General features: G+C 48.8%; 2 protein-coding genes and 1 long non-coding RNA gene across 3 annotated transcripts in view; all 3 read left to right on the top strand.

The window, feature by feature from the left end:
- Window positions 1–29,491: 29,491 nt before the first annotated feature.
- On the top strand, window positions 29,492–51,980 carry LOC143936212 (uncharacterized). Its single transcript, XR_013263632.1, has 3 exons — window positions 29,492–29,613; window positions 32,190–32,217; window positions 51,815–51,980. It is a non-coding gene; the product is annotated as an uncharacterized LOC143936212 (long non-coding RNA).
- Window positions 51,981–52,136: 156 nt separating this feature from the next.
- On the top strand, window positions 52,137–57,797 carry LOC143934819 (uncharacterized). Its single transcript, XM_077458439.1, has 6 exons — window positions 52,137–52,421; window positions 53,862–53,914; window positions 54,350–54,385; window positions 54,430–54,457; window positions 54,622–55,392; window positions 55,428–57,797. Exons 1-6 carry the CDS (start codon window positions 52,137–52,139, stop codon window positions 56,640–56,642), a joined length of 2,388 nt encoding a protein of 795 aa, XP_077314565.1. The 3' UTR covers window positions 56,643–57,797.
- Window positions 57,798–68,549: 10,752 nt separating this feature from the next.
- LOC143936213 (uncharacterized) overlaps window positions 68,550–71,796 on the top strand; it is a 9,635-nt gene continuing 6,388 nt past the window's right edge. The window contains exons 1-2 of the mRNA XM_077460626.1: window positions 68,550–68,569; window positions 71,152–71,264. The gene's annotated coding sequence lies outside the window, so the exon portion shown is untranslated. The remainder of the gene's footprint in view (window positions 68,570–71,151; window positions 71,265–71,796) is intronic.

Here is a 71,796-nt window from a genome sequence, read left to right on the forward strand (position 1 = left end):
CATGATCCCTTTCTAAAGATAGGGATCTCTCCTCATTTTCAGAGCAACTGTCTGAGAGAGGGATTTCAGCAGAGGGAGGGGATCTACCCCTTTTTCTGCTATCTTTTAGGGAAGCAGAAATAAAATTCATTATCCTCCCTTCAAAACTCTCCAATGAAGCCCTAAGGGAGTCCTCAGTGACGTAGACCGGGGCTGCGACATTAGGAGAGGCTGCAAAGCCTGAAAGGGGCACTGACTCGTCTTGAGATGCAGGCTCCACTCTTGCAGAGGGGGATGGTAACCTGCATGCACCCTTGGAACCCCTGGACCTAGGCGGTGATTTGCCAGTGCTTTTGTTACCTGCCCCTGAAACCCTCTTACGAGGAGACATAGTACTGAGCTACAAAGCAGAGTTACTAATGTAAAATGCAATCACTTATTTGTGCTTAAAGTCTCACAATAAATCAATATTAGCTTAACTGCACAATATGATGCCGAGTAGGTGTCTTAGGGTTTGCCTGGATCCAATCCCACGGATGCTTACAGCCCACAGCTCCTGTGCCTCACCTTACAGTCCCCTGACGCTCTGGGCTTTTAAATCGGCCGTTTTGGCGCCTGCATTACAGCATAGAGCACCTGATTGTGCACAGCTGGCAACCACACCCCCCCCCCCCCTTTCCCCATTAGGCCGGGAGCGCGCCTGGCGCGCGTGCACGCGCCCGCGCGCATGCACGAGGACCGCGGGATCCGGGGGGGAGGAGAACCCAAAAGGAGTGACCTGGGACCCCCTGATCTGCGTGGGACCCCTTTTTTACCTTTATTGTGGCAGGGACTGCAAGGAGACGTGAGAGCTGGAGAACCAGGCACTTCACTGAGCGTGTTAGTATTGAAAGGCATGTAAGTATGCATCAGGCTGCTCTTACTCCATCTAGTGGTGGAAACCAGGTAAGACATACAACTACTCACAGTGAAGAAATCCATTCATATATTAAATATATAGGATGACTTCCCATACCTGTTCCCCGCCGCAGGAATTGCTGTGTTCAGACCAATTCCAGCCTTCACCCATCACGGCGGGTATTGTTAGCCAACCTTCAGGCGTATCTGGGAATCTTACGAAAAGATCCTCCTACCTGGGCCTTGTAAAAAACTCTGCCAGAAACTTACGGGCGCCCTGAGTCAACAGTACCCCAAGTCTGGTTGTCCCAGAGTCCAGTCTTCCAATGGAGAGGACTTACAGGCAAAACCTCGTGTCTTCGGCAAACGAGGCCCGGGTACCATACCATCTTGGGAGTCAAATATCGGCCCGAGGTATGGATCCGGTTTGTTGTAGCCCTTCGGCCCTCGCCGGGACCCGCATAGAGCTAAGTTTTACGTGACCATCGACCAGACACTGGCGAAAAAACTGAGGTGCCTCCCGGATGGGAGGGGTTATATAGGGGAGGAATTCTCCTTAATTAGGGTCAACCAGTGTCCAATCACCAGAGGTGCCTATATAACCCACTATGTAATGAAGCTCCTGTGTCCCGTGATGTATGATCAAGAAAGAGAATATATGTTCAGAATGGATGTTATGAAGAAATATGCAAATGTTAATGAAAGAAAACGGCTGAGAATGTTTTTATTACTTTAAATGTAGCAAAGGCCACTCACAGAGAACAATGGATAGCAGAATGTACAAAACTGACTGATATATATGTATCATCAATGCAGGGGCGGACTGACCATTCGGCCACTCGGGCACTGCCCAGGGGGCCCCAGCAGGGTTGCCAGCCTCAGTAAAACCAGGGACAGTATGTAAAAATCTGTGTTTTTTTTTTTTGTTTTTTTATATCTGTCTCTGAAATGTCCCTTACCGACATCCTTTTAGTCTAAAAATCAGAGATTATAGCTGCCCCGCCTCTCCAGTACCTTCTCAGCCAATAGAAACATGTCTGTGTATACATGTATGTGTATACTGTGTGGCCGAATAATCTCCAATTGCCTGGGGGACCCATAATCTCCTATTGCCCGGGGGCCCCATGAGTTGCCAGCCCCCCCCCCCCCCCCCCTGCATCAATTATGCATTGATAAGAGTGAACCGCTCTATGATGACTGTAATACCTGTTACTCTACTGAGCCCTGCCTGCCATTATACGCCTTGTTGCTGCCCACAGTCCAACACACCTCTTCCGGCGGCCATCTTAGTACACCCAGTTAAGATGCCGGAAGACTCCCTATGACCTCTTCCGGCGGTCATCTTGGTACACCTGGTCAGAGCACCGGAAGGCTTACAGGCCCTGTAACCCCTATCTACCTAGTCATATGAGCGGATGGTACCTTCTACATGCCTCCCCTACCAACCCTAACTCCTGACATGCCCAACCTAGTAGGACCATATGCCACCGCTCCCACAGGCGGAGTCCCGCCCCCCCAAAGTAATGACAAGGCCAGATGTGAGTTTACAACCTATGCCCTTGTACCATAGGTTGGCCCAGATCCAAGCAGCATGGAGAGATTTACCGTATATACTCGAGTATAGGCCGACCCGAGTATAAGCCGAGGCCCCCAATTTACCCCCAAAAAACTGGGAAACCTATTGACTCGTGTATAAGCCGAGGGTGAGATATGCCTGTCCATCCCTGTGTGTGTCCGTCCATCCCTCTGTGTCCGTCCATCCCTGTGTGTCCGTCCATCCCTGTGTGTGTGTCCATCCATCCATCCCTGTGTGTGTGTCCATCCATCCATCCCTGTGTGTGTGTGCGTCCATCCATCCATCCATCCCTGTGTGTGTGTGTGTGTGTGTGTGTGTGTGTCCGTGCAGCCTTGTGTGTCCAGCCTACCTGTGCCCCGAGCCTCCGTCCGGTCCCGTCCCGAGCCTCCGTGTCGTCCCGTCCCGAGCCTCCGTGTCGTCCCGTCCCGAGCCTCCGTGTCGTCCCGAGCCTCCGTGTCGTCCCATGCCAGGATCGCCGCTCTTCGTCGGCGCCCTGGCGGCCATTCCCCTGTTCAAAAGCCGCGCCTCCGGCTCCGCCTCCGCCTGTGATAGGCGGAACACTCAATTTCCCAGCAGTCAGTGTTCCGCCTATCACGGACATCGGCTCATCCGAGGATGAGCCGATGTCCGTGATAGGCGGAACACTGACTGCTGGGAAATTGAGTGTTCCGCCTATCACAGGCGGAGGCGGAGCCGGAGGCGCGGCTTTTGAAAGGTAGAATGGCCGCTGTCTGTCTGCTCGACACGCTGTTCGGGCAGTCAGACAGCGGTGACTCGAGTATAAGCCGAGGGGGGCACTTTCAGCCTCAAAAAAGAGGCTGAAAATCTCGGCTTATACTCGAGTATATACGGTAGTCAGTTTATGTGAAATAAAAGGAAAAACAGAGAGAACCGCGCAATCCCTAAAAATTAATATAGGGTATCTGGTCCCTCCAACCGAGAGACTAAAATCCAAAAGCACACTAATGAACAAATGCAATGCCCCTTGATATAGGGACCATTATGTGATTAAAGGGTTACTGTGTATAAAATGTGAACTTAATAAACAACAAAACAATATGTTACATATACAGAACATGCATTTACATACAAAGGCAACAATGCCAAAATTATATGTACAAACAGATGACCTGAGTGGAAATACCACTCTATAGTGAAATACAAAACATAGTGCAAAATTAATTGTATCAGAAAACAATCAATTAATTATAGTCCTTAAGTGAGACCATGAAGAAAACACCACGTGTAGCAAATAGCCTCAGTTTTCTGGTTGCCGATCCAACTTATGGAAAATACTATAGTGCACCACCACCAAAGGGATAAGATGGCTTCTTACCAGACGTCCTGGTAGGTCACGCTTTAAAAAGTCAAACCGAACCGCATGGGTGTCTGATTCCCCAGCTTTGTTACCGCTCTTGGATCAGGTCACAGTTCAAAGGTATTCCAATGAGTTGAAAAAGGTTGACCATAAAACGGAAAGATACTCCAAAGAGTGAAATACCGTTTATTAAAAATGTAAAAAAGGAAGAAATACACTTACAGTGTTGATGTAAAAGAAGGCATAACAAAAGGGATGCGTCGGCCGAACACAATATTCCACAGTTGTATCCTTGTATTGATCGAGAGGCAAATTGTAGCGTGTCACACCGCCCTACGCGATTCGTGATATATCACGTCGTCTTGGGGTACGGGTGACACGCCACTTTGCCTCATATTTATATGCCAAACAATGGCCTAAGCCCCCTCCTCCATGGGAAGCCCAGGCCTTCTATACCGGAAGTGACACAAACACATCCGGAACGGCTGCCCAATGGCCGCACCCGGCTAGCGCCGAGCTGCCAATCTAAAGTGTTTTACACGTCAAATGTAAGAGGCTAAATCCCGCCCCATGCGTTTTACCCAATCAGGAGAAATAAAAGCTGGAAACATTTACTGGCCCATCATGCAGAAAAGTCTCAGTGATTTAAGGATGGGGGAATACAGAGAGAGGAGGGGTGGTATTGGGAATGGAGAGAGAAGAGCAGTGGTATTGGGAATGGGGGAATACAGAGAGAGGAACGGTGGTATTGGGAATGGGGGAATGTAGTGGGAGGAGCGGTGGTATTGGGAATGGGGGAATGGAGAGAGGAGCGGTGGTATTGGGAATGGGGGAATGGAGAGAGAGGAGAGGTGGTATTGGGAATGGGGGAATACAGAGAGAGGAGCGGTGGTATTGGGAATGGGAGAATGCAGAGAGAGGAACGGTGGTATTGGGAATGCAGAGAGAGAGGCTGAGGTATTGGGAATGGGGGAATGGAGAGAGAGGAGCGGTGGTATTGGGAATGGGAAATGCAGAGAGAGAAGGGGTGGTATTGGGAATGGGGGAATATCACCCCTCCTCCCTCTGCATTTCCCCATTCCCAATACCACCGTTCCTCTCTCTGCACTCCCCCATTCCCAATACCACCCCTCCTCTCTCTGTATTCCCCCATTCCCAATACCACCGCTCCTCTCTCTGCATTCCCCCATTCCCAATACCACCGCTCCTCTCTCTCTCTGCATTCCCCCATTCCCAATACCACCGCTCCTCTCTCTGCATTCCCCCATTCCCAATACCACCTCTCTTCTCTCTGTATTCCCCCATTCCCAATACCACCGCTCCTCTCTCTGTATTGGGAATGGGGGAATGCAGAGAGAGGAGCGGTGGTATTGGGAATGGGGAATGCAGAGAGAGGAGAGGTGGTATTGGGAATGGGGGAATACAGAGAGAGGAGCGGTGGTATTGGGAATGGGGGAGTGCAGAGAGAAGAGTGGTGGTATAGGGAATGGGGAACACAGAGAGAGGAGCGGGGGAATGGGAATGGGGGAATACAGAGAGAGGAGCGGTAGTATTGGGAATGGGGAATGCAGAGAGAGGAGCGGTGGTATTGGGAATGGGGAATGCAGAGAGAGGAGCGATGGTATTGGGAATGGGGAATGCAGAGAGAGGAGCGGTGGTATTGGGAATGGGGGAGTTCAGAGAGAGGAGCGGTGGTATTGGGAATGGGGGAATACAGAGAGCGGAGCGGTGGTATTGGGAATGGGGAATGCAGAGAGAGGAGCGGTGGTATTGGGAATGGGGGAATACAGAGAGAGGAGCGGTGGAATGGGGGAGTGCAGAGAGAAGAGTGGTGGTATAGGGAATGGGGGAATACAGAGAGAGGAGCGGGGGAATGGGAATGGGGGAATAAAGAGAGAGGAGCGGTGGTATTGGGAATGCAGAGAGAGGGGCAGAGGTATTGGGAATGGGGGAATGGAGAGAGGAGCGGTCGGAATGGGGGAATGGAGAGAGAGGAGAGGTGGTATTGGGAATGTGGGAATGCAGAGAGAGGAGCGGTGGTATTGGGAATGGGGGAATACAGAGAGAGGAGCGGTGGTTTTGGGAATGCAGAGAGAGAGGAGGGGTGGTATTGGGAATGGGAGAATGCAGAGAGAGGAGAGGTGTTATTGGGAATGGGGGAATGCAGAGAGAGGAGAGGTGTTATTGGGAATGGGGGAATACAGAGAGAGGAGAGGTGGTATTGGGAATGGGGGAATGCAGAGAGAGGACAGGTGTTATTGGGAATGGGGGAATACAGAGAGAGGAGAGGTGGTATTGGGAATGGGGGAATGCAGAGAGGGTAGCGGTGGTATTGGGAATGGGGGAATGCAGAGAGAGAGAGGAGGGGTGGTATTGGGAATGGGAGAATGCAGAGAGAGAGAGGAGGGGTGGTATTGGGAATGGGAGAATGCAGAGAGAGGAGCGGTGGTATTGGGAATGCAGAGAGAGAGGCTGAGGTATTGGGAATGGGGGAATGGAGAGAGAGGAGCGGTGGTATTGGGAATGGGGGAATACAGAGAGAGGAGAGGTGGTATTGGGAATGGGGGAATGCAGAGAGAGGAGAGGTGTTATTGGGAATGGGGGAATGCAGAGAGAGGAGCGGTGGTATTGGGAATGGGGGAATGCAGAGAGAGAGAGGAGGGGTGGTATTGGGAATGGGAGAATGCAGAGAGAGGAGCGGTGGTATTGGGAATGCAGAGAGAGAGGCTGAGGTATTGGGAATGGGGGAATGGAGAGAGAGGAGCGGTGGTATTGGGAATGGGGGAATGGAGAGAGAAGAGCGGTGGTATTGGGAATGGGGGGAATACAGAGAGAGGAGCGGTGGTATTGGGAATGGGGGAATAGAGAGAGAGGAGCGGTGGTATTGGGAATGGGGGAATGCAGAGAGAGGAACGGTGGTATTGGGAATGGGGGAATACAGAGAGAGGAGCGGTGGTATTGGGAATGGGGGAGTGCAGAGAAAGGAGCGGTGGTATTGGGAATGGGGGAATACAGAGAGAGGAGCGGTGGTATTGGGAATGGGGGAATAGAGAGAGAGGAGCGGTGGTATTGGGAATGGGGGGAATACAGAGAGAGGAGCGGTGGTATTGGGAATGGGGGAATAGAGAGAGAGGAGCGGTGGTATTGGGAATGGGGGAGTGCAGAGAGAGGAACGGTGGTATTGGGAATGGGGGAATACAGAGAGAGGAGCGGTGGTATTGGGAATGGGGGAGTGCAGAGAAAGGAGCGGTGGTATTGGGAATGGGGGAATACAGAGAGAGGAGCGGTGGTATTGGGAATGGGGGAATGCAGGGAGAGGAGTGGTGGTATTGGGAATGGGGGAATACAGAGAGAGGAGCGGTGGTATTGGGAATGGGGGAATACAGAGAAAGGAGCGGTGGTATTGGGAATGGGGGAATACAGAGAGAGGAGCGGTGGTATTGGGAATGGGGGAATGCAGGGAGAGGAGTGGTGGTATTGGGAATGGGGGAATACAGAGAGAGGAGCGGGGGAATGGGAATGGGGGAATACAGAGAGAGGAGCGGTAGTATTGGGAATGGGGAATGCAGAGAGAGGAGCGGTGGTATTGGGAATGGGGAATGCAGAGAGAGGAGCGATGGTATTGGGAATGGGGAATGCAGAGAGAGGAGCGGTGGTATTGGGAATGGGGGAGTTCAGAGAGAGGAGCGGTGGTATTGGGAATGGGGGAATACAGAGAGCGGAGCGGTGGTATTGGGAATGGGGAATGCAGAGAGAGGAGCGGTGGTATTGGGAATGGGGGAATACAGAGAGAGGAGCGGTGGAATGGGGGAGTGCAGAGAGAAGAGTGGTGGTATAGGGAATGGGGGAATACAGAGAGAGGAGCGGGGGAATGGGAATGGGGGAATAAAGAGAGAGGAGCGGTGGTATTGGGAATGCAGAGAGAGGGGCAGAGGTATTGGGAATGGGGGAATGGAGAGAGGAGCGGTCGGAATGGGGGAATGGAGAGAGAGGAGAGGTGGTATTGGGAATGTGGGAATGCAGAGAGAGGAGCGGTGGTATTGGGAATGGGGGAATACAGAGAGAGGAGCGGTGGTTTTGGGAATGCAGAGAGAGAGGAGGGGTGGTATTGGGAATGGGAGAATGCAGAGAGAGGAGAGGTGTTATTGGGAATGGGGGAATGCAGAGAGAGGAGAGGTGTTATTGGGAATGGGGGAATACAGAGAGAGGAGAGGTGGTATTGGGAATGGGGGAATGCAGAGAGAGGAGAGGTGTTATTGGGAATGGGGGAATACAGAGAGAGGAGAGGTGGTATTGGGAATGGGGGAATACAGAGAGAGGAGCGGTGGTATTGGGAATGGGAGAATGCAGAGAGAGGAACGGTGGTATTGGGAATGCAGAGAGAGAGGCTGAGGTATTGGGAATGGGGGAATGGAGAGAGAGGAGCGGTGGTATTGGGAATGGGAAATGCAGAGAGAGAAGGGGTGGTATTGGGAATGGGGGAATATCACCCCTCCTCCCTCTGCATTTCCCCATTCCCAATACCACCGTTCCTCTCTCTGCACTCCCCCATTCCCAATACCACCCCTCCTCTCTCTGTATTCCCCCATTCCCAATACCACCGCTCCTCTCTCTGCATTCCCCCATTCCCAATACCACCGCTCCTCTCTCTCTTTGCATTCCCCCATTCCCAATACCACCGCTCCTCTCTCTGCATTCCCCCATTCCCAATACCACCTCTCTTCTCTCTGTATTCCCCCATTCCCAATACCACCGCTCCTCTCTCTGTATTGGGAATGGGGGAATGCAGAGAGAGGAGCGGTGGTATTGGGAATGGGGAATGCAGAGAGAGGAGAGGTGGTATAGGGAATGGGGGAATACAGAGAGAGGAGCGGTGGTATTGGGAATGGGGGAGTGCAGAGAGAAGAGTGGTGGTATAGGGAATGGGGAACACAGAGAGAGGAGCGGGGGAATGGGAATGGGGGAATACAGAGAGAGGAGCGGTAGTATTGGGAATGGGGAATGCAGAGAGAGGAGCGGTGGTATTGGGAATGGGGAATGCAGAGAGAGGAGCGATGGTATTGGGAATGGGGAATGCAGAGAGAGGAGCGGTGGTATTGGGAATGGGGGAGTTCAGAGAGAGGAGCGGTGGTATTGGGAATGGGGGAATACAGAGAGCGGAGCGGTGGTATTGGGAATGGGGAATGCAGAGAGAGGAGCGGTGGTATTGGGAATGGGGGAATACAGAGAGAGGAGCGGTGGAATGGGGGAGTGCAGAGAGAAGAGTGGTGGTATAGGGAATGGGGGAATACAGAGAGAGGAGCGGGGGAATGGGAATGGGGGAATAAAGAGAGAGGAGCGGTGGTATTGGGAATGCAGAGAGAGGGGCAGAGGTATTGGGAATGGGGGAATGGAGAGAGGAGCGGTCGGAATGGGGGAATGGAGAGAGAGGAGAGGTGGTATTGGGAATGTGGGAATGCAGAGAGAGGAGCGGTGGTATTGGGAATGGGGGAATACAGAGAGAGGAGCGGTGGTTTTGGGAATGCAGAGAGAGAGGAGGGGTGGTATTGGGAATAGGAGAATGCAGAGAGAGGAGAGGTGTTATTGGGAATGGGGGAATGCAGAGAGAGGAGAGGTGTTATTGGGAATGGGGGAATACAGAGAGAGGAGAGGTGGTATTGGGAATGGGGGAATGCAGAGAGAGGAGAGGTGTTATTGGGAATGGGGGAATACAGAGAGAGGAGAGGTGGTATTGGGAATGGGGGAATGCAGAGAGGGTAGCGGTGGTATTGGGAATGGGGGAATGCAGAGAGAGAGAGGAGGGGTGGTATTGGGAATGGGAGAATGCAGAGAGAGAGAGGAGGGGTGGTATTGGGAATGGGAGAATGCAGAGAGAGGAGCGGTGGTATTGGGAATGCAGAGAGAGAGGCTGAGGTATTGGGAATGGGGGAATGGAGAGAGAGGAGCGGTGGTATTGGGAATGGGGGAATACAGAGAGAGGAGAGGTGGTATTGGGAATGGGGGAATGCAGAGAGAGGAGAGGTGTTATTGGGAATGGGGGAATGCAGAGAGAGGAGCGGTGGTATTGGGAATGGGGGAATGCAGAGAGAGAGAGGAGGGGTGGTATTGGGAATGGGAGAATGCAGAGAGAGGAGCGGTGGTATTGGGAATGCAGAGAGAGAGGCTGAGGTATTGGGAATGGGGGAATGGAGAGAGAGGAGCGGTGGTATTGGGAATGGGGGAATGGAGAGAGAAGAGCGGTGGTATTGGGAATGGGGGGAATACAGAGAGAGGAGCGGTGGTATTGGGAATGGGGGAATAGAGAGAGAGGAGCGGTGGTATTGGGAATGGGGGAATGCAGAGAGAGGAACGGTGGTATTGGGAATGGGGGAATACAGAGAGAGGAGCGGTGGTATTGGGAATGGGGGAGTGCAGAGAAAGGAGCGGTGGTATTGGGAATGGGGGAATACAGAGAGAGGAGCGGTGGTATTGGGAATGGGGGAATAGAGAGAGAGGAGCGGTGGTATTGGGAATGGGGGGAATACAGAGAGAGGAGCGGTGGTATTGGGAATGGGGGAATAGAGAGAGAGGAGCGGTGGTATTGGGAATGGGGGAGTGCAGAGAGAGGAACGGTGGTATTGGGAATGGGGGAATACAGAGAGAGGAGCGGTGGTATTGGGAATGGGGGAGTGCAGAGAAAGGAGCGGTGGTATTGGGAATGGGGGAATACAGAGAGAGGAGCGGTGGTATTGGGAATGGGGGAATGCAGGGAGAGGAGTGGTGGTATTGGGAATGGGGGAATACAGAGAGAGGAGCGGTGGTATTGGGAATGGGGGAATACAGAGAAAGGAGCGGTGGTATTGGGAATGGGGGAATACAGAGAGAGGAGCGGTGGTATTGGGAATGGGGGAATGCAGGGAGAGGAGTGGTGGTATTGGGAATGGGGGAATACAGAGAGAGGAGCGGGGGAATGGGAATGGGGGAATACAGAGAGAGGAGCGGTAGTATTGGGAATGGGGAATGCAGAGAGAGGAGCGGTGGTATTGGGAATGGGGAATGCAGAGAGAGGAGCGATGGTATTGGGAATGGGGAATGCAGAGAGAGGAGCGGTGGTATTGGGAATGGGGGAGTTCAGAGAGAGGAGCGGTGGTATTGGGAATGGGGGAATACAGAGAGCGGAGCGGTGGTATTGGGAATGGGGAATGCAGAGAGAGGAGCGGTGGTATTGGGAATGGGGGAATACAGAGAGAGGAGCGGTGGAATGGGGGAGTGCAGAGAGAAGAGTGGTGGTATAGGGAATGGGGGAATACAGAGAGAGGAGCGGGGGAATGGGAATGGGGGAATAAAGAGAGAGGAGCGGTGGTATTGGGAATGCAGAGAGAGGGGCAGAGGTATTGGGAATGGGGGAATGGAGAGAGGAGCGGTCGGAATGGGGGAATGGAGAGAGAGGAGAGGTGGTATTGGGAATGTGGGAATGCAGAGAGAGGAGCGGTGGTATTGGGAATGGGGGAATACAGAGAGAGGAGCGGTGGTTTTGGGAATGCAGAGAGAGAGGAGGGGTGGTATTGGGAATGGGAGAATGCAGAGAGAGGAGAGGTGTTATTGGGAATGGGGGAATGCAGAGAGAGGAGAGGTGTTATTGGGAATGGGGGAATACAGAGAGAGGAGAGGTGGTATTGGGAATGGGGGAATGCAGAGAGAGGAGAGGTGTTATTGGGAATGGGGGAATACAGAGAGAGGAGAGGTGGTATTGGGAATGGGGGAATGCAGAGAGAGTAGCGGTGGTATTGGGAATGGGGGAATGCAGAGAGAGAGAGGAGGGGTGGTATTGGGAATGGGAGAATGCAGAGAGAGAGAGGAGGGGTGGTATTGGGAATGGGAGAATGCAGAGAGAGGAGCGGTGGTATTGGGAATGCAGAGAGAGAGGCTGAGGTATTGGGAATGGGGGAATGGAGAGAGAGGAGCGGTGGTATTGGGAATGGGGGAATACAGAGAGAGGAGAGGTGGTATTGGGAATGGGGGAATGCAGAGAGAGGAGAGGTGTTATTGGGAATGGGGGAATGCAGAGAGAGGAGCGGTGGTATTGGGAATGGGGGAATGCAGAGAGAGAGAGGAGGGGTGGTATTGGGAATGGGAGAATGCAGAGAGAGGAGCGGTGGTATTGGGAATGCAGAGAGAGAGGCTGAGGTATTGGGAATGGGGGAATGGAGAGAGAGGAGCGGTGGTATTGGGAATGGGGGAATGGAGAGAGAAGAGCGGTGGTATTGGGAATGGGGGGAATACAGAGAGAGGAGCGGTGGTATTGGGAATGGGGGAATAGAGAGAGAGGAGCGGTGGTATTGGGAATGGGGGAATGCAGAGAGAGGAACGGTGGTATTGGGAATGGGGGAATACAGAGAGAGGAGCGGTGGTATTGGGAATGGGGGAGTGCAGAGAAAGGAGCGGTGGTATTGGGAATGGGGGAATACAGAGAGAGGAGCGGTGGTATTGGGAATGGGGGAATAGAGAGAGAGGAGCGGTGGTATTGGGAATGGGGGGAATACAGAGAGAGGAGCGGTGGTATTGGGAATGGGGGAATAGAGAGAGAGGAGCGGTGGTATTGGGAATGGGGGAGTGCAGAGAGAGGAACGGTGGTATTGGGAATGGGGGAATACAGAGAGAGGAGCGGTGGTATTGGGAATGGGGGAGTGCAGAGAAAGGAGCGGTGGTATTGGGAATGGGGGAATACAGAGAGAGGAGCGGTGGTATTGGGAATGGGGGAATGCAGGGAGAGGAGTGGTGGTATTGGGAATGGGGGAATACAGAGAGAGGAGCGGTGGTATTGGGAATGGGGGAATACAGAGAAAGGAGCGGTGGTATTGGGAATGGGGGAATACAGAGAGAGGAGCGGTGGTATTGGGAATGGGGGAATGCAGGGAGAGGAGTGGTGGTATTGGGAATGGGGGAATACAGAGAGAGGAGCGGGGGAATGGGAATGGGGGAATACAGAGAGAGGAGCGGTAGTATTGGGAATGGGGAATGCAGAGAGAGGAGCGGTGGTATTGGGAATGGGGAATGCAGAGAGAGGAGCGATGGTATTGGGAATGGGGAATGCAGAGAGAGGAGCGGTGGTATTGGGAATGGGGGAGTTCAGAGAGAGGAGCGGTGGTATTGGGAATGGGGGAATACAGAGAGCGGAGCGGTGGTATTGGGAATGGGGAATGCAGAGAGAGGAGCGGTGGTATTGGGAATGGGGGAATACAGAGAGAGGAGCGGTGGAATGGGGGAGTGCAGAGAGAAGAGTGGTGGTATAGGGAATGGGGGAATACAGAGAGAGGAGCGGGGGAATGGGAATGGGGGAATAAAGAGAGAGGAGCGGTGGTATTGGGAATGCAGAGAGAGGGGCAGAGGTATTGGGAATGGGGGAATGGAGAGAGGAGCGGTCGGAATGGGGGAATGGAGAGAGAGGAGAGGTGGTATTGGGAATGTGGGAATGCAGAGAGAGGAGCGGTGGTATTGGGAATGGGGGAATACAGAGAGAGGAGCGGTGGTTTTGGGAATGCAGAGAGAGAGGAGGGGTGGTATTGGGAATGGGAGAATGCAGAGAGAGGAGAGGTGTTATTGGGAATGGGGGAATGCAGAGAGAGGAGAGGTGTTATTGGGAATGGGGGAATACAGAGAGAGGAGAGGTGGTATTGGGAATGGGGGAATGCAGAGAGAGGAGAGGTGTTATTGGGAATGGGGGAATACAGAGAGAGGAGAGGTGGTATTGGGAATGGGGGAATACAGAGAGAGGAGCGGTGGTATTGGGAATGGGAGAATGCAGAGAGAGGAACGGTGGTATTGGGAATGCAGAGAGAGAGGCTGAGGTATTGGGAATGGGGGAATGGAGAGAGAGGAGCGGTGGTATTGGGAATGGGAAATGCAGAGAGAGAAGGGGTGGTATTGGGAATGGGGGAATATCACCCCTCCTCCCTCTGCATTTCCCCATTCCCAATACCACCGTTCCTCTCTCTGCACTCCCCCATTCCCAATACCACCCCTCCTCTCTCTGTATTCCCCCATTCCCAATACCACCGCTCCTCTCTCTGCATTCCCCCATTCCCAATACCACCGCTCCTCTCTCTCTCTGCATTCCCCCATTCCCAATACCACCGCTCCTCTCTCTGCATTCCCCCATTCCCAATACCACCTCTCTTCTCTCTGTATTCCCCCATTCCCAATACCACCGCTCCTCTCTCTGTATTGGGAATGGGGGAATGCAGAGAGAGGAGCGGTGGTATTGGGAATGGGGAATGCAGAGAGAGGAGAGGTGGTATTGGGAATGGGGGAATACAGAGAGAGGAGCGGTGGTATTGGGAATGGGGGAGTGCAGAGAGAAGAGTGGTGGTATAGGGAATGGGGAACACAGAGAGAGGAGCGGGGGAATGGGAATGGGGGAATACAGAGAGAGGAGCGGTAGTATTGGGAATGGGGAATGCAGAGAGAGGAGCGGTGGTATTGGGAATGGGGAATGCAGAGAGAGGAGCGATGGTATTGGGAATGGGGAATGCAGAGAGAGGAGCGGTGGTATTGGGAATGGGGGAGTTCAGAGAGAGGAGCGGTGGTATTGGGAATGGGGGAATACAGAGAGCGGAGCGGTGGTATTGGGAATGGGGAATGCAGAGAGAGGAGCGGTGGTATTGGGAATGGGGGAATACAGAGAGAGGAGCGGTGGAATGGGGGAGTGCAGAGAGAAGAGTGGTGGTATAGGGAATGGGGGAATACAGAGAGAGGAGCGGGGGAATGGGAATGGGGGAATAAAGAGAGAGGAGCGGTGGTATTGGGAATGCAGAGAGAGGGGCAGAGGTATTGGGAATGGGGGAATGGAGAGAGGAGCGGTCGGAATGGGGGAATGGAGAGAGAGGAGAGGTGGTATTGGGAATGTGGGAATGCAGAGAGAGGAGCGGTGGTATTGGGAATGGGGGAATACAGAGAGAGGAGCGGTGGTTTTGGGAATGCAGAGAGAGAGGAGGGGTGGTATTGGGAATGGGAGAATGCAGAGAGAGGAGAGGTGTTATTGGGAATGGGGGAATGCAGAGAGAGGAGAGGTGTTATTGGGAATGGGGGAATGCAGAGAGAGGAGAGGTGTTATTGGGAATGGGGGAATACAGAGAGAGGAGAGGTGGTATTGGGAATGGGGGAATGCAGAGAGGGTAGCGGTGGTATTGGGAATGGGGGAATGCAGAGAGAGAGAGGAGGGGTGGTATTGGGAATGGGAGAATGCAGAGAGAGGAGAGGTGTTATTGGGAATGGGGGAATACAGAGAGAGGAGAGGTGGTATTGGGAATGGGGGAATGCAGAGAGAGGAGAGGTGTTATTGGGAATGGGGGAATACAGAGAGAGGAGAGGTGGTATTGGGAATGGGGGAATGCAGAGAGGGTAGCGGTGGTATTGGGAATGGGGGAATGCAGAGAGAGAGAGGAGGGGTGGTATTGGGAATGGGAGAATGCAGAGAGAGAGAGGAGGGGTGGTATTGGGAATGGGAGAATGCAGAGAGAGGAGCGGTGGTATTGGGAATGCAGAGAGAGAGGCTGAGGTATTGGGAATGGGGGAATGGAGAGAGAGGAGCGGTGGTATTGGGAATGGGGGAATACAGAGAGAGGAGAGGTGGTATTGGGAATGGGGGAATGCAGAGAGAGGAGAGGTGTTATTGGGAATGGGGGAATGCAGAGAGAGGAGCGGTGGTATTGGGAATGGGGGAATGCAGAGAGAGAGAGGAGGGGTGGTATTGGGAATGGGAGAATGCAGAGAGAGGAGCGGTGGTATTGGGAATGCAGAGAGAGAGGCTGAGGTATTGGGAATGGGGGAATGGAGAGAGAGGAGCGGTGGTATTGGGAATGGGGGAATGGAGAGAGAAGAGCGGTGGTATTGGGAATGGGGGGAATACAGAGAGAGGAGCGGTGGTATTGGGAATGGGGGAATAGAGAGAGAGGAGCGGTGGTATTGGGAATGGGGGAATGCAGAGAGAGGAACGGTGGTATTGGGAATGGGGGAATACAGAGAGAGGAGCGGTGGTATTGGGAATGGGGGAGTGCAGAGAAAGGAGCGGTGGTATTGGGAATGGGGGAATACAGAGAGAGGAGCGGTGGTATTGGGAATGGGGGAATAGAGAGAGAGGAGCGGTGGTATTGGGAATGGGGGGAATACAGAGAGAGGAGCGGTGGTATTGGGAATGGGGGAATAGAGAGAGAGGAGCGGTGGTATTGGGAATGGGGGAGTGCAGAGAGAGGAACGGTGGTATTGGGAATGGGGGAATACAGAGAGAGGAGCGGTGGTATTGGGAATGGGGGAGTGCAGAGAAAGGAGCGGTGGTATTGGGAATGGGGGAATACAGAGAGAGGAGCGGTGGTATTGGGAATGGGGGAATGCAGGGAGAGGAGTGGTGGTATTGGGAATGGGGGAATACAGAGAGAGGAGCGGTGGTATTGGGAATGGGGGAATACAGAGAAAGGAGCGGTGGTATTGGGAATGGGGGAATACAGAGAGAGGAGCGGTGGTATTGGGAATGGGGGAATGCAGGGAGAGGAGTGGTGGTATTGGGAATGGGGGAATACAGAGAGAGGAGCGGGGGAATGGGAATGGGGGAATACAGAGAGAGGAGCGGTAGTATTGGGAATGGGGAATGCAGAGAGAGGAGCGGTGGTATTGGGAATGGGGAATGCAGAGAGAGGAGCGATGGTATTGGGAATGGGGAATGCAGAGAGAGGAGCGGTGGTATTGGGAATGGGGGAGTTCAGAGAGAGGAGCGGTGGTATTGGGAATGGGGGAATACAGAGAGCGGAGCGGTGGTATTGGGAATGGGGAATGCAGAGAGAGGAGCGGTGGTATTGGGAATGGGGGAATACAGAGAGAGGAGCGGTGGAATGGGGGAGTGCAGAGAGAAGAGTGGTGGTATAGGGAATGGGGGAATACAGAGAGAGGAGCGGGGGAATGGGAATGGGGGAATAAAGAGAGAGGAGCGGTGGTATTGGGAATGCAGAGAGAGGGGCAGAGGTATTGGGAATGGGGGAATGGAGAGAGGAGCGGTCGGAATGGGGGAATGGAGAGAGAGGAGAGGTGGTATTGGGAATGTGGGAATGCAGAGAGAGGAGCGGTGGTATTGGGAATGGGGGAATACAGAGAGAGGAGCGGTGGTTTTGGGAATGCAGAGAGAGAGGAGGGGTGGTATTGGGAATGGGAGAATGCAGAGAGAGGAGAGGTGTTATTGGGAATGGGGGAATGCAGAGAGAGGAGAGGTGTTATTGGGAATGGGGGAATACAGAGAGAGGAGAGGTGGTATTGGGAATGGGGGAATGCAGAGAGAGGAGAGGTGTTATTGGGAATGGGGGAATACAGAGAGAGGAGAGGTGGTATTGGGAATGGGGGAATGCAGAGAGGGTAGCGGTGGTATTGGGAATGGGGGAATGCAGAGAGAGAGAGGAGGGGTGGTATTGGGAATGGGAGAATGCAGAGAGAGAGAGGAGGGGTGGTATTGGGAATGGGAGAATGCAGAGAGAGGAGCGGTGGTATTGGGAATGCAGAGAGAGAGGCTGAGGTATTGGGAATGGGGGAATGGAGAGAGAGGAGCGATGGTATTGGGAATGCAGAGAGAGGAGCGGTGGTATTGGGAATGGGGGAATACAGAGAGAGGAGAGGTGGTATTGGGAATGGGGGAATGCAGAGAGAGGAGAGGTGTTATTGGGAATGGGGGAATGCAGAGAGAGGAGCGGTGGTATTGGGAATGGGGGAATGCAGAGAGAGAGAGGAGGGGTGGTATTGGGAATGGGAGAATGCAGAGAGAGGAGCGGTGGTATTGGGAATGCAGAGAGAGAGGCTGAGGTATTGGGAATGGGGGAATGGAGAGAGAGGAGCGGTGGTATTGGGAATGGGGGAATGGAGAGAGAAGAGCGGTGGTATTGGGAATGGGGGGAATACAGAGAGAGGAGCGGTGGTATTGGGAATGGGGGAATAGAGAGAGAGGAGCGGTGGTATTGGGAATGGGGGAATGCAGAGAGAGGAACGGTGGTATTGGGAATGGGGGAATACAGAGAGAGGAGCGGTGGTATTGGGAATGGGGGAGTGCAGAGAAAGGAGCGGTGGTATTGGGAATGGGGGAATACAGAGAGAGGAGCGGTGGTATTGGGAATGGGGGAATAGAGAGAGAGGAGCGGTGGTATTGGGAATGGGGGGAATACAGAGAGAGGAGCGGTGGTATTGGGAATGGGGGAATAGAGAGAGAGGAACGGTGGTATTGGGAATGGGGGAATACAGAGAGAGGAGCGGTGGTATTGGGAATGGGGGAATACAGAGAGAGGAGCGGTGGTATTGGGAATGGGGGAGTGCAGAGAAAGGAGCGGTGGTATTGGGAATGGGGGAATACAGAGAGAGGAGCGGTGGTATTGGGAATGGGGGAGTGCAGAGAAAGGAGCGGTGGTATTGGGAATGGGGGAATACAGAGAGAGGAGCGGTGGTATTGGGAATGGGGGAATGCAGGGAGAGGAGTGGTGGTATTGGGAATGGGGGAATACAGAGAGAGGAGCGGTGGTATTGGGAATGGGGGAATGCAGGGAGAGGAGTGGTGGTATTGGGAATGGGGGAATGCAGAGAGAGGAGTGGTGGTATTGGGAATGGGGGAATACAGAGAGAGGAGTGGTGGTATTGGGAATGGGGGAATACAGAGAGTGGAGCGGTGGTATTGGGAATGGGGAATGGAGAGAGAGGAGAGGTGGTATTGGGAATGGGGGAATGCAGAGAAAGGAGAGAGGCTGCACAAGTTGGGACACAGTGGCTGCCTTTGATGGGCACAGTGGCTGCGTTTGATGGGCACAGTGAGGCTGCAGTTTTTTTTTTTCAGAATTTTTTCAGTTTGTTCACACCCCCCAAAAAATATTTGAGCACCAGCCACCACTGCACTGGATCACTGCACAGATCTGGAAGAAATACACAACTTACACTGATAAAGAAAAATTATTATTGTATGTTTTACCAATGGTTTGAAGACAATGTTAAGTGCTTATATGCTAATATTGGGGCACACCAAGATTCCGTGATCAATACACATGACTGCTGTATGTAGACAATATTTGCTGATCCCGCAGTTCAGCTTTAAGGAAACATGGCCGGGAAGCACCGACAGGAGCCGAGTTAATGAGTTAAAGGAAATCATGCTTGTACAGAGCAATGCAATGAGATCATATGGATCGGCGGGACTTTCACTTTCATGGTGAACACCCACTTCCTCTGACTATAAATATATACAGTAATTTCCCATTCACAGACCTCCGCTCACAACAGAGAGATTGGATCCTGGATGGTAATTCTGTAACTTCCCATACAGAGTCCATCGTGGTGAAGAGTGTGAGCTGACCCGGGCCCCATTGTGTCCTCATCTCTACACCTACTGGTAAGAACTCTAGAAATGTACGGGGGTCCTATAAACACTCATTACTGATAGAGGAGACCAAAAGAACCCCTTTCTAAGATCTGGGCATACAGGAGCCCCTTACATCTCCTACATATTTCTGAATCAAGAACTGTCGGGGCCGGGCTGGAGATGGCCAATCAGAGCTTCATGTGCAATTATTACTCTCTGTTAGTACTGCAGACAGAATATTTATCACAGCAAAACAGTTTTAATTACTTCACTAATTATGATTTGTGTGTGAAATAGCTTTTTGTAAATATGTGTCTCTGGTACACTGCTCATAATAAAATATAATATCATTTAGTATCATATAATCTAGAATATTCTCATATAGTATAATATATTTTAATAAAAATATAGTATGTTATATAATATAATACAATCTGGTATAATATAATAAATGATAATAAAATATATTATAGCCTAATACAATAAAATATAATATAGTATCATATAATATCATTTAGTATAATATGATATAATATAATATAGAATATTATAAAATAGTAGAATTTTTTTAATAAAATATAATAGCGTATGTTATAGTTTTTTTTTTTTTTTATTCTTTATTTAATATTTTTTACACAAAATATAAAATTCACATATTAAACATGGTATACAGGGTGAAACATCATAAAACTTAACCACTTTCAGACCGGACCAATTTGCTGGTCAAAGACCAGACCACTTTTTGCGATTCGGCACTGCGTCGCTTTAACTGACAATTGCGCGGTCGTGCGACGTGGCTCCCAAACAAAATTGACGTCCTTTTTTTCCCACAAATAGAGCTTTCTTTTGGTGGTATTTGATCACCCCTGCGGTTTTTATTTTTTTTACAAAAATAGAGCGACAATTTTGAAAAAAACGCATTATTTTTTACTTTTTGTTATAATAAATATCCCCCAAAAATATATAAAAAAACATTTTTTTCCCTCAGTTTAGGCCGATACGTATTCTTCTACATATTTTTGGTAAAAAAAATCGCAATAAGCGATTATTGATTGGTTTGCGCAAAAGTTATAGCGTTTACAAAATAGGGATAGTTTTATAGCATTTTTATTAATAATTTTTTATTATTATTTTTTTACTAGTAATGGCGGCGATCAGCGATTTTTATTGTGACTGCGACATTATGGCGGACACATCGGACATTTTTGACACATTTTTGGGACCATTGTCATTTATACAGTAATCACTGCTATATAAATGCAGTGATTCCTGTGTAAATGACACTGGCAGTGAAGGGGTTAACCAGTGGGTGGCAGTGTAGGGGGTTAAGTGTTCCTAGGGGAGTGTTACTAACTGTGGGGGGGTTGGGCTTTCATTTTACACTGAGATCAGCATCACTAGTTGCTAGGCAGAATGGAAAAATGTTGTTTACACAGCATTTCCTCCATTCGGCCGCTCCGTGAGACGATCGCGGGGATGCCCGCGGCGATCGAGTCCGTGGATCCCGCGACCGGACTCACGGGGGTCCCGACCAGCGCGGGAGCGCGCCGGCGGCGCGCTCCCGACGGCAGGGCGGCATCGAATATTGGACGTACCTGTACGCCAATATGCCTGCCCGTGCCATTCTGTCGACGTAAATCGGCATGCGCTGGTCGGGAAGTGGTTAAGGAACTCCATTTTAGGTACTCGTTCCTGGGCAGGGCAGTGAGGGGTCTTCTATTGCCTTACCCTGCCCTCCCCTATCCCGTCCAGGCAAATATAAATATGATACATCCTTCTCCCTTTCCACCACACCATCATAATTCCTTTATTCCCCCACCCATCCCTCTCTCCCCCCCTCGTATAATAGATTTTAATAAAATATAGTATGTTATATAATATAATACAATCTGTTATAATATAATAAAAGATAATAAAATATATTATAGCCTAATACAATAAAATATAATATAGTATCGTATAATATGATAATATAATATAGAATATTATAAAATAGTAGAACATTTTTTAATAAAATATAATAGCGTATGTTATAATAATATAATACACTCTGGTATAATATAATAAAGTATAATATAATATACTTTAATGTAATATATTACAATTTAGTATAATATAGAATATTACAATACACTATAATTGATATTAATAAAATATAATATACTGTAGTATATTTCAATATAATACAATATAATATAATATAGTATCATAAAATATAGTATAATAAAATATAATATATGACATAGTATAGCTATAACACTATAGTATAATAAAATATACTGTATACTGTATACATACACACAGTGGGGGGAATTATTATTTGATCCCCTGCAGATTCTGTAATTTTGCCCACTTACAAAGAAAAGAAGGGTCTATAATTTTTATCATAGAATAACCGCTTCAGCCCCAGAAGAATTTATCCCCTTCCTGACCAGAGCACTTTTTACAATTTGGCACTGCGTCGCTTTAACTGGTAATTTCGCGCTCACACAATGCTGTACCCAAACCAAATTTGCGTCCTTTTTTCCCCCAAAAAATAGAGCTCTCTTTTGATGGTATTTAAAAAAAAAAAAAACACGACAAAATACCAGCGCTAAATCGTGGACGATCAAAAGTAAGGGAATAAAAATAAAAAAAATAAAAATCAATGGATGAGGGTCGGCAGCCCGTGCAGCTGGAAAAAAAAAACATTGCTGATAGAAATGGATCAAACCGTAAAAACAACTGTTTAAAAAAAAAAAAACATAAAAACAAAAGACACCAGCCAGGGTCGGGACAAGGGGTGGGGGGGGCGAGAGGGATGCCTGCCCTGATAGAGATGGGGCACCTTCCTTCTGTTACAAGGCTGGCAGGTGTAGTGACAGTGGCAGTGATTTTGACAAGCGAGTGACTGCTGGGCGTAGGATCCCCTAAACTTACACATCATGAATGGGGGGGGGGGGGCGCGGTTTGGCATTTTTGCCCAGGGCTCTGGCATTTTTGCCCAGGGCACTGGATGATCTTGTCCCGGCGCTGACACCAGCGCTCAAAGGGTTAAGAAAGCAGTCCTGCAATGAATAAAAAAATGATATAAACAATGAAAATGTTTATTCAAAAAAGAAGCCAGGGACTAAAAGAATGTCAGGGACCTACCGGCAGGAGAACTGGCATCAATGGCCAGCAGAATCGCAGACCTGCAAATGCTAATTCCCCAATGCGAATGCGCACGGGCAAGGACGGCCACGCCAACATAAGCGCCCATCCTCGCCAGTGTGCACACGTGTTCGCCAATGCGCACGCAATACGTGAGAGATGCCAGTGTTCTATTTAAAGCCTGCTGAAGCAGTGACCAACTGCTGCATGATCTTCAGCTTCTGCGTGTTCCTGAGTTCCTGTTCCTGTTGACCCGGCTTGCCCTGACCCGTCTGATCTGTGTTGACCCCGGCTTGACCCCTGGCTTGTTCCTGTTTACCCGCTTGACCTGCTGCTCTGTGTATGACCCCGGCTTGTTCCATTGACTTTGTTGCTGCTCGCTGTCCTGTGCACGAACTGCGGCTTGGCTCCTGACACGGCTTCTGGTTCCTCCTGCTGCACAATCTCATCTGGTACTTCCAAGGTACCCCTGCCCAGCGGTCTACCCTGCTCATCAGCTGCCTACCAGTGGTCTTCTCTTCTCCACCTCAGCTTGCCGCAGCCAGCGACCCCTGCTGCTTTTAGTATAGCTCTCCCTGTGTCACCTTCAGGGGGCGCCCTGCACTTAGTCGCAAGGGAAGCCCCCCCAGCATTTCAGCCTCCGAGCAGGTACGTGATAAGCTGATAATAAAAAAAACACAGTCCTGTTCACTTGTATAAAACAGAGGAAGGAGCTGCTTACATCTCCGGCAGTCCACTGAGCAGCGAGGAGCTGTACTGAATCCTCTCAAGAGCTCTTCACCCACAACGGAGGAAGGGAGAGATCAGTAGATGGAAGATAAAACGGCCATCTATGGGTTCAGATATAATCTCAGGGGAGTCTGCTCTCCAGCATACAGACAATGCAAGAAATTTGCAACAATGTCAAAAATGTTGGGACTTTATTTTTTTTGTTCTTAGCTGTGCTTCACATAAAGTCCCAGTATTCTTTTTGCCATTGTTACAAATGTATTGCATATAACAGGGATGGAGGCAGATGAATTTACCTATTTATTGCCTCATCTAAAGTCCCAATAACCCCGTCCTCTCTTTTTTCAGCATACAGACAATGATCCAGCATGCAGAGGGATGGATTGTCAGGGCTGGCTTAGCCCTTGATCCTCTGGGTTGGCCTTTCAGCTGTCGGCTAATTGCCAGCTCTCTTCTCTTTCCATAGTTACCAGCTGTTCCCGGTGATACTTGTCTGACCTGCCTATTTAAAGCCTCCCTGCTCACTTTTTCCTTTGCCTTCACGTTGGTCACATCACTAGGAACCATCTTCTGCTGTTTGTTTCAAGAGTGGCTTGCTGACATCCCACCTGGCTTCTTATCCTGCTTTCAGTTGCTCTCCTTGGATCCCTGACTTCCGGCCTGGCTGATTATCCGATCTGGTTAATGAACTTTGGAATGGCTGACTACCCAATCTGGCTACTGGACTACACTTTTTTCCATTTACCTTTTTATTTTTATTAATAAACAAGTGTGATTTGATTGTACTTCTGTCTCAGTCTGTTTCATGGTTTCTGACAATTAATGTGCTATTGTCACACGACTGGGTGGGCTCAATGCGCAGTGCTCTGCACCCCGAGGCCACCCTTTTTGAAGCCAATTAGAGCCACAGGCTCCAAAGAAATGAATGCGTCCAGAGACCTGCATGGAGATTAGCCGCCACTGCAGTACATGCATCAATACACTTCAAAACTCTATGTGGTCACATGATCACAATGTGTTTCCTCTGCTGTGATTGGCCAATAGATATCACATGATACCACAGTGCCCAGGGCTGTTGCCCCTCTTGCCCACCTGTTTCCCTGGCCCTGGATCTATGGTATAATAAGCGGACTGTGATCGTCAATAAGAGTTCCAATGTAATGTTTTTACAGTTTGATGATTTTGCATGGACCGGCGGGGTGCTGGGGGAAGTTTGTATTGTTGCTGCCCGGCAATATTTTTAACTAATAAAATGTTTGGAGGACTCGTAGCACCCGGCACAGGAATGAGCCAGCCAACTCCCAGGAGGGTGATTGCAGAGATGCCGATCGCTATGGAGGAGAGAAATAATATGACCGAATCACCGACCACCAAACACATTCACCTTCCTCTTCCTCAGGGCTCGGGTTTTATCATAGCAACTGGTGGGGACTCTGATGTGAAGGGGGCTGCAATAAGTGTATATTGATTGGTTTGCGCAAAAGTTATAGAGGCCTACAAAATAGGTTATTGATTTATGGCATTTTTTTTACTAGTAATGGTGGTGATCTGCGATTTTTATCAGGACTGCGACATTGTGGCGGACAGATTGGACACTTCTGACATTATTTTGGGACCATTGACAATTATATGATGGGGACTGGTGTGAAGGGGGATTCTGTAGGGGACTCTGATGTGAAGGGGACTTCTGGTGGGGACTCTAATGTGAAGGGGACTTCTGGTGGGGACTGGTGTGAAGGGGGCTTCTGTAGGGGAGTCTGATGTGAAAGGGGCTGCTGGTGGGGACTCTGATGTGAAGGGTGCTTCTGGAGGGGACTCTGATGTGAAGGGGGCTTCTGTAGGGGAGTCTGATGTGAAGGGGGCTTCTAATGGGGACTCTGATGTGAAGAGGGCTGCTAGTGGGGACTCTGATGTGAAGAGGGCTGCTAGTGGGGACTGATGTGAAGGGGGCTTCTGATGGGGACTTTGATGTGAAGGGGGCTTCTGATGGGGACTTTGATGTGAAGGGGGCTGGTGGTGGGGACTCTGATGTGAAGGGGGCTGCAGGTGGGCACTCTGATGTGAAAGGGGCTGCTGGTGGGGACTCTGATGTGAAGGGGCTGCTGGTGGGGACTCTGATGTGAAGGGGGCTGCAGGTGGGGACTCTGATGTGAAGGGGGCTGCTGGTGGGGACTCTGATGTGAAGGGGGCTGCTGGTCGGGACTCTGATGTGAAGGGGGCTGCTGGTGGGGACTCTGATGTGAAGGGGCTACTGGTGGGGACTCTGATGTGAAAGGGGCTGCTGGTGGGGACTCTGATGTGAAGGGGGCTTCTGTAGGGGACTCTGATGTGAAGGGGGCTTCTGATGGGGACACTCAAAATTAAAGTGGGCCAGTCATGATGAAGTCCAGGGCCAAATTTTTGTCCCAGTCCAGCCCCGCCTCTCCCTGATTTACAGCAGCAATTTGGTTCTGTCCCAATGGACTTTTAAAGACATCATCAGTTTTTACATTTTCTTAATACTTTTGTACCCCTGGTTCAGTCACCAGACTCTGTTTGGGAAAAAGTGTGCATGGAGAAATCAGGCAATGCTCATTCTTTGTCAAAGATATAGCAACTTCTAATATCGACTTATTCCTCTGAAGAATTGCTCTTTTGGAGAGAATGGGAGAAAGAACTGAACCAGGAGATACCACTCTCACCCACGTGGCTTCCATAAGTACAAAAATGCAAGAAGCATGCTATACATATACATTATTTTGCCAAAAGTATTGTGACACCGGCCTTTACATACACAAACTTAATTGGCACCCCAGTCTTAGTCCGGAGGGTTCAATATTCAGTTGGCCCAACCTTTGCAGCTATAACAGCTTCAACTCTTCTGGGAAGGCCGTCCACAAGGTTTAGGAGGGTGTCTATGGGGATGTTTGACCATTCTTCCAGAAGCGCATTTGTGAGGTCAGGCACTGACGAGAAGGCCTGGCTTGCAGTCTCCGCTTAAATTCATCCCAAAGGTGTTCTATCAGGGTTGAGGTCAGGATTCTGTGCAGGCCAGCCAAGTTCCTCCACCCCAAAATCGCTCATCGATGTCTTTATGGACCTTGCTTTGTGCACTGGTTTATGGAACTTGCTTGAGCTTCAGGCGACTTGGAGTGGAGATGTGAACCATCTCCATTGAGAATAATGGATTTTTTCCTCTCCAGCGTTTTGTAGCTTCAGGCGTTAAGCTACAAAACGCTCAAGTGTGAATGGGGTCTAAGATCTAGTGAAGGGAAATCTTAGGGCGTCAGCATACCAAGACATTTTAGACAATTTCATGCTCCCAACTTTGTGCAGGCCAGTCAAGTTCCTCCACCCCAAACTCGCTCCTCCAGGTCTTTATGGACCTTGCTTTGTGCACTGGTGTGCAATCATGTAGGAACAGGAAGGGGCCATCCCCAAACTGTCCCCACAAAGTTGGGAACATGAAATTGTCCAAAATGTTTTGGTATACTCAGGGCCGGTGCCAGACTATTTTGCGCCCTAGGCGAGACCAGCTACTCGCGCCCCCCCAAAAAAAAAATTCTAAATTAATTAATTTTAGCACCAGAACTCCTGGTGGGGGGGGGGGGGTGGAGCCAGGTGGCGATATGAAGCCAGGTAGAGGGATGGAGCCGGATGGAGGGATGGAGCCAGGTAGAGGGATTGAGCCATGTGGAGGGTGGATGGATGGAGCCAGGTGGAGGGTGGATGGATGGAGCCAGGTCGAGGGGTGGAGGGACGGAGCCAGGTTGAGGGGTGGAGGGATGGAGCCAGGTCGAGGGGTGAAGGGACGGAGCCAGGTGGAGGGGTTGATGGATGGTGCCAGGTGGAGGGATGGAGCCAGGTGGAGCGTGGAGGGATGGAGCCAGGTGGAGCGTGGAGGGATGGAGCCAGGTGGAGGGGCGGAGCCAGGTGGAGGGTGGATGGATGGAGCCAGGTGGAGGGGTGGATGGATGGAGCCAGGTGGAGGGATGGAGCCAGGTGGTCAGGAGGGGCTTCAGCCAGAAGGGGGGTGGAGCCAGGTGGAAAGGAAGGGGGGTGCAGCCAAGTGGAGGGGGTCAAACAGGAGTGATAAGGTCTGGAAGTCTATATCCCCAGCGTCCCACCCCCCACCTGACAAGTTCTCACCTTGGGTAACTGGTGGGGGGGGGTGGATCTAGGTGGCAATATAAAGCCAGGTGGAGGGATGGAGGTGGGTGGAGCCAGGTAGAGGGATTGAGCCATGTGGAGGGTGGATGGATGGAGCCAGGTGGAGGGATGAAGCCAGGTGGTCAGGAGGGGGTTCAGCCAGAAGGGGGTGCAGCCAAGTGGAGGGGGTCAAACACCAGTGATAAGGTCTGGAAGTCTATATCCCCAGCGTCCCACCCCCCACCTGACAAGTTCTCACCTTGGGTAACTGGCACGTCAGGCAGCGGGCAGCAGTCCCAGGCTCAGGAGATGGGTTCTCCTACTGCACAGCAAACATCCTCCAGCTACTTCCCGATCAGATCAGCTGATCATTTGCTTCCACCCCCAGGCTCTGGCTGCCGGCCGCGCAGAGAATGGGGAAGCAGGACGGGCTGCTGTAGCAGCTTTGGCGCTCCTCGCTCCTCCAGGAAAAGTGACCCGGCGGGGCGGCCTCAGCCCACTGAGTGTCCTATGGCCAGTCCGACCTGGGTGGATGGATCCATACATCCCGGCTGCCTGTGCACAATGCTGCCCGCCCTGCTCCTCCCAATGGCTGCACATCACTCAAGGTGGGAGGCGGGGCGGGCTGAGCGCTGACACCCACGACTACTGTATACCGGCTTGGCCGCTCCGGGGGAGGGGGTGGGGAGAATCTGCCTGCACCTTCTCCGCCCCCAGAGACTATGCAGCCAGCCAGATGGAGCCACCTCCCACACCGCACCAGCCACTATCTGCCAGGGGGGATTTCCGATCCTCTGGAGGGGACCCAGCGGCTGTGGTTGCGCCCCTAGGTGGCAGTGCGCCCTAGGCGGCTGCCTAGTACGCCTAGTGGGAGCGCCGGCCCTGGGTATACTGATGCCTTAAAAGTTCTCTTCACTGGAATTAAGGGGGCCAAGCCCAACCCCTGAAAAACAACCCCCCACCATAATCCCCCCTCCACCCCCTGACACCATAATCCCCCCTCCACCAAATGATTTGGACCAGTGCCCAAAGCAATGTCCATAAAGACATGGATGAGCGAGTTTGGAGTGGAGGAATGTGGCTGGCCTGCACAGAGTCCTGACCTTAACCCGATAGAACACTGTGACAGACCTAGCTGGGACCGAGGCTCATGGATGGGGCTGAATGCGATCCTCTTGCCTTGTGATTACGGGACCTCGCATTTGGGGGAACGGTGCTCTTTGTGAGCTGTATGCCTGGGGATCTCTGAGGTGGTGTTACTTGGATTTAGGTCCTTGCCCCCCCCCCCCCCAAGACACACAGACTCTGGATATTTAAATGCCATGTTAGCAATAGACTGAATCACACTATTGGGACACAAACTCTTAGATGCTAATATCATCACCTCCAGCTACCTGTCTGTGTCTTGCATAATGTAAATGAGTCTAGTCTGGCTTGACACAGATTCTAAGGAGTATTTCACCTATTGTTGTTTTGTTGTTTTTGCTAATTAACCTGCAATTGAATTGTTAGTGAGCTAGGAGCCGAAAAGTCTTATCCCTCAGTCAACTAGTCTGAGTGTTGATTTAGATAATTATCTCATGCTAATTAGGTTAGGTTTTAGTCTTCTACTGTACTATAAATACTTGTCATTTTGGTTCTAATAAATCAGTCCATGTTAGCACTAAGCAAGTCTCGTCTTGTTTTGTGCTTGTGAGCGGTTGGAATATCTGATATCTATATTCAGGCTGGGAGGAAGTGGTATATGACGGAAGCACTCAATCGGAGTGTGGGATCGGTTCCGTCACAAACGCCTTTGGGATGAATTAGAGCGCAGAATGCGAGCCCAAATTCCCCTTTTATTTAAACACTCCCCTCTTTAATTGGAGCATTTATGAAAAGATGGAGCCCCATAATATGTATAATATTGAATGTTCGCTCACAATTGTCATGACATAAAAGTAGTGGCAATTACCTCTCTGGTTATTTATTTTTTTTGGTGCCCTCCCTCCGCTCTTTTTTTTTTTTTCAATATTATATTTTGGAAGGATAAAACAATATCATAGTTGTTATAAATAAAATTGTGTACATTATATGGCGTGATCCTTAGGATTTGCCACTTAAAAGTGGCTGTACTATGGCTGTGTCATTTTCTTTTTGTATATAAAATATAAAAATAAAATAAAAAGAAGTATTAAAAAAGAAGTAAAGGCAGAAAGCTTTGGTTAAACATATATCAAGATAAACAGACAATGCAAACAATCTGAAAATGTCTACATGTTTTGGCACGCATCACCTGATGGGGGCACTCTATACCTGCCCTGACCTCACCATTCTTGCCTAGATGTGCTTCTCTGCTTTTCCTTTCTGCTAACTGAAATTTTTATTTTTTGAAAGCCAACAGCTGATCCCGGAGATTGCAGCACCCTTACAAGGTCATCCACCTGGGAAGGCAAGCATCCTACCTCTACTGCAGGCTGGACATTCCAACTGAATTCTGAAAACCAAGGGCAGACTAGAGGGGTAGGTATTTATCAGGATAGCAAATGTTGGAATCAAGCTGTCAGATAGGATAGTACAATGCGTTCCAACACGAACAGTCTCCAACAAAAGTTGGAAAACGTCCTGCATATCGATGGACGAACTTCCGACGGAACGTTTCGCGAACGCGGCCAAAAGTTTGCGAACCGCAAAGTTTGCGGCGGGCCCCATTCACTTCAATGGCAGGTGAACCTTAAAAACCTCCAGGTCATATTTGCAGCCACAAAATACTTACTAGTTGTGCACACATAGTCCCACCGCATGGCCCCTGGCATAACACATGCACTGACACCAGCACCGTGATATAGAGCACTGACACCAGCACCGTGATATAGAGTACTGACACCAGCACCAAGATAGAGTGCACTGACACCAGCACCGTGATATAGAGCACTGACACCAGCACTGTGATATAGAGCACTGACACCAGCACCGAGATATAGAGCACTGACACCAGAACCGTGATATAGAGCACTGACACCAGAACCGTGATATAGAGCACTGACAAAAGCACCGAGATAGAGAGCACTGACACCAGCACCGAGATAGAGAGCACTGACACCAGCACCGAGATATAGAGCACTGACACCAGAACCGTGATATAGAGCACTGACACCAGCACCGAGATAGAGAGCACTGACACCAGCACCGAGATAGAGAGCACTGACACCAGCCCCGAGATAGAGAGCACTGACACCAGCACCGTGATATAGAGCACTGACACCAGCACCGTGATATAGAGCACTGACACCAACACCATGATAGAGAGCACTGACACCAGCACCGTGATAGAGTGGAAGGGCAGCAGTCAGCAGCAGTGCACCACAACCCCATATATTGTACACCTATACCAGTCCTTACAAGGACCTTTGTGGACCTAGTAGCTAGTGATTTGCAGACTGTCCCTCAGTCCCTACACTGATAAAAGACTGCTGCAGAAACCAGCAGTAATCTGAAGCACAGCCCTGCACCAGCACCCTATATATTGTACACCTATACCAGTCCTTAAAAGGACCTTTGTGGACCTAGATAGTAATAGCTAGTGATTAAACTGACTGTCCCTGCTGCACACAGCGTCCTGTCCCTACACTGACAAAAGACAGCTGCAATCACCAGCACAGCAGTGCACTGAACCCTATATACTGTACTACACCTATACCATACCAGCCCTTAAAAGGACTTTTGTGAACCTAATAGCTAGCGATTTGTGTCATTACAGTCTCTCCCTGCTCCACACAGCAACCTCTCCCTACACTGACATAAGACAGAATGTAAAATGGCCGCCAGATCAGGTCTATTTATAAGGTAGGGGGAATGTCCAATTGTCCATGTGCTGAAATGTCTCAATTGGCTGTCCTGTACCCAGGCATGTACTGGCCATAGGGACTATAGGGAGTATCCCGGTGGGCCGATGGCTCAGTGGGCCAGTTTCAGTGACAGCCAGTGGCATCGCTGGGGGGGGGACTTTTGGGGGTATCGCCCCGAATCTAGGGCCCATAGCCCCGAGTCAGTCCGGGAGTCCCCAACCACAGGGTCCCAGCCCACTACCTACCCTCTTTCTGGTGACCCTGGTGTAAGGAGGGGCTCCCTGGGGAACCTGATTTAAGAGAGAGGCTCTCTGTGGACCCGGATGTAAGGGGTTGGCTCTCTAGGGACCCTGATGTAAGGCGGATGATCTCTGGGGACTCTGATGTAAGAGGGGCTCTCTGGGGACCCTGATGTAAGGGGAAGGCTATATGGGGACCCTGATGTAAGGGGAGGCTCTCTGGGGACCCTGATGTAAGTGGGGGGGCTCTCTGGGGACCCTGATGTAAGGGGAGGCTCTCTTGGGGCTTTTTTGCTTAATTGCGTACAGTTTATATACTGTTTTTTGCGTGTTTGCAAAATTAAAGTGGGCCAGTCTGGATGAAGTCCAGGGCCAAATTTTTGTCCCAGTCCAACCTTGCCTGTACCCCATGATGGATGTGTCATGGGTCAAAGTTCTTTCACACTGTAAACACATATGTCCGCCGGGCGAACAGCAGCAATAGTCCACCAGTTTGTCAAATCGCGAACACGCAAAATTTGCCACGAACCGCCCGCCGGGCGATCAGTTCGGCCATCCCTAGTCCTGCGTGTCTCACCAACGAAGACCCTTGTGGCAATAAACGGCATCAGTTGAGACGCCCTTGTTGCACATCTGGGTACCGAAATAGTCCTCCTAGCCTTCATTGATGTTCGAGGGCATTGCATAAAGGTCCTAAAAATGTTTTTGGTCTTATTTTTCATTATTAGCATTTTATCTTAAGTATTTTTTATTTTTTATTTTTTTTCATAAACACAGAACTTTATCTACATTTATATTGTATTGGTTGCTGACAAATTCAATGCTGGAACACCTTCCTCTTTTTCTATCCTGGCTCCAGAGGATAGAATACAATTTGTCTATTGCCAGGAAACAATAAGATCGAAGTCCCCTTCACCAACACTGTTCGCTTTTCTTTATATTTCTGATATAATCTTCAGTAATAGGAGTAGATTTTCTAAGACTCTTTTCTTATTTATCATATTTTGTACAGGACGCACAGAAAGGTTCCTGGACAGCAGGTATGTTTTCCTTTATTTGAGTTGTGGTCTCTTTTAAGGGGGGGGGCAGCTTGTATGTAGTTATTAAGAGGTTCTCACCCATGCAGGGTGAGGGGTTCCAGTTTAGTGTGGTCAGAGAGGAGAAGACTGATTTACAGTTCTCTCAGGATTGATAAGTCCTATGAGACCCGGAATTCGGAGGTTCATAGAAACTTTGGATAGGTAAGAACCTCCAAATCCTTGATGAACTTAGTCCCGAAGGGGTTAAGACTGAGACCATGTACCTGAGATCCTGTGGCTTGTCATTTCCCGCAAAATAGGTGGGAACCCTAAACCCCAGCGTGGGACTGAGATACTGGCGGTGAGCCGAGCAACTGATTTTGTTATACCAGAAGCTATGGAGTGTTTATGCTACTTATGCTGACAAGAAGCTATTTTGTTTCTCTTGTTTTTACAAAGGCAGCTGGCTTTCAATGTTCTACTTTTATCTTCTCACAGAGCTCTGCTTACATATTTTGTCTGTATTACTGTATTCCAGCCATTCTAAACCAGGGTTCCGTGGAACTCTAAGGTTTCTCCAGAGGTTGTAGGGGTTGCTTCAGCATTGGGCAATTTCTGCCTCTCAGATAAGTTCCCACTCACACCATTGATCTTTTTAGCTATCTGTAAGGGGGGTAATTCTTCCCAATGACCACAAGTGTAAGGACCATTCTTCCCAATGACCACAAGTATAAGGACCATTCTTCTCAATGACCACAAGTGTGAGGACCATTCTTCCCAATGACCACAAGTGTGAGGACCATTCTTCCCAATGACCACAAGTGTAAGGACCATTCTTCCCAATGACCACAAGTGTAAGGACCATTCTTCCCAATGACCACAAGTGTAAGGACCATTCTTCCCACTGACCACAAGTGTGAGGACCATTCTTCCCAATGACCACAAGTGTGAGGACCATTCTTCCCAATGACCACAAGTGTGAGGACCATTCTTCCCAATGACCACCAGTGTAAGGACCATTCTTCCCAATGACCACAAGTGTGAGGACCATTCTTCCCAATGACCACAAGTGTAAGGACCATTCTTCCCAATGACCACAAGTGTAAGGACCATTCTTCCCAATGACCACAAGTGTGAGGACCATTCTTCCCAATGACCACAAGTATAAGGACCATTCTTCCCAATGACCACAAGTGTAAGGACCATTCTTCCCACTGACCACAAGTGTGAGGACCATTCTTCCCAATGACCACAAGTGTAAGGACCATTCTTCCCAATGACCACAAGTGTAAGGACCATTCTTCCCACTGACCACAAGTGTAAGAACCATTCTTCCCAATGACCACAAGTGTAAGGACCATTCTTCCCAATGACCACAAGTGTAAGGACCATTCTTCCCACTGACCACAAGTGTGAGGACCATTCTTCCCAATGACCACAAGTGTAAGGACCATTCTTCCCACTGACCACAAGTGTGAGGACCATTCTTCCCAATGACCACAAGTGTGAGGACCATTCTTCCCAATGACCACAAGTGTGAGGACCATTCTTCCCAATGACCACAAGTGTAAGGACCATTCTTCCCAATGACCACAAGTGTAAGGACCATTCTTCCCACTGACCACAAGTGTGAGGACCATTCTTCCCACTGACCACAAGTGTGAGGACCATTCTTCCCACTGACCACAAGTGTAAGAACCATTCTTCCCAATGACCACAAGTGTGAGGACCATTCTTCCCAATGACCACCAGTGTAAGGACCATTCTTCCCAATGACCACAAGTGTGAGGACCATTCTTCCCAATGACCACAAGTGTAAGGACCATTCTTCCCAATGACCACCAGTGTAAGGACCATTCTTCCCAATGACCACAAGTGTGAGGACCATTCTTCCCAATGACCACAAGTGTAAGGACCATTCTTCCCAATGACCACAAGTGTGAGGACCATTCTTCCCAATGACCACAAGTATAAGGACCATTCTTCCCACTGACCACAAGTGTAAGGACCATTCTTCCCACTGACCACAAGTGTAAGAACCATTCTTCCCAATGACCACAAGTGTAAGGACCATTCTTCCCACTGACCACAAGTGTGAGGACCATTCTTCCCAATGACCACAAGTGTAAGGACCATTCTTCCCACTGACCACAAGTGTGAGGACCATTCTTCCCAATGACCACAAGTGTGAGGACCATTCTTCCCAATGACCACAAGTGTAAGGACCATTCTTCCCATTGACCACAAGTGTGAGGACCATTCTTCCCAATGACCACAAGTGTGAGGACCATTCTTCCCAATGACCACAAGTGTGAGGACCATTCTTCCCAATGACCACAAGTGTGAGGACCATTCTTCCCACTGACCACAAGTGTGAGGACCATTCTTCCCAATGACCACAAGTGTAAGGACCATTCTTCCCACTGACCACAAGTGTAAGAACCATTCTTCCCAATGACCACAAGTGTAAGGACCATTCTTCCCACTGACCACAAGTGTAAGAACCATTCTTCCCAATGACCACAAGTGTAAGGACCATTCTTCCCACTGACCACAAGTGTGAGGACCATTCTTCCCACTGACCACAAGTGTGAGGACCATTCTTCCCAATGACCACAAGTGTGAGGACCATTCTTCCCAATGACCACAAGTGTGAGGACCATTCTTCCCAATGACCACAAGTGTAAGGACCGTTCTTCCCAATGACCACAAGTGTAAGGACCATTCTTCCCACTGACCACAAGTGTAAGGACCATTCTTCCCAATGACCACAAGTGTGAGGACCATTCTTCCCAATGACCACAAGTGTGAGGACCATTCTTCCCAATGACCACAAGTGTAAGGCCCATTCTTCCCAATGACCACAAGTGTGAGGACCATTCTTCCCAATGACCACAAGTGTAAGGACCATTCTTCCCAATGACCACAAGTGTGAGGACCGTTCTTCCCAATGACCACAAGTGTGAGGACCATTCTTCCCAATGACCACAAGTGTGAGGACCGTTCTTCCCAATGACCACAAGTGTGAGGACCATTCTTCTCACTGACCACAAGTGTAAGGACCATTCTTCCCAATGACCACAAGTGTGGGGACCATTCTTCCCACTGACCACAAGTGTAAGGACCATTCTTCCCAATGACCACAAGTGTGAGGACCATTCTTCCCAATGACCACAAGTGTGAGGACCATTCCTCCCAATGACCACAAGTGTAAGGACCATTCTTCCCAATGACCACAAGTGTAAGGACCATTCTTCCCAATGACCACAAGTGTAAGGACCATTCTTCCCACTGACCACAAGTGTGAGGACCGTTCTTCTCACTGACCATCACACTAATGTATCATGAGTTGTAGATTTCTCATCTTTAGCAGGGGTTCCCCGAGACCGGAGAACTATTGCAAGGGTTCCTCTGTATTCAAAAGGTTGAGAAAGGCTGCTGTGTTCTTTTCATTCACAATAATACACCTTGACTTTTTATATGTTTTTTTTTTTTTTTTTTTATTCTACTATTGAATACAAATATACAGCTTAAATTCCCCACAAGCCCGGAACTTAAAGGAGTTTTAAAGACAGAAGTTTTTTTTATCTTAAAGCGGAGGTCCACCCTAAAGTGGACCTCCGCTCATCGGAACCCTCCCCCCCTCCGGCGCCACAATTGGCACCTTTCAGGGGGGAGGGGGGTGCAGATACCTGTACAGTACAGGTATCTGTACCCACTTCCGGGATAGCTCTCTGCGGAAAGGGGCGTATATTACGCCCCTTTCCGCAAGTGCCCGCCCCTTCCCGCAAGTGCCCCGCTGCCTGCTGGGAAAACACACAGATCCCAGAGACAGCGGGGACCATCCTTATTGCGCAGCGCGGCTCGCGCATGCGCAGTAGGGAACCGGGAAATGAAGCCGAAAGGCTCCATTTCCTGATTCCCATACCCAAGATGGCGGCGGCAGCACCCGAGATATGATCTACAGATCGGCTTCGGGTGCCGACATCGCGGGCGCGCTGGGCGGGTAAGTGTCATTATTTTAAAAGTCAGCAGCTGCAGTATTTGTAGCTGCTGGCTTTTAAAAAAAACAAAAAAACGCGGAGTCCCAGTGGACTCCCGCTTTAATGCCTTCTAAGTGCAGAAGCCCCCCTCAGCCCCCTTAATACTTACCCGAGGTCCCACTCTGTCCAGCGATGTCCACAAGTATCTTAGCCATCTGATTCTTCTTTCTGATTGGCTGAGACACAGAAGCCATTGGCTCCCACTGCTGTCAATCAAAGTCAGCTATCAGGGGAGAGAGGGGACAGGGCCGGGGCTCCGTGTCTGAACGGACACAGGAAGCTGTGACTTGGCTCACGTGCCCCCATAGCAAGCTGCTTGCTGTGGGGGCACTGAACAGGAGGGGGAGGGCCGGGATCACAGAAGAGGGCCCCCGAGAAGAGTAGGATCCGGGCTGCTCTGTGCAAAACCACTGCAACAGAGCAGGTAAGTATAACATGTTTGTAAAGTCTTGTTTTTTGTTCTTATAAAAATAACAATCACTTTAAAGCTATCAGTGTCACAGTCCTCAGCCCCGAACCTCTGCCTTTGTGGTGGATGAGCATAGACCTTACAGACACTCTCTCTCCCCCCCCCCCCCAACCTGGACTGCTGCCGATCTCTGGTAATTTCCCCAGGAAAATTTCTGTCCTCTCCTCCCCTATGTGCAGAGGATTCTGGGTATTAAAGTCCACAGCCCATTGACTTGTTTTTTTGCAGTGCCCCTTTAAGAACTACATATCCCATGATCCTTAGAGGCTGTTGTGTCATCTGATCTCCTCACAAGCTGCTGCTGCGAGGAGGAGGGAAAGGGGGGTGAGCGGAGAGATGTGACACAGAGCTTCTCCACTCACAGCTGCAAAGAAAAAGGGAAGTGAAAGGAAAGAGGCACACACAGCAGGAAGCCCACCCTGGTGGCAGGGGAAAAAGGATTAAGCACAAACACAGCCCTCCAGCAGCCAGCTAAGCACCCAGCTACAGTCTTCATCTCTTGCAGGATCCCTGTTTGTTTGCTGCTTGCATCTACAACTTCAAAAATAGGATTTTTATATACAGCTTACCTGTAAAATCCTTTTCTTGAGAGTACATCACGGGACACAGGAGCTTCATTACATAGTGGGTTATATAGGCACCTCTGGTGATTGGACACTGGTTGACCCAATTAAAGAGAATTCCTCCCCTATATAACCCCTCCCATCAGGGAGGCACCTCAGTTTTGTAGCAAAGCAATAAGAAACCACGTAAAACCCAAGAGGGGCGGGAGCCCTGTGTCCCGTGATGTACTCTCAAGAAAAGGATTTTACAGGTAAGCTGTATATAAAAATCCTATTTTCTTGATCATACATCACGGGACACAGGAGCTTCATTACATAGTGGGATGTCCCATAGCAATGCTCAGGTTGAGGGGAGGGAGACACAGATCATAAATATAGACCGCCAGGGACATGAGGACCTAAACTGCAGCCTGCAGTACACTGCGCCCGAAGGCGATATCCTCTTGCCCTCTGACATCCACCTGATAGAATCTGGTGAATGTGTGGACTGATGACCAAGTCGCAGCCCTACAGATCTGAGCAAGGGAGGCCTGGTGATGCACTGCCCAAGAAGCACTTACAGCCCTAGTAGAGTGCGCTTTCACCCGAAAAGGAGGAATCTTCCCCTTTAAGTCATAGGCCTGAGAAATAACTTGTCTGATCCACCTTGAGAGAGTGGACTTTGACGCTGCCTGACCCCTTCTAGGGCCTTCTGGCAGAATAAATAAACAGTCAGTTTTCCTTATCTGAGCAGTTGCTTGAAGATAAAGACTGATTGCTCTAACCACATCTAAAGTGTGTAAGGATTCTTCCTCTGTGGACTGAGGATTTGGAAAAAAGGATGGTAGGATTACATCCTGATTCAGATGGAAACCTGAAACTACCTTAGGTAGAAAGGACCTGTTGGGACGCATGACCACTCGGTCCTTATGGATAATTAAATAGGGCTCTTTACAGGAAAGAGCTGCCAATTCTGATACCCTTCTAGCCGTGGATCTGGCTACTAGGAATACCAGCTTCTTTGTCAGGAGAGTTAAAGAAGCCAGATGCAGAGGTTCAAATGGTTGGGCTTCTAAGGCCGAGAGAACCAAATTCAGATCCCAAGGGCATACCGGAGGTTTGACTGGCGGTCTCATCCGCATAGCCCCCTGGATAAAAGCCCGTACTAGGGAATGTGATGCAAGCGATCTTTGAAAAAAGACCGATAGGGCCGAAATCTGCACCTTGATGGTGCTTATGGCCAAATTCATTTCAAGGCCTGATTGGAGAAAGGCCAAGATTCTGCTAATGACATACCTTCTAGGATGCCATCTCCTGGGTTCACACCAGGAAACATATGTCCTCCAGATCTTGTAATAGATACGCCTGGAGGCCGGTTTTCTGGCATTGACCAGAGTGGAGAGGACTGGCCCCGAAAGACCACGGCCTCTCAAAATGTGGGTCTCAGCAGCCAAACTGTCAAATTCAGACTGCGTAAAGCAGGATGGTAAATTGGACCCTGTGAGAGCAGATCTGGCCGGAGAGGGAGGGTCCATGGCCTGCCCACTGCCAACTTCATGATTTCTGCGAACCATGGTCGCCTGGGCCAAGCCGAGGCCACTAGAAGGACCGGCTTCGTCTCCCTCTTGACCCTTCCCAAGAACCTCGATAGCAGCGGGCTCGGGGGGAAGGCATAGATCAGATTGTACTGATCCCAGGGGACTGTCAGAGCATCTGACCCCTGAGCAAGTGCATCTCTTGTCCTTGACACAAAGTTGTCCAGTTTCCTGTTGAATCTGGACGCAAACAAATCCACGTCTGGAGTGCCCCACTTGTAACATATGTCTTGAAACACATCGGGGTGCAGAGCCCATTCTCCTGGGCACAACTGCTGGCGGCTGAGATAATCTGCCTGCCAATTCTCCACTCCTGGAATGAAGACTGCAGAGAGGCACGGAACATGCTCTTCTGCCCAGACAAGTATGCGATTCACCTCCTTTTGGGCCACCAGACTTCTGGTACCGCCCTGGTGATTGATATAAGCCACCGCGGTGGCATTGTCGGACTGAATCCGAACTGGGAAACCTCGCAGTCTGTGAGACCACTCTCTGAGTGCCATGTAAACTGCCCGAATCTCCAAGATATTTATGGGCAGCAGACTTTCGGTCGCATGTTCCCTGTAACACGGCTCCCCAGCCTGTCAGGCTGGCATCCGTGGTGACAATCTTCCATGAGAGGGGAAGAAAGGTTTTGCCCTTCAGCAAATTTTTAGTCTGTAACCACCAGACAAGACTTTTGCGTGCCCGAGGGGATAAACGCATAGGAAGATCCAGGGATTGGGGCTTCCTGTTCCAAATCGCAAGGATGCATTTTTGCAGGGGCCTTGAGTGGAACTGGGCGAATGGAACGGCCTCGAAAGAGGCGACCATCTTTCCCAACAGTCTCATGTACAACCGAATGGAGGAAGATCTTCTGCCCAGAATCAGGCGCACTAGATCTCCAATGGCCAAGGCCTTTGGCTTTGGAAGGAACACCCTGCCTTGAGCGGTGTCGATAATCAGACCCAGGTAATCCAACCTGGTGGTCGGTTGTAAAGACGACTTTTCTAGGTTTATAATCCAACCTAGGCGGCCCAGATGTTCTAGCGTTTTGGTGACGCTGCGACTTAGGCATGTTGCAGTTCTCTCTACGAGAAGCAAGTCGTCTAGGTAAGCCATGACGGCTATGCCCTGAACTCTTAAGATTGCTAAGAGAGGGTCTAGAATCTTCGTGAAGACTCGAGGGGCCGTGGCTAGGCCGAACGGCAGGGCCACAAATTGAAAATGGCGCTGCTCTACCGCGAACCTCAGAAACTTCTGGTGTGCGGGAAATATTGGCACATGGAGATATGCGTCTTTGATATCTATTGATGCCATGAATTCTCCTCCTTGCAGGGAGGAGACCACAGTGCGTATTGACTGCATCCGGAAGGTCTGGATGTGTAAAAACCGGTTTAAGTCTCTCAGATCCAAGATAGGTCTGACACTTCCGTTTGGTTTTGGAACGGTGAAGAGATTCGAATAGAAACCTGAACCCTGATCTTTCGGGCTCACCTCTACTATCACACCTTGGGATAGTAATTGATCTAAGGCCAGAAATAGCGGTCTCTGCTTTATCGGACCCCTGGGGATCCTTGACCTTAGAAAACGGGAAGGTGGAATCTCCCGAAACTCTAGCCTGTAGCCCAGAGATACTGAAGAGATCACCCACTTGTCCTGAATCTCTTCCCGCCAGGCGCCTGCAAACTGCAGGAGCCTTCCCCCCACTCGGCCGAGCGGGGGCGCCCCTTCACAAGGATGTCTTGGAGGTTTGCTTGGTAGGCTTCCGCCCCCAAGTCTTCTTCTGTCCCTGGGCTTGGCCCTGAGGCTTTCCAGCCGAGGAGGGCTGGGAAGGCCGTCGCCACTGTTTAGAGCTTGATGCTTCGGGAGAGAGAGCACGCCTGAATGAAGGACGTTTACTCTTCTTGACTGGAAGGAGTGTAGATTTACCTCCTGAAATATTTTGGACGAATTTATCTAATTCCTCTCCAAACAACCGTTCCCCTTTAAACGGGAACCCAGCCAAATGCTTTTTGCATGACATCTCAGCAGCCCAATTCTTTAGCCATAGAGCCCTACGCATGTGTACCAACATGAGGGACAAACGTGATGCTTGTTGGACAGAATCCAAAATCGCATCAATTATGAAACATAAGATGTGAGGCATCTCTGCATATTTCTCTACTTCCTCGCTGGGGAGGAGTTCAAACATTTGTTTAACCTGTTCCTTAAGGAACTGACATAACCCCACGGCTGCGACTGTAGGTTGCACCACAGCGCCGGCCATGGAAAAGGAGGCTTTTAACAAGGTTTCCAGCCTTTTGTCAGCTGGATCCTTAAATACCTGCGCATTATCCAAAGGACAAGTTAGGTTTTTATTCACACAAGAGATAGCCGCATCAACAGATGGGGCCCCCCATTTCTTGGTGAAACTTTCCTCCACGCGATTATACATAGAAAACCTCTTGGGAGGAGTAAACAGTTTATCGGGATGTCCCCAGTCCTTATACATCAAGTCAGCCATTAAAGGATGAATTGGGAAGGAACAAGCAGTCTGTGGGGCTTTCCTGACTCCCAGGGAAGAGACAGAGGATGTAGCGACTTCAGTAGGCGGCATTCTGAACGTGGTACGCACCAATTCAGTGTAATACTGCACCTGCTTTCTGAGTGCCTGGGAGGAGGGGACTGACTCCTCATCCTCTGACTGATCCGACTGCTCATGATCCCTTTCCAAAGATAGGGATCTCTCCTCATTTTCAGAGCAGCTGTCTGAGAGAGGGATTTCAGCAGAGGGAGGGGATCTACCCCTTTTTCTGCTATCTTTTAGGGAAGCAGAAATAAAATTCATTATCCTCCCTTCAAAACTCTCCAATGAAGCCCTAAGGGAGTCCTCAGTGACATAGACCGAGGCTGCGACATTAGGAGAGGCTGCAAAGCCTGAAAGGGGCACTGACTCGTCTTGAGATGCAGGCTCCACTCTTGCAGAGGGGGATGGTAATCTGCATGCACTCTTGGAACCCCTGGACCTAGGCGGTGATCTACCAGTGCTTTTGTTACCTGCCCCTGAAACCCTCTTACGAGGAGACATAGTACTGAGCTACAAAGAAGAGTTACTAGTATAAAATGCAATCACTTTGTTGTGCTTAAAGTCTCACAATAAATCAATATAAGCTTAACTGCACAACCTGATGCTGAGTAGGTGTCTTAAGGTTCGCCTGGATCCAATCCCACGGATGCTTACAGCCCACAGCTCCTGTGTCTCACCTTACAGTCCCCTGACGCTCTGGGCTTTTAAAAACGGCCGTTTTGGCGCCTGCATTGCAGTCTGGAGCACTTGATTGTGCACAGCTGGCAACCACACCCCCCCCCCTTTCCCTATTAGGCCAGGAGCGCGCCCGGCGCGCGTGCACGAGGACCGCGGGATCCGGGGGGGGAAGGGGAACCCAAAAGGAGTGACCTGGGACCCCCTGATCTGCGTGGGACCCCTTTTTTACCTTTATTGTGGCAGGGACTGCAAGGAGACGTGAATAGCTGGGAGGACCAGGCATTTCACTGAGCATGTTTGTTTGAAAGGCATGTAAGTATGCATCAGGCTTGCTCTTACTCCCTCAAGTGGTGGAAACCAGGTAAGACATACAACTACTCACAATGAAGAAATCCATTCATATATTAAATATATAGGATGACTTCCCTTACCTGTTCCCCGCCGCAGGAATTGCTGATTTCAGACCAATTCCAGCCTTCACCCATCACGGCGGGTATTGTTAGCCAACCTTCAGGCGTATCTGGGGTTCTTACGAAAAGATCCTCCTACCTGGGCCATGTAAAAAACTCTGCCAGAAACTTACGGGCGCCCTGAGTAAACAGTACCCCAAGTCTGGTTGTCCCAGAGTCCAGTCTTCCAATGGAGAGGACTTACAGGCAAAACCTCGTGTCTTCGGCAGACGAGGCCCGGGTACCATACCATCTTGGGAGTCAATTATCGGCCCGAGGTATGGATCCGGTTTGTTGTAGCCCTTCGGCCCTCGCCGGGACCCACATAGAGCTAAGTTTTACGTGACCATCGACCAGACACTGGCGAAAAAACTGAGGTGCCTCCCTGATGGGAGGGGTTATATAGGGGAGGAATTCTCTTTAATTGGGTCAACCAGTGTCCAATCACCAGAGGTGCCTATATAACCCACTATGTAATGAAGCTCCTGTGTCCCGTGATGTATGATCAAGAAAGGGGCATTTTTTGTTCGGTTTAAAGTCCTCATTGCCAAGTTATAGTTTTCTGGAGTATCCATAGGCTTATCCCTCCCTCCCCCCCACCCCCTCCAAGTTCTTCCCCAAAAATAAGAACACCACACAAAATAAAGAGCTGCGTGGCCTGTTTATTGACTCTGAGTATGAAAATGTTTTGTGCCTGGCTACCATGGGCCAAACAGGGAATGGAACCAGGGATCAAATCTCCAGACCAATCCGGTCTGTGTGCTACACTATTCAAAGAGTTTCCCAAAGTGCATTCTGTGCCCACACCCAGAGGCGGCTCTAGACTTTGTGAGGCCTTAGGCAAAACTTAGACATGAGGCCCCACTCACACCCATAATGGCAAAAATATTTTAAAAAACTATAAAAAATTGACTGTATAAATGCATATATTAACTTTAATCCTATGAATTCACACTTTCTATAAATTTCTCTATACAATTATTTTTTAATCAACTATCATTAAACATAGGGTGGGTGGGTAGGTATGATAGATTTTATATATATATATATATATATATATATATATATATATATATATATATATAAATAAATGTTACACGCACACAGATATAGATCAAATTGTGCAGCTGCCTACTCATTATCCTATGTGTTGTCTGTCTTGTAAATGTAAAATAAATTTGTCAACAAACTATGAAACCAAAAAAAGAAATTTTACAACTTATTCTTGCACATAACCTGTTTAATGCAACAAGGATGCAACAAGTGATTTTTTAGCAGATAGTGCTACAGGCGATGGTCAGTGCGGACAATGATACAGGAGATTTTTTTAGGTATTATTATGGTAATGACAAGCAAACTCTTACCTGGTTAACACAATATCAAATGTTGGAGCCACAGACAGGGAGCTGACAGACAATCACCCCAGAAAGATGCAGGAGATGGTCATAGACTGTGTGTAAAATTATACAGGAGATGGTCAGAGACTGCGCAGCCATGATACAGGAGATGGTCAGAGACTGTATGTGGACAATGATACAGGAGATGGTCAGAGACTGCGCAGCCATGATACAGGAGATGGTCAGAGACTGTATGTGGACAATGATACAGGAGATGGTCAGAGACTGTGCGGCCATGATACAGGAGATGGTCAGAGACTGTATGTGGACAATGATACAGGAGATGGTCAGAGACTGCGCAGCCATGATACAGGAGATGGTCAGAGACTGTATGTGGACAATGATACAGGAGATGGTCAGAGACTGTGCGGCCATGATACAGGAGATGGTCAGAGACTGTATGTGGACAATGATACAGGAGATGGTCAGAGACTGTATGTGGACAATGATACAGGAGATGGTCAGAGACTGTGCGGCCATGATACAGGAGATGGTCAGAGACTGTATGTGGACAATGATACAGGAGATGGTCAGAGACTGCGCAGCCATGATACAGGAGATGGTCAGAGACTGTATGTGGACAATGATACAGGAGATGGTCAGAGACTGTGCGGCCATGATACAGGAGATGGTCAGAGACTGTATGTGGACAATGATACAGGAGATGGTCAGAGACTGTGCGGCCATGATACAGGAGACGGTCATTGACTGTGCGGCCATGATACAGGAGACGGTCAGAGACTGTGCGGCCATGATACAGGAGACGGTCAGTGACTGTGCGGCCATGATACAGGAGACGGTCAGAGACTGTGCAGCCATGATACAGGAGACGGTCAGAGACTGTGCGGCCATGATACAGGAGACGGTCAGAGACTGTGCGGCCATGATACAGGAGACGGTCAGAGATTGTGTGGCCATGATACAGGAGACGGTCAGAGACTGTGTGGCCATGATACAGGAGACGGTCAGAGACTGTGCAGAAAATGATACAGGAGACAGTTTTATTATGGTAATGACAAGCAAACTCTTACCTTGCCAACACAGTATGAAAAGTTGGAGCCACAGACAGGGAGCTGACAGACAATCACGCCACAAAGATACAGGAAATGGTCAGAGACTGTGCGGACAATGATACAGGAGACGGTCAGAGACTGCGCGGCTATGATAACAGAATGAGCATAATTGATAACTTATCAGTGTAATGCTTCTTCATCGTCAGCAGGTTTAGGGAGAGGGTAAATAAAACTGCTGTATTACTTAACTGTAATACAAAAGGTGGTACTGTCACACCATTCTAAGTGTACTGTCTGGCAGAGGAAGATGAATCACAAAAATAGCTGCACAGAATTATAAATCTTTTGGTGGAGGAAACATTTCACATATGTGTGTGAATATGTGTGTGAAAGCAGAACTGCAGCAAGATAATGAATTAAAATAATTAAAATGAAAAAGAAAATAATCCCTCCAGTTTGAATGACAGCCAGCCTCATTCAACGGCATTCAACTGGAATGTACATGCCCTCAGCCTGTCATTTAACAAGTAAGGAGAAGGGCACAATTATGATCCCATCCAGTGGTGGCTGGTGCTCAAAATTTTTTTTTGGGGGGGGGGCGCAAACTGAAAAAAAAACAGCAATTGCAGGCTCACTGTGCCCATCAATTGCAGCCACTGTGCCATCAATTGCAGCCACTGTGCCATCAATTGCAGCCACTGTGCCATCAAATGCAGCCACTGTGCCATAAAACGCAGCCACTGAGCCCATCAATAGTTGTCACTGTGACAGGGTACAGTACAGACAATGATGATGAGACCAATAGACAGAGATTGGGTACAGTACAGACAGACAGCATGTCTAAGACGGAAAGGATGGAGTGTAATGGAAGCTAATAAAAAGTAATGGAAGTATTGGATAGGAAAGTTAGGAAAAGGTGAATATGATCCTGAAAGGAAGAGTCACCCATAATACTAAGCTTTTGCTGACTCGCACATTGTGGATCATGTTACAGGAAATGGATAAAGATATGGCTTGTACCATGATGGGCCCATTAGCTCCTAAGGTTCATAGAGAACCAACCTTCAGTATGGTGGAACTATTCTAAGCCCCTGTACACACCGACTAAAAATATCCGATCGGACTGCGTTGTTGGATAATCCGACCGTGTGTGGGTTTCATCTGAGATTTTCTGTCGGAATGTCCGACCAACAAAGTTTAACAGCTGGATATAAAATTTTCCGACAACATGATCCGATCGGACTTTGTCCGATCATTTGTAGAGAATTCCGATTGGACAAAGTGCCCAGATCAAATTACGAGATCAAAGCTATTGGCTACTAGCCGCAACGTAGTCCTGTTGCAACAATCGAACGTCATCACGTTCCGAACAATCAGATTTTCCAACAACTTTGTCCGACCGTGTGTATGCAACACCAGGGCTAATTCTATTGATCTAGCAAAAGGCATACCAAAACCTCAGTAAAGCAGATGACAAGTTATTATTTATTTATTTTTTTGGGGAAAATAAAACTGTCTTGTTAACCACTTGCTTACTGGGCACTTAAACCCCCCCCCCCCCCCCCTTCCCTCCTGCCCAGACCAATTTTCAGATTTCAGCGCTGATGCGCTTTGAATGACAATTGCGCGGGCATACAACACTGTACCCAAATGACATTTTTATCATTTTTTTCCCACACATAGAGCTTTCTTTTGGTGGTATTTAATTACAGCTGGGAGTTTTATTTTTTAACGAACAAAAAAATGCTAAATAAAAATAAATAAAAAATCATGTTTAATAGTTTGTTATAAAATTTTGCAAACAGGTCATTTTTCTCCTTCATTGAAATGCGCTGATGAGGCGGCACTGATAGGCTGCACTGGTGGACACTGATAGGCTGCACTGGTGGGCACTGATAGGCACGGTTAAGGTGGCACCGATAGGCACAGATAAGGCGATACTGATAGGCACAGAAAAGGCAGCACTAATGGGCATAGATAAGGCGGCACTGATGGGCAAAGATGGGCACAGATAAGATGGCACGGATGGGTGGCACGGATGGGCACGGATAGGTACCACTGATAGATGGGACTGATGGGCACTGATAGGTGGCACTATGGGCACTGATAGGTGGCACTATGGGCACTGATGGGTGGCACTACAGGCACTAAGGGGTGGTACTGATGGGTGGCACTTTTACTTTAATTAGGTTGCACTATGGGCACTGATGGGTGGCACTACAGGCACTAAGGGGTGGTACTGATGGGTGGCACTTTTACTTTAATTAGGTTGCACTGGCAGGTGGGCACTGATGACTTGGCCGTGATCAGGGCTGATGTCCCGATCACGGCTGCCGGTGATCGGCTTTTTTTTTTTCCTCGCGCTGAAAAATAGCCGATTACTGGCTCTGTTGTGATCACATGATCAGCTGTCATTGGCTGACAGCTGATCACGTGGTAAGGGGTCGGGATCGACCCCTTGCTCCGATCCGTGATCAGGCGAGTCTCATAGACTCACCGATCACAGAGCTCGCCACGCCCGCCCCTCAGGGGGCACGCAGGCCACTCGTGCACGGGACGACGTCAATAGACGTGGTCCCGGCAAAGCAGGTCCTCAAGTGGTTAAAGATACATGAATGAATAGGTCAACATTTTCAAATGATTCATTTCAGAAAAGAAGCACTTTGCCATGAATGCAGAAAACTATTTAAACTCCTCCAATAATTCATAATAGGACTTGTGGATTCATTGCTGTAGTTTTTCACACACACACACATATATATATATATGTGTGTGTGTGTGTGAAAAAAACGACACCAATGAATCCACAAGTCCTATTATGAATTATTGGAGGAGTTTAAATAGTTTTCTGCATTCATGGCAAAGTGCTTCCTTATATATTATATATATATTAATATTAATTTATAGTTATAGTAGAATACCTGCACCTGCTCCTGCTCCTCGCCTCGGTCCACTGCTAAAGCCAGCAGGACAGGGAGGAGCAATGCACAATGTTCTCTCTCTCTGCCTGCAGTGCAATCTGGGAGTTGTAGTCTCACTGTCTCTGCAGAGCACAGGCACCAGATGGCCCTATTGAAGTCTGTGTGCTGTGCTCTGTTGGAGAACTACAACTCCCGCCATGCATTGGGGCCGCCGTCGCCGACTTGGGGAAAGGCTAGAGGACGGTGCTGTGGCAGTGGAGCCTGCTATTGGATGCAGGCAGCCTGAGCCATGCCCAGCACCACCCATCCACCATGATCGATTGTAGTCCCGCCTCGTCTTCCGCCGCGGATCGCGGCGGTGGCACACCAGGGCAGGCAAAGCATCAGTCAGCTCTCCATGCGCAGAGCGCACGCCGCCCGCTCACCCTGCCGCTTGCGAGTCCCAGTGCCAGCCCAGTCACATATTTATGATGACAGTCAGTGAGTCAACACACACACACAACAACCGTAAATGCAAATTAGGCAATCGCGCGACGGCGAGGCCCTTTCTGTGGGTGAGGCCTAAGGCAATTGCCTAATTTGCCTAATTAAAGGGCCGCCTCTGCCCACACCCCTAGGAGTTGATGGGTGTACACATTCCCTGGGTATGGCTGCAAACTACCTGGTGCCTAATTAGCAGTTCCAACTCAGCTATTGTTGGGGTCCATCTGTAAGGTGGTGCAAATAAAGATGTCCCTTTAAGCCGATACACAGGTGACGGCTGCAAACTAGCTGGTGCCTAATTAGCAGTTCCAACACAGCTATTGTTGGGGCCCATCTGTAAGGTGGTGCAAATAAAGATGTCCCTTTAATCTGGTACACAGGTGACGGCTGCAAACTAGCTGGTGCCTAATTAGCAGTTCCAACCCAGCTATCGTTGGGGCCCATCTGTAAGGTGGTGCAAATAAAGATGTCCCTTTAATCTGGTACACAGGTGACTGCTGCAAACTAGCTGGTGCCTAATTAGCAGTTCCAACCCAGCTATTGTTGGGGCCCATCTGTAAGGTGGTGCAAATAAAGATGTCCCTTTAAGCCGATACACAGGTGACGGCTGCAAACTAGCTGGTGCATAATTAGCAGTTCCAACCCAGCTATTGTTGGGGCCCATCTGTAAGGTGGTGCAAATAAAGATGTCCCTTTAAGCCGATACACAGGAGACGGCTGCAAACTAGCTGGTGCCTAATTAGCAGTTCCAACACAGCTATTGTTGGGGCCCATCTGTAAGGTGGTGCAAATAAAGATGTCCCTTTAATCTGGTACACAGGTGACGGCTGCAAACTAGCTGGTGCCTAATTAGCAGTTCCAACCCAGCTATTGTTGGGGCCCATCTGTAAGGTGGTGCAAATAAAGATGTCCCTTTAATCTGGTACACAGGTGACGGCTGCAAACTACCTGGTGCCTAATTAGCAGTTCCAACCCAGCTATTGTTGGGGCCCATCTGTAAGGTGGTGCAAATAAAGATGTCCCTTTAATCTGGTACACAGGTGACGGCTGCAAACTAGCTGGTGCCTAATTAGCAGTTCCAACCCAGCTATTGTTGGGGTCCATCTGTAAGGTGGTGCAAATAAAGATGTCCCTTTAAGCCGATACACAGGTGACGGCTGCAAACTAGCTGGTGCCTAATTAGCAGTTCCAACACAGCTATTGTTGGGGCCCATCTGTAAGGTGGTGCAAATAAAGATGTCCCTTTAATCTGGTACACAGGTGACGGCTGCAAACTAGCTGGTGCCTAATTAGCAGTTCCAACCCAGCTATAGTTGGGGCCCATCTGTAAGGTGGTGCAAATAAAGATGTCCCTTTAATCTGGTACACAGGTGACTGCTGCAAACTAGCTGGTGCCTAATTAGCAGTTCCAACCCAGCTATTGTTGGGGCCCATCTGTAAGGTGGTGCAAATAAAGATGTCCCTTTAAGCCGATACACAGGTGACGGCTGCAAACTAGCTGGTGCATAATTAGCAGTTCCAACCCAGCTATTGTTGGGGCCCATCTGTAAGGTGGTGCAAATAAAGATGTCCCTTTAAGCCGATACACAGGAGACGGCTGCAAACTAGCTGGTGCCTAATTAGCAGTTCCAACACAGCTATTGTTGGGGCCCATCTGTAAGGTGGTGCAAATAAAGATGTCCCTTTAATCTGGTACACAGGTGACGGCTGCAAACTACCTGGTGCCTAATTAGCAGTTCCAACCCAGCTATCATTGGGGCCCATCTGTAAGGTGGTACAAATAAAGATATCTGCTGGTGACGTGGGAAGGCTGTGAGTACCATACTTTACACTTTTTGGGAGTTCCCAAAGCTTCAACTCTTTTGGTGCTCAGTCAGACCAATGGATCAGAAGTTCTCTGACTTTATAACCCTTAATGATCCGCTCTTCTTCCTTCTCCATCACAAGATGAGCAGAAGGAAGATCTATAAAAATATATTATACTATAGAAATTCGGACAAATTTTCCATGTTCGGAAATTTGGATGCATCCATATTTTCAAATTACAGTAGTACCGAATTTAAACTAATCTGAAATAACAAAAAAAAAAAAAAAAAAATTTGGACGAAATTCAAATCGATTCAAATGGTTTTCGAATTCATTTCAAATAGTTTTCAAATTCGAAAAGTTTTCAAATTAAAATTATTTTTTATTTGTTTTCCAATTTCCAAAGACAATAAAATAGACTATAAAATGAAGGAATAGAATATAAAAAAAAATGACTAGAAAAGACTACAATAGGAGTAAAAAAAAAGAATAGAATACAATTAAAAGAACATCTTTTGATTTTCCAATCTCAAATAGAACAAATTTGAATACATAAGAAAAGAAAAGAAAAAAAAAGTATAGAACAGACTATAAAAGATTGGAAAATAATAGAATTCAAAAAAGAATATAATAGAATATAACCATTTCCCAAAATTCAAATAGAATCAATTAGAATTTTTTTTTTTTTTAACATAAAGTTTATTTAACCATAAAAAACACAATTAATACAATCCAGAATCAGTACAGTTTAGCCAGACATTGTAGCACAATCAATAACCCTGTTCTTTATCAAATACATACATAATCAACCGGGGTATTACTGTGGGGCATAGCCCACTCTCAGCCCTTGCAGCCCGTCAGCATCTAGCGTACAAATATAACAATTGATTGAAATACACCACCAGAGGGGGGGGGGAGGGGAGGGGGGGGAGAGAGGGGCAAAAGAATTTTAATAGAATAGAAAAGAATAGATTAGAATAGGAAGATGGTTAAATTCTATTACATTCTGTTGTTTTTTTTCTATACTATTTTGTTATTTTCTATTCTATTCTTTTCTACTCAAAATGCTTCTATTTGAATTTTGTGAAATGGTTATATTCTTTGTATTCTGTTGTTTTTTTTTTTTTTTTTTTATATTTGAATTTTAGAAGATGGTTATATTCTATTTTATTCTATTTGTTTCTATTCTATTCTGTTATTTTATTCTCTATTCTATTTTGTTGTGTTTTACTCTATTCTTTTATTTTCTGTTACATTCTTTTCTATTCTATTTTTTTTTCTATTCTATTCCTTTATCTTCTTTTCTATTTTATTCTCTTTAAAAATTGGAAAACAAATCAAAAACGATTAGAATCTGAAAACTCTTAGAAATTTTTTTGAATTTGAAGACTATTCAATGTCGAAAACGATTCGAATTCTGAAAATTTGAACGGATTCGAATACGAACAAACGAAACAAAATCCGAAAACAAATTAAACAAATTTAACAAAACAAATTTATGTAAATAACGAAACTAAACAAATGATTTCGTTCTGCACATGTCTATGCACACTTTCCCAGGGAAAGGGGGTGAAGGTCGGTCTCGGCAGTTGGTGGATCCAACGGGTGTGCAGTGTGTGTAGAGTACTGAAGTATATATCTAATGATATACTGTATATGGATTTCTCCTAACAGGATGGTCACTATCTCAATGAAGAATGAGAAGAAGAATGAGAAGAAGCTTGGAAATTCTAGAATTCAGTTCAAAGCTAAAGGGAAAATAAAGTGTAAGAAATTACTGAAGGTGAAGAAGCAGAAGAAAGGAACACGTGTTGTGTATACTGAAGGCTTATACGCTCGATCAGAAACGTACGCCGTGGGAGGTTCAGATAATGCCGGATTTTATGCAGAGGCCGGAGTTGGCAAAGTGAGAGAGGAGTTCAATGATTATGAGGCTGAAGCTAATGGGCCAAAAGTCTTCACTGCAGCTGAAATCGGTGTACTGAGAGCCAAAGGTATGGTCGGGGCAGAAGTTGGAAGTGCCTCTTTCAGTGCCAGCTCCGTTATCTCTGAGCTTGGCCTCAGTGTTGAGGCTGAAGCTGAAGCTAAAGGGCCAAACGTCTCCGCTGGAGCTGAAATCAGTGCAGAGGGAGGCAGAGCTGTGGCCAGGGCAGAAGTTGGAAGTGTCTCTGCCAGTACCAGCTACAGTATCCCTATATGTAACTCTGAGCTCAGCTTCAGTGTTGAGGCTGAAGCTAACGGGCCAAACGCCTTCGCTGGAGCTGAATTCGGTGCACGGGGAGTAAGCGCTATGGCCAGGGCAGAACTTGCAAGTGTCTCTGCCAGTGCCGGCCCCCTTAGGGCTAGGATTGGCCTTGCTGTGGACACTGGGGTGTCAGTCTCAGCTCGTGATGGTGTTGCGTTAAGTTTCTTAGGCACTGGTTTTAGATTAGGGCCAAATCCCAGCATTTCTTTAACGGGCAGTGAGGCGTCATGTGTGATCCAATAAGGTCTTCTCTTACATGTCCTAAATTTGTGTATAAAGCAGAACTCCACAGAAAAAAAAAATCATAATGTCAGGGACCATGAATGCCAACATGTACTGTGACATACTCAGGGGCGGGCTGGGCCGGGGGGGCAGAGATGCAATTGCCCCCTGGGCTGCTCTTATATGCTCTGCAAAGGGCGTTGTGTCGCCAGCTCAGAACCACACATGCGCAGTTTTTGAGCTGGCCGAGTGCGGCATCTCTATCCAGTACTGTGAGCCGGTGTCCCATCATATAAGGTCCCCCATCAGATAGTGTCCGCTGTGTAGTGCGCATGCGCAGTACACAGCAACACAGATAATAGCCGAGGATGAACGCCGTGAGTCCAGGTTCTATCCCCACCATCCAAGTGAACATAGAGTAGGAATAAAAAAGAGCCGAGCGCAGCGAGGCCGAGCCCGAAGCGTGGCGAGCGAAGCTCGCCCGCGAGGGGCCCTCTAATTTTCCGAACCCTATGTCCGCTTGGATGGTGGGGCTACCATCTCCACTCACGGCGCAGTTCATCTTCTGAGATTTTCCGTAGCTTCTTCTGCCCCGTACTGCGGACACTATATGATGGCAGGACACTATCTGCCAGAACACCGGGGATGTCTCAGGGCCGACAGTCTGTGCTACAGAGCACAGCCCCGCCCAGCCCCTCCCTCCTACACACCATTGGCTGGCAGAGGCTGGACCTGCCCTCTCTTTCCCCGCCCACACTCCAGGCAGCCTGTGTGCTGTCTGTGAAGAGGATGTGTGGGGCGGGAAAGTTAAATCTGACCAGTCGGCTGGAATACGTTGAGGCTCCTGGGAGGCGGGGAAAGACCAAGTAAGTGAACCTCTCCTCCCTCCCCCCTCTGCAGCTAAAGAGTTCTTTTCCTAGCAGCCTGTGACACTACCTTGCTTGCCCTCCTAGGTGGTATGATTTGGGCTCACACTGGCATGCTGCAGTTTGGCTGCAGTGCTGGTGTCCTGGCAGTCTTCCTGCATGTTACCCCCGGTCCCATAGAGGCTGCACATTTTGCTGCATGTTCTGAAAGTGCACAAAACGTCCTGCATGCTGCATCTATGGTGCACTTCAAGAAAATGCAGCAAAAATGTGCAACCTAAAAGAAGTGTGAGGGACTGGGCTATGGAAAACTGCCAGCACGCCCGTGTGAGCCCAAAGGGTGGTATTCACTTGCAGCAGGCACTGCCACTCCACTGAAAAGTGACAGGCAGAGAAGGTGATATTACATTTCCTCCCTGCCTGTTTTAACCCCCCAAATACCAGTGTCAAGCGGTCTCTCGCTCTCTCTCTCTCTCTCTGTACAGGCAGTGTCAAGCGGTCTCCCTCCCTCTCTCTCTCTGTACAGGCAGTGTCAAGCGGTCTCTCTCTCTCTCTCTCTACAGGCAGTGTCAAGCGGTCTCTCTCTCTCTCTCTCTCTCTGTGCAGGCAGTGTCAAGCGGCCTCTCTCTCTCTCTCTCTCTCTCTACAGGCAGTGTCAAGCGGTCTCTCTCTCTACAGGCAGTGTCAAGTGGTCTCTCTCTCTCTCTCTCTCTCTCTCTCTACAGGCAGTGTCAAGCGGTCTCTCTCTCTACAGGCAGTGTCAAGTGGTCTCTCTCTCTCTCTCTCTGTACAGGCAGTGTCAAGCGGTCTCTCTCTCTCTCTCTCTCTACAGGCAGTGTCAAGCGGTCTCTCTCTCTCTCTCTCTCTCTGTACAGGCAGTGTCAAGCGGTCTCTCTCTCTCTCTCTCTCTCTCTACAGGCAGTGTCAAGTGGTCTCCCCCTCCCGCTCTCTCTCTCTCTCTGTACAGGCAGTGTCAAGCGGTCTCTCTCTCTCTCTCTCTCTCTCTCTGTGCAGGCAGTGTCAAGCGGCCTCTCTCTCTCTCTCTCTCTACAGGCAGTGTCAAGCGGCCTCTCTCTCTCTCTCTCTCTGTGCAGGCAGTGTCAAGCGGTCTCTCTCTCTCTCTCTCTGTGCAGGCAGTGTCAAGCGGCCTCTCTCTCTCTCTCTCTCTCTCTCTCTCTGTACAGGCAGTGTCAAGCGGTCTCTCTCTATCTCTCTCTCTCTGTACAGGCAGTGTCAAGCGGTCTCTCTCTCTCTCTCTCTCTACAGGCAGTGTCAAGTGGTCTCCCCCTCTCTCTCTCTCTCTCTCTCTCTCTCTCTCTCTGTACAGGCAGTGTCAAGTGGTCTCCCTCTCTCTCTCTCTCTCTCTCTACAGGCAGTGTCAAGCGGTCTCTCTCTCTCTCTCTCTCTACAGGCAGTGTCAAGCGGCCTCTCTCTCTCTCTCTCTCTGTGCAGGCAGTGTCAAGCGGTCTCTCTCTCTCTCTCTCTGTGCAGGCAGTGTCAAGCGGCCTCTCTCTCTCTCTCTCTCTCTCTCTCTCTGTACAGGCAGTGTCAAGCGGTCTCTCTCTATCTCTCTCTCTCTGTACAGGCAGTGTCAAGCGGTCTCTCTCTCTCTCTCTCTCTACAGGCAGTGTCAAGTGGTCTCCCCCTCTCTCTCTCTCTCTCTCTCTCTACAGGCAGTGTCAAGCGGTCTCTCTCTCTCTCTCTCTCTACAGGCAGTGTCAAGCGGTCTCTCTCTCTCTCTCTCTCTCTCTCTCTCTACAGGCAGTGTCAAGCGGTCTCTCTCTCTCTCTCTCTCTCTCTCTCTCTACAGGCAGTGTCAAGTGGTCTCTCTCTCTCTCTCTCTGTACAGGCAGTGTCAAGCAGTCTCTCTCTCTCTCTCTCTCTCTCTGTACAGGCAGTGTCAAGCGGTCTCTCTCTCTCTCTCTCTCTGTACAGGCAGTGTCAAGTGGTCTACCCCTCTCTATCTCTCTCTCTCTCTGTACAGGCAGTGTCAAGCGGTCTCTCTCTCTCTCTCTCTCTCTCTCTCTCTCTCTCTCTACAGGCAGTGTCAAGCGGCCTCTCTCTCTCTCTCTCTCCCTCTCTGTACAGGCAGTGTCAAGCGGTCTCCCTCTCTCTCTCTCTCTCTCTCTCTCTCTCTCTGTACAGGCAGTGTCAAGTGGTCTACCCCTCTCTATCTCTCTCTCTCTCTGTACAGGCAGTGTCAAGCGGTCTCTCTCTCTCTCTCTCTCTCTCTCTCTCTCTCTACAGGCAGTGTCAAGCGGCCTCTCTCTCTCTCTCTCTCCCTCTCTGTACAGGCAGTGTCAAGCGGCCTCTCTCTCTCTCTCTCTCCCTCTCTGTACAGGCAGTGTCAAGCGGTCTCTCTCTCTCTCTCTCTCTCTCTCTCTCTCTCTCTGTACAGGCAGTGTCAAGCGGCCTCTCTCTCTCTCTCTCTCTCTCTCTCTCTCTCTCTACAGGCAGTGTCAAGCGGTCTCCCTCTCTCTCTCTCTCCCTCTCTGTACAGGCAGTGTCAAGCAGTCTCTCTCTCTCTCTCTCTCTGTACAGGCAGTGTCAAGCTGTCTCTCTCTCTCTCTCTCTCTCCCTCTCTGTACAGGCAGTATCAAGCGGTCTCTCTCTCTCTCCCTCTCTGTACAGGCAGTGTCAAGCGGTCTCTCTCTCTCTCTCTCTCTCTCTGTACAGGCAGTGTCAAGCGGTCTCTTTCTCTCTCTCTCTCTCTCTCTCTGTACAGGCAGTGCCAAGTGGCCTCTCTCTGTATCTCTGCAGGCAGTGCCAAGCATTCTCTCTCTCTGGGGCAATATATAGCAGTCTCTCTCTCTCTCTCTCTCTGTACAGGCAGTGTCAAGCAGTCTCTCTCTCTCTCTCTCTCTGTACAGGCAGTGTCAAGCTGTCTCTCTCTCTCTCTCTCTCTCCCTCTCTGTACAGGCAGTATCAAGCGGTCTCTCTCTCTCTCCCTCTCTGTACAGGCAGTGTCAAGCGGTCTCTTTCTCTCTCTCTCTCTCTCTCTGTACAGGCAGTGCCAAGTGGCCTCTCTCTGTATCTCTGCAGGCAGTGCCAAGCATTCTCTCTCTCTGGGGCAATATATAGCAGTCTCTCTCTCTCTCTCTTTCTCTCTCTCTCTCTCTCTCTCTCTCTCTCTCTCTCTCTCTCTCTCTCTCTTTCTCTGTGCGGATAATGTGGTGTGGATGGATGGTGAGCTGCTTCAGTGGTTCAATGGGCCACTTGACTGGACTTGCCCCCCCCAGGCCTAAGGCTGCCAGCCCTCCCTTGGACATACTGAAGCAGAGCATGATCCCCTCCCTTCAGAGACTGGGCTGCAGGGCAGTATTCCAACATGATAACCACCCCAAACACACCTCCAACACCACCACTGCCTTGCTAAAGAAGCTGAGGGTAAAGGTGATGGACTGGCCAAGCATGTCTCCAGACCTAAACCCTATTGATCATCTGTGGGGGATCCTCACATGGAAGGTGGAGGAGGGGAAGGTCTCCAACATCCACCAGCTCTGTGATGTCATCATGGGGGAGGGGAAGAGGACTCCAGTGGTGACCTGTGAAGCTCTGGTGACCTCCATGCCCAAGAGGGTGAAGGCAGTGCTGGAAAATAATGGCGGCCACACAAAATATTGACACTTTGGGCCCAGTTTGGACATTTTCACTTAGGGGGTGTACTGACTTTTGTTGCCAGCGGTTTAGACATTAATGGCTGTGTGTTGAGTTATTTTGAGGGGACAGGAAATTTACACTGTTATACAAGCTGTACACTCACTACTTTACATTGTAGACAAGTGTCATTTCTTCAGTGTTGTCACATGAAAAGATTTACACAAATGTGATTGAGGAAGTAGAAGCTCATTGATGACCTCATCCCTACGTTCCACCCTCCTGTAAACATGTTCAGTGTTAGACCTACAGCAGTAGAGCTCTAATTGGCTCATAGAGCTGGCCCCTCCCTCCCATAACAGAGATGAAATAGTGTTTTAATATCTGTCTGGAGTTCTGCTTTAGTCTCCCGAGATCAGGAGATAACGGTATTTTCCTGGGAATTGTTGCTGCATTTCTGCCTTCATTTATCGCTCTTTTAAAAAAGAAATAAAAAAAAGTTTCACTAATTGTATTGTATCACCAATCTGATTCCAAGTTATCGATGTCATCAAATTGAACCAATAAAATGTAAGGAGAAGATGTGTGCTCAGTACTGTGTGTGATGTCATTTCCTATCTATGGACATCTGTCAGATCAGATTGTACAGATCTCTCCTGCCAATATCCAGGCTGTGTGTGTACTACAGACATCTCCACCAACTCATCAATAAATGATTCCAACATCCCGTGTGTGTCCTTTATACTGACAGGGAGGCCTTATACTGAGTGGTGGGGGGATAGGGGTGACATCGGTGGTGGTGGAATAGGGGTGACATCAGTGTCAGTGGTGGTGGGATAGGGATGACATCAGTGGTGGGGGGATAGGGATGACATCAGTGGTGGGGGGATAGGGATGACATCAGTGGTGGTGGGATAGGGATGACATCAGCGGTGGTGGGATAGGGATGACATCAGCGGTGGTGGGATAGGGATGACATCAGCGGTGGTGGGATAGGGATGACATCAGTGGTGGTGGGATAGGGAGGACATCTGTGATGGTGGTGGTGGTGGTGGGATAGGGATGACATCAGCGGTGGTGGGATAGGGATGACATCAGTGGTGGTGGGATAGGGATGACATCAGTGGTGGTGGGATAGGGATGACATCAGTGGTGGTGGGATAGGGATGACATCAGCGGTGGTGGGATAGGGATGACATCAGCGGTGGTGGGATAGGGATGACACCAGTGGTGGTGGGATAGGGATGACATCAGTAGCAGTGGTCTTCAGGGAGTCACGTGATCGTGACGATACGCGTCAGATTGGATTAGATGGGCACCGGAAGTGACGTCAGGCCATGAGCTTTGCAGCTCGTTTTTTTTTTTTTTTAACCCTGTTTGTTGCTATGTGAGTATCTTTACAGCTGTAACCCCAATAAATGACCCAGTGTTTACATACTTCACTATTTGGGCCCCCCTTTCCTTTATACTCTATGCTCACGGATTTGGGAGGATGTCCATTGCTACCGAGGTATACAGAGGCAATATATCACTGTATATGAGGATGGTATAGCAGGGTACCAAGGCACATTAGGACACCAACCCTATGGATGTTTTCCTGGCCACCAAGATCCCGGATTCACTCCTCATCACTATTTGCCTCACGGTGAGGAAAGGAGCCGCTGCACACCGAGGTGTTTATAGACTGAAGAGGATTTACATCGCTTATTCACAGAAAGGCAGTATCTGCACAGATCGTCACTCGGAGCACAAAACTTTATTTATTGCCCTTTATCTGTTAATGTTTTTTGGATACCTTTGTGCACTGTTGGACTATCTCTATACTGTGTCGGCATTCGCACTTTCATTTCATTTTTATGTTATTTATATTTTCAAATTTTTTTATGCACCTTGAAATTTGTGCGATTATGTAGCGTTTATCATGCGATTTTTGCGCATGTGATGTACACGTTATTTAGCACGTTGTTTATGGTGGTGAGCCAACATTCACTTGAGCGCAGCCCCACATATTGATTGTTTTATATAACCTCTGACCCTTAACACTGCACAATTAAAAAAAAAAAAATAATAATAATAAAAAAAAGTGGATGAAAAAAAGCTGAAAACAAAAAGCAAAAAAATTATGAAGCAAATGATATTTTGCACTATTTAATCACTTGAGACCCGCGCTATAGCCGAATGACGGCCGGGACTACGTCTATTGACGTCGTCCCGTGCACAAGCGGCCTGCGCGCACCCTGAGGGCCGCGCACGGCGCGTTCTGTGATCGGCGAGTCCATGAGACTCGCCTGATTACGGATCGGAGCAAGGGGTCGATCCCGACCCCTTATCACGTGATCAGCTGTCAGCCAACGACAGCTGATCATGTGATACAACGGAGCCGGTAATCGGCTATTATTCCTCCTCAGGCTGTCAGCGCGAGGAGAAAAAAAAAGGAGCCGATCCCCGGCGGCCGTGATCGGCACATCAGTCCCGATCACAGCCAGCCCTGCCAGTGCCCACCTGCCCCCTGCCAGTGCTACATCAATAAAAAATGTGTCCCCCCCCTGTCAGTGCCACCCAGCAGTGCCCACAGTGCCACCCAGCAGTGCCCACAATCTGCCTCAACAAAGGTGCTGCACCCCAGTGCCACATATCTGTGCCCATCAGTGTCATCTACCAGTGCCCAGCAGTGCCGCCCATCAGTGCCCAGCAGTGCCACCTATCAGTGCCCATCAGTCCCATCTATCAGTGCCCCTTAGTGCCACCCATCCGTGCCATCTTATCTGTGCCCATCTTTGCCCATCAGTGCCACCTTATCTGTGCCCATCGGTGCCGCCTTATCTGTGCCTATTAGTGCCGCCTTAACTATGCCTATCAGTGCCCACCAGTGCAGCCTATCAGTGCCGCCTCATAAGCGCACTTCAATGGAGGAGAAAAATGACCTGTTTGCAAAATTTTATAACAAACTATTAAACATGATTTATTTTTTATTTTTTGCATCTTTTTTTGTTTGTTTAGCAAAAAATAAAACTCCGAGCTGTAACTAAATACCACCAAAAGAAAGCTCTATTTGTGGGAAAAAAATGATAAAAATGTCATTTGGGTACAGTGTTGTATGACCGCGTAATTGTCATTCAAAGTGCATCAGCGCTGAAAGCTGAAAATTGGTCTGGGCAGGAGGGGGGTTTAAGTGTCCAGTAAGCAAGTGGTTAAAAAAACACCACAGCTGGAAAATGCTTTACAAACCCTGTACACAAACGCGCAAAAACGTGCATGCAAGCGCTTAAAAAAAATAAATAAATAAACACTCAAAAAAGCAACGCTCAGGTGTGAATCTCTCCTCAGGCTGCTCTTCAGGCAGAGGAATTTTTGAAGCGCTTTTGCGTTAAAAAAAAGGGCCTGAAAAGCTCAAGAAAAATACTTCTTATGTATGTGTCCACACTGAGGCTGCGCGCTTCCGATGCGGTGTATAAAATCCTGCTTGGAACATGTTTGGGTAACAAAAAAACAAAACAAACCAAAAAAAAAAAACGCACTTCCCATTGGAAAACGTGTCAAAATTGTATTTTTTTTTTAAAACACACCTCCTTTAAGAAAAAAAAAACAAACACACCAACAAACACGGTAAAATCGCTGCAAAATTGCATATGCGTTTTTTCCATGTTTTTGTGGCAGATCAGTGTGAAAGTAGCCTAAAGTGGTTCACACTAGCAGTTTTTTTTTTTGTTTAGCCCGAACGAAAATAAAAATAAAAAAAACAACACAGGGAAAGTCCAGGCAGTAGGGGGAATCAGCACTGCATGTAGCAATTAGGGTGTGCCAAAGCACACCCGGCACACCCCATGCTCATGCCTATGGTTTCTATGCAGAGCTGCATTAGATTTTGCACTCCAGTTCTAGTAAATCAACCCCTGTGTGTGGCCAGCTTTATCTGGCTTTTTTTGCCCATGGACCAGCCATCAGATCAGATGGTAGCGGGCCTCGTCTGCCGATAGCCAGGCCGTGTACACCGCATAAAATTGCCCCAAGTTGCCCGGAGATGAGATTTTAACTCTGGACCAGAAGCTGACAATGATTTGGAGATGCTGTAAATAGTGTTCGTTTCTCAGGCGCTTTGGATTTATTGTCCCGGGCCAAACGCAATATTCCAGAATTTCCTACGGGAGAGAGCGTAGAATCGGGATGTGCGCTTCTTTACTACAAGGTTTTTCTCCAGATACAGGATTGTTTTCAATGAACCTTCCTTGGATGGGGAAGTCGTTTCCCTTCCTCCCCTCCAGCTGCAGTTGGTGGGCGGCTGGTCTTCTATGGATATTAATATCCTGGTGGAATGTTTGCCTTGTTCCGGATTCCCCGAAGTCAGGCGGCTTCTCTGAATTTGCTTTAGAAGAGGAAGTAAAACCAGAGACGTTATGGAGGTCTGGGGTCATCACTGCACACAAATGCTGTGTTATCTAAATATCATAGAGGAATTTCCAGACCCTTTCAGAATCCAAGGCAACCTTGTGACCCGTCTACAATCCTGAGATAAATATCCCAGGCATCAAGACAGAAAATAAAGGGGCAGAAACTGGTAAAGCCAGAGAAAGGGAAAGTCGTTGTGAATTAGTCACGGAGAGAGAGGGGGGGGGGAATTATTTCAAGGAAAAAAAAAAAAAGATTGACAAAGATCTATAGTGTAGCACTAACTCCCGAAGGAGCTGCTGGTTATTGTTGGGCTTACCGTTACCTTCCGTTCTCCTTGTTGCACGTCTAGGGGATGTCCCGTGGTCGGTGGCCCAGTAACTTGAGACTGACAACAGATCCACTTGAATGGATTTTATTTGCAAAACTCAGACAATTGAACAATCTTTCAACTTGGGATCAGAGGGTTGGAAAGGAAAGTTCAGGTTCTCTTAGTGTCAAAGTCAAAAAATGTTGAAGAACTTGCTTACTTTGACTGCATCCAGAGAATAGCCAATCACAGCTGGATGGTCACTCGGGTTGGACAGTCCCTCTCTCACAAGGCCGAGCAGCCAACAAGGTGCTTCCTCAAAAATAATGTCTCTGTCACAGACGTTGTTGTAGAACATGTAAGCTTGAAACACTTGTAGGATATCTGGATCTCTCAGCCAGCTTGGTGATATCCACAAGACCGGATTCTCTCGGTTACGTCAGCCCTTCCAGGCTCTTGCCAAGAAAACCAACCCGTACGTGGTCTTCTTCTAAAGAGTCCTCCCCTGGAATGCTTGAAGTACACTGGGCCTCTCCCGAACCGGAGACGGCAGCCAACCACCTCGGAATCCTCCTTTAGTTTCCTTGCCTCGGGCTAGTCAGCCCAGAGACATTAAAGTCGTGTGGATCCTCACCCCAGGCCATAGCCTTCCTGGGGTCTGGTCAGGAGGACCAGGACCATGAAGTCAGTACATCATTCTGGACCGGAAACCCTGAACCACGTGACGTCCGCATCTTAAATACCCTCTTCCAGAAAGCACAGCGAGAGCGCCATTCCCACTGACCTACCTCTGAAAGAGAGTAACTTTTTTTCTAATATCTCTTTATTTGTTTTCTTTTTACATATCCATTATACATTTCACCATTTACATTCATCACTCATCTTATGAGTTCCATAAAATCCATTCATAGTCATGTCCTCAAATACTATAAAATTGTACATAAACAATGTGCGCTTTTGGCAGCAGCACTTTGTGGGCGCTTTTAACCCTTTATTTGGCCACTAGCAGAGGTTAAAAGCGCCCCAATAGCGCTCGAAAAACGCTGGTTTAAGGGATGAGGTGGCAACTCTACTCACCAGTGACCATCAATGCAGCTTGAAAAATCCTCTCTCTGCATTCCCCATTCCCAATACCACCGCTCCTCTCTCAGTATTCCCCCATTCCCAATACCACCGCTCCTCTCTCTGTATTCCCCCATTCCCAATACCACCGCTCCTCTCTCTGTATTCCCCAATACCACCGCTCCTCTCTCTGTATTCCCCAATACCACCGCTCCTCTCTCAGTATTCCCCCATTCCCAATACCACCGCTCCTCTCTCTGTATTCCCCCATTCCCAATACCACCGCTCCTCTCTCTGTATTCCCCAATACCACCGCTCCTCTCTCTGTATTCCCCAATACCACCGCTCCTCTCTCTGTATTCCCCAATACCACCGCTCCTCTCTCTGCATTCCCCCATTCCCAATACCACTGCTCTTCCCTCTCCATTTCCCCATTCCCAATACCACTGCTCTTCTCTCTCCATTTCCCCATTCCCAATACCACTTCTCTTCTCTCTCCATTTCCCCATTCCCAATACCACTGCTCTTCTCTCTCCATTTCCCCATTCCCAATACCACTTCTCTTCTCTCTCCATTTCCCCATTCCCAATACCACCGCTCCTCTCTGCATTCCCAAAACCACCGCTCCTCTCTCTGCATTCCCCATTCCCAATACCACTGCTCCTCTCTCTGCATTCCCCATTCCCAATATCATCGCTCCTCTCTCTGCATTCCCCCATTCCCAATACCATCACTCTTCTCTCTCCATTTCCCCATTCCCAATACCACCGCTCCTCTCTGCATTCCCAAAACCACCGCTCCTCTCTCTGCATTCCCCATTCCCAATACCACCGCTCCTCTCTCTGCATTCCCCATTCCCAATACCACCGCTCCTTTCTCTGTATTCCCCATTCCCAATACCATCTCTCTTCTCTCTCCATTTCCCAATACCACCGCTCCTTTCTCTGTATTCCCCATTCCCAATACCATCTCTCTTCTCTCTCCATTTCCCAATACCACCGCTCCTCTCTCTGAATTCCCCCATTCTCAATACCACCCCTCCTCTCTCTGCATTCCCCATTCCCAATATCATTGCTCGTCTCTCTGCATTCCCCATTCCCAATATCATCACTCCTCTCTCTGTATTCCCCATTCCCAATACCATCGCTCTTCTCTCTCCATTTCCCAATACCACCGCTCCTCTCTCTGCATTCCCCCATTCCCAATACCTCCGCCCCTCTCTCTGCATTCCCCCATTCCCAATACCATCGCTCCTCTCTCTGTATTCCCCCATTCCCAATACCATCGCTCTTCTCTCTCCATTTCCCAATACCACCGCTCCTCTCTCTGCATTCCCCCATTCCCAATACCTCCGCCCCTCTCTCTGCATTCCCCCATTCCCAATACCACCGCTCCTCTCTCTGTATTCCCCCATTCCCAATACCATCGCTCTTCTCTCTCCATTTCCCAATACCACCGCTCCTCTCTCTGCATTCCCCCATTCCCAATACCTCCGCCCCTCTCTCTGCATTCCCCATTCCCAATACCATCGCTCTTCTCTCTCCATTTCCCAATACCACTGCTCCTCTCTCTGCATTCCCCTTTTCCAATACCACCGCTCCTCTCTCTGTATTCCCTCATTCCCAATACCACCGCTCCTCTCTCTGTATTCCCTCATTCCCAATACCACCACTCCTCTCTCTGCATTCCCCCATTCCCAATACCTCCGCTCCTCTCTCTGCATTTCCCCATTCCCAATACCATCGCTCTTCTCTCTCCATTTCCCAATACCACTGCTCCTCTCTCTGCATTCCCCTTTTCCAATACCACCGCTCCTCTCTCTGTATTCCCTCATTCCCAATACCACCGCTCCTCTCTCTGTATTCCCTCATTCCCAATACCACCACTCCTCTCTCTGCATTCCCCCATTCCCAATACCTCCGCTCCTCTCTCTGCATTCCCCATTCCCAATACCTCCTCTCCTCTCTCTGCATTCCCCATTCCCAATACCACCTCTCCTCTCTCTGCATTCCCCATTCCCAATACCACCTCTCCTCTCTCTGCATTCCCCATGCCCAATACCACCGCTCCTCTCTCTGCATTCCCCCATTCCCAATACCTCCTCTCCTCTCTCTGCATTCCCCATTCCCAATACCACCTCTCCTCTCTCTGCATTCCCCATGCCCAATACCACCACTCCTCTCTCTGCATTCCCCCATTCCCAATACCTCCGCTCCTCTCTCTGCATTCCCCATTCCCAATACCTCCTCTCCTCTCTCTGCATTCCCCATTCCCAATACCACCTCTCCTCTCTCTGCATTCCCCATTCCCAATACCACCTCTCCTCTCTCTGCATTCCCCATGCCCAATACCACCGCTCCTCTCTCTGCATTCCCCCATTCCCAATACCTCTGCTCCTCTCTCTGCATTCCCCATGCCCAATACCACCGCTCCTCTCTCTGCATTTCCCCATTCCCAATACCACCGCTCTTCTCTCTCCATTTCCCAATACCACTGCTCCTCTCTCTGCATTCCCCATTCCCAATACCACCGCTCCTCTCTCTGCATTCCCCATTCCCAATACCACCGCTCCTCTCTCTGCATTCCCCATTCCCAATACCACCGCTCCTCTCTCTGCATTTCCCCATTCCCAATACCACCGCTCTTCTCTCTCCATTTCCCAATACCACTGCTCCTCTCTCTGCATTCCCCTTTTCCAATACCACCGCTCCTCTCTCTGTATTCCCTCATTCCCAATACCACCGCACCTCTCTCTGTATTCCCTCATTCCCAATACCACCACTCCTCTCTCTGCATTCCCCCATTCCCAATACCACCGCTCCTCTCTCTGTATTCCTCCATTCCCAATACCACCTCTCCTCTCTCTGCATTTCCCCATTCCCAATACCACCGCTCCTCTCTCTCTGCATTCCCCATGCCCAATACCACTGCTCCTCTCTCTGTATTCCTCCATTCCCAATACCACCGCTCCTCTCTCTGTATTCCTCCATTCCCAATACCACCGCTCCTCTCTCTGTATTCCTCCATTCCCAATACCACCGCTCCCCTCTCTGCATTCCCCCATTCCCAATACCACCGCTCCTCTCTCTGTATTCCTCCATTCCCAATACCACCGCTCCTCTCTCTGCATTCCCCCATTCCCAATACCACGCTCCTCTCTCTGTATTCCTCCATTCCCAATACCACCTCTCCTCTCTCTGCATTCCCCCATTCCCAATACCACCTCTCCTCTCTCTGCATTCCCCATTCCCAATACCACCGCTCCTCTCTCTGCATTCCCCCATTCCCAATACCACTGCTCCTCTCTCTGTATTCCTCCATTCCCAATACCACCGCTCCTCTCTCTGTATTCCTCCATTCCCAATACCACCGCTCCTCTCTCTGTATTCCTCCATTCCCAATACCACCGCTCCTCTCTCTGTATTCCTCCATTCCCAATACCACCGCTCCCCTCTCTGCATTCCCCCATTCCCAATACCACCGCTCCTCTCTCTGTATTCCTCCATTCCCAATACCACCGCTCCTCTCTCTGCATTCCCCCATTCCCAATACCACGCTCCTCTCTCTGTATTCCTCCATTACCAATACCACCTCTCCTCTCTCTGCATTCCCCCATTCCCAATACCACCTCTCCTCTCTCTGCATTCCCCATTCCCAATACCACCGCTCCTCTCTCTGCATTCCCCCATTCCCAATACCACTGCTCCTCTCTCTGTATTCCTCCATTCCCAATACCACCGCTCCTCTCTCTGTATTCCTCCATTCCCAATACCACCGCTCCCCTCTCTGCATTCCCCCATTCCCAATACCACCGCTCCTCTCTCTGTATTCCTCCATTCCCAATACCACCGCTCCTCTCTCTGCATTCCCCCATTCCCAATACCACCGCTCCTCTCTCTGTATTCCTCCATTCCCAATACCACCTCTCCTCTCTCTGCATTCCCCCATTCCCAATACCACTGCTCCTCTCTCTGTATTCCCCCATTCCCAATACCACCTCTCTTCTCTCTGCATTCCCCCATTCCCAATACCACCGCTCCTCTCTCTGTATTCCTCCATTCCCAATACCACCTCTCCTCTCTCTGCATTCCCCCATTCCCAATACCACCTCTCCTCTCTCTGCATTCCCCATTCCCAATACCACCGCTCCTCTCTCTGCATTCCTCCATTTCCTATACCACCGCTCCTCTCTCTGTATTCCCCATCCCCTATACCACCACTCCTCTTTCCCCACCTTCTGGGCCCAGATTGGTGGAAACTCCATAAATATTCCGGATGCAGCCTCTTTCCCTTCACCTACTCAATTTGAGAACTATCCAGAAAGTTCCAGAAGACAGGGAGTGGTAACAGAGCCACAGCCTCCTAATCAAATTAACCCCTTTTCCGCTGCCAACTAAATTTACCAACACTAGCAACAGTGATGGTGCAACATTTCACACTGGATCAGTGGCGGTGTGTCCATAAGGGCACATGGGGGCCGCCCCCTCTCTCCAGCCAACTCTCTAGCACCAATAAATTCATTGCATGAATCTATATATCTATTCAGGCACCTGGCCCCTTTTCCTTTGTTTTTTTAAGCACCTGATTAGAGCCATAGGCTCTAATAGGCATAAAAAAAAGTGACCTACGAGCGCCATGTTGGGCGCTCACAGGTCACTCAGCTGTGTTAGAAAAGCGAATGAATATTCACATTCCTAACACTAAACCGCCTCTCTGCCACTCAGGTGCTCGGATCTGTTAACCGTCACCTGATTGGTTGAAACGACAGGCGTTGTGATTGGATGCCTATCAGGCGTCCAATCATAGCAGAGGAAGGGAAGAGAGGATGGAAAGAGGACGAGAGAAGACATCGAGGAGCTGTCCCACCACCATCAAAACAGGGTACGTACAGAGGGCGGGCAGCATTTGATATGGCACAGTGACTGCATTTGATGGGCACAGTGAGGCTGAACAAGTTGTGGCACAGTAGCTGCGTTTGATATGGCACAGTGGCTGGATTTGATGGACACAATCGCTGCGTTTGATGGACACAGTCGCTGCGTTTGATGGGCACAGTGGCTGCGTTTCATGGGCACAGTGGCTGCATTTGATGGCACAGTGAGGCTGCACAAGTTGGGGCACAGTGAGGCTGCACAAGTTGGGACACAGTGGCTGCGTTTGATGGGCACAGTGAGGCTGCAGGGTTTTTTTTCAGAATTTTTTCAGTTTGTTCGCACCCCCAAAAAAAAATTGAGCATCAGCCGCCACTGCACTGGATTAACGCACAGATCTGGAAGAAATACACAACTTACACTGATAAAGACAAATTATTATTATATGTTTTACCAATGGTTTGAAGACAATGTTAAGTGCTTATATGCTAATGCTGGCACACCAAGATTCCGTGATCAATACACATGACTGCTGTATGTAGACAATATTTGCTGATCCCGGAGTTCAGCTTTAAGGAAACATGGCCGGGAAGCACCGACAGGAGCCGAGAAAAAGGAATTAAAGGAATGCATGCTTGTACAGAGCAATGCAATGAGATCATCGGGACTTTCAGGACTTTCACTTTCATGGTACCCAACCAGTTCCCCTGACTATAAATATATACAGTAATTTCCCATTCACAGACCTCCGCTCACAACAGAGAGATTGGATCCTGGATGGTAATTCTGTAACTTCACATACAGAGTCCATCGTGGTGAAGAGTGTGAGCTGACCCGGGCCCCATTGTGTCCTCATCTCTACACCTACTGGTAAGAACTCTAGAAATGTACGGGGTCCTATAAACACTCATTACTGATAGAGGAGACCAAAAGAACCCCTTTCTAAGATCTGGACATACAGGAGCCCCTTACATCTCCTACATATTTCTGAATCAAGGACAAAATTCTTTCCCTTTCCTCTCTTTGTGGTGCAAATGTTTGTATATCAGATATGGAATTGAATGTCTTTTTAAGTATAGGTATAATCAGATCTTGAAAAGCCTTATAAAATCTAGCAGTGAACCCGTCTGGACCTGGGCTTTTCGCCAAGGCCAATTCTGCAATTACTTGTTGAATCTCTTCTGTTGAGATTTCTTCCTCCAACTCCTCTATAGTTTCTTTAGAGAATTTAGATATGGCCGTTTCTTCTATATACTTACATATCTCCTCCTGTCTTTCCCATTTTTTTCTTTATACTCTTGCTGTTCTTTTATGTTATATAATTTAGTAAAATAAGTGCGAAAAGATTTAGATATCTCTATTGGGTCAAATGTCATTTCCACATTTGGTTTCAAGATTTTTACTATATAGCTCATAGGTTACTGTATTTTTAATGATTTGGCCAGAATTTTTCCAGGTTTATTTCTAAATTGGTACCACTGCGCTCTATTTTTATCTCTAATTCGAAGAAATTCTTCGTCAAGCATCGATTGTAACTCTATTTGTTTATCCTTTAACCTTATTCTATCAGCTGGATCCAAACTCTGCTTATGTATTTTTTCTATATTTTCAATCTCTAATAATAATTGAGATTTCTTTTGTTCCTTTTCTTTTTTTTATTCTTGATCCATGCTTGACGAATATTCCCCTTAATACACACTTTAGCGTTTCCCACTGAATTGGGAGCGAGGTCTCATCTTTTTCATGTGTTTTTAAAAACTCCTTTATCGTTTGTTGAATATCTATTTCACATTTTTTATCTTTAATTAGCGTATTTATCGGCGTATAACACGCGCCGGCGTATAACACGCACCCCAAGTTTAGGAGGGAATTTTAAGGAAAAAAACTTTTAGGAGGGAAATTTAAGGAAAAAAAACTTACATTTAAATGCCCATCAATGCAGCCTTATCAGTGTCCAACTGTGTCATTTGCAGCCTTGTCATGCATCCTGTCCATCATTGCAGCCTTGTCATTGCAGCCTGTCCGTCATGCAGCCTGTCCGTCATGCAGCCCTGTCCGTCATTGCAGCCCTGTCCGTCATTGCAGCCCTGTCCGTCATTGCAGCCCTGTCCGTCATTGCAGCCTGTCTGTCATTGCAGCCTGTCCGTCATTGCAGCCTGTCCGTCATTGCAGCCTGTCCGTCATTGCAGCCTGCCCGTCCTTGCAGCCCTGTCCGTCCTTGCAGCCTGTCTGTCATTGCAGCCTGTCCGTCATTGCAGCCTGTCCGTCATTGCAGCCTGTCCGTCCTTGCAGCCTGTCCGTCATTGCAGCCTGTCCGTCATTGCAGCCCTGTCCATCATTGCAGCCCTGTCCGTCATTGCAGCCCTGTCCGTCATTGCAGCCTGTCCGTCATGCAGCCTGTCCGTCATTGCAGCCTTGTGCATCGTTGTCCCCTCAGTGATAATGTCAGCTTTTATTTTTAAAAATGGCACCACCGAGATGTCCTGTGTATCTTGGAGGCACCCGGTAGTTCTCGGCGGCTTTTTGCCGCCTTTCGACCGTACTCGGCTTTCGACCGCCTTCGGCCGTACTTGGCGTCTTTCGGCCGCCTTCGGCCGTACTCGGCGTCTTTCGGCCGCCTTCGGCCGTACTCGGCGTCTTTCGGCCGTACTCGGCGTCTTTCGGCCGCCTTCGGCCGTACTCGGCGTCTTTCGCCCGCTCTCGGCCCTTCTCAGCGGTTTTCCAAAAAGAGAAGGGCTGAAGGCCACTGAAAAGAGCCGAAGGTGGCCGAAAGCCGCACGAAGGGCCGAAGGCAGCTGAAAGCCACGAGAAGGCCCGAAAGCCGCCCAGAGGCCAAAAATCGCGCAGAAATCGCGGAGGAACGGCGTATAACACGCACCCGCGATTTTCCCCTGATTTTAAGGGGAAAAAAGCGCGTGTTATAAGCAGATAAATACAGTAAATAAGTAAAAAAAATGTTCCATTTCATGCTGGGCCCTCCATATGTCAGTTAGTTGATATTTTCCCAATAGGTTTTTAAACGCCTTTATTTTATTTATTTTTCCTTTGAATTTGAATATTAGTAGTATGCAATTTAATATCCATTATAAAGTTTAAATTTCCACCCAAAACTACTGTTCCTTCTGCTTTCTCCATTGCGCCCGATAGGGCCTTCACTCCAGCCTCTATTTGTTCGTAGTTAGGTAAATAGAGGTTAATTATTATGGCCTTTACTTATTAAGGACCTGCCGTCTTCACCTTTATATTTTTGTAATATTTGATATGGTAAATCCCTATGGAACGCAATCGATACTCCTTTTGATTTGGAATATAGAAATGTACCATGTATCCATGTAGTATAATTCCTATTATTTATTTTGGGTATGTGATCTGAACGAAAGTGAGTTTCTTGAAATAAAACAATATCTATTTTTTGCTTATGGAGAAATTGTAATATTTGATTTCTTTTTGAGGGGGAGTTAATACCTCTTACATTGAAGGAACAAAATGTTACCCCTCCCCATCACTCTGGAGAGAGATTATCGAGAGAGGGGCACCCAGAAATCTAGAGCAAAGCAAGAGAGAGGTGAGAAAGAAAAAACCAAAAACAAAACTCAAAACACCCTTTCAACTCTCCCTCCCACCACCCTTAACCCTTATACACACAATCGGACTTTGTACAAACTGTACAAACATTTTTGTACAAAGGGCGTCGGCCGAGAACTTGTATTGCATACACACAGCAGGACTTTTTCAGCCAACTTTCACCAAATCACGTGTTTTTTCTGCTCTTTACCGCCACCTTTGGTCAACTTCTGTATTGTTGTCTGATCTTTTGCATTGGTTCGGAGCATGGCGTGTTTGTACTTTGTACAAAAGTCCTATGGTTTTCTGTACATACGATCGGACTTTGCTCCATCTGACTTTTGTTGCCAGAAAGTTAGTCCGTTCGCGCAGCCAACAAAAGTCAGATGAAAACCGAAAAATTTTGTCTGATGGAGCGTACACATGGTCGGATGTTGCTCCAAAACAGCTAATTTGTATGTTTGTTGTCAAAAAGTCTGATCGTGTGATATGGGTCTTTACACACACTTCCCTATTCTTTCTCTCTCTTCCAC

Source organism: Lithobates pipiens, unplaced genomic scaffold (genome assembly GCF_037356315.1).
Source record: "Lithobates pipiens isolate NorthernLeopardFrog02 unplaced genomic scaffold, aLitPip1_a1.2 Scaffold_28, whole genome shotgun sequence".
Taxonomy (NCBI): Eukaryota; Metazoa; Chordata; class Amphibia; order Anura; family Ranidae; genus Lithobates; species Lithobates pipiens.

What these genes read in the sequence shown, in the direction of transcription:
- LOC143934819 (XM_077458439.1), top strand. Translation starts at nt 52,137, where the DNA reads ATGGTCGGGGCAGAAGTTGGAAGTGCCTCTTTCAGTGCCAGCTCCGTT. An exon ending in TGTTTTAACCCCCCAAATAC is followed by an intron (nt 53,915 to 54,349) that starts CAGTGTCAAGCG and finishes TCTCTGTACAGG; the next exon opens with CAGTGTCAAGCGGTCTCTCT. An exon ending in CAGGCAGTGTCAAGCGGTCT is followed by an intron (nt 54,458 to 54,621) that starts CTCTCTCTCTCT and finishes GTGTCAAGCGGC; the next exon opens with CTCTCTCTCTCTCTCTCTCT.